Source organism: Condylura cristata, unplaced genomic scaffold (assembly GCF_000260355.1).
Source record: "Condylura cristata isolate star-nosed mole 26May11 unplaced genomic scaffold, ConCri1.0 scaffold00018, whole genome shotgun sequence".
Lineage (NCBI taxonomy): Eukaryota > Metazoa > Chordata > Mammalia > Eulipotyphla > Talpidae > Condylura > Condylura cristata.
In genome coordinates, this window is record NW_004567119.1 from 41,171,732 (window position 1) to 41,232,492 (window position 60,761).

At 50.1% G+C, this 60,761-nt stretch overlaps 2 protein-coding genes across 5 annotated transcripts in view; both read right to left on the reverse strand.

The window, feature by feature from the left end:
• Positions 1-5,991: 5,991 nt before the first annotated feature.
• Positions 5,992-28,758, reverse strand: SLC41A1 (solute carrier family 41 (magnesium transporter), member 1). Of its 4 annotated transcripts, none has more exons than XR_001145597.1 (12): positions 27,857-28,227; positions 25,226-26,268; positions 17,847-17,954; positions 16,753-16,824; positions 15,971-16,115; positions 15,701-15,847; positions 14,968-15,115; positions 14,079-14,158; positions 12,983-13,117; positions 12,602-12,750; positions 8,003-8,440; positions 5,992-6,831 (listed from the first exon to the last, which is right to left on the reverse strand). XR_001145597.1 is itself a non-coding variant. In XM_004685558.2 (12 exons), the coding sequence occupies exons 2-11, from the start codon at positions 25,598-25,600 to the stop codon at positions 8,255-8,257; spliced, it is 1,545 nt and encodes a 514-aa protein (XP_004685615.1). In that variant the 5' UTR covers positions 25,601-26,268; positions 27,857-28,227; the 3' UTR covers positions 5,992-6,831; positions 8,251-8,254. The 4 variants fall into 4 exon arrangements, 3 of the variants coding, with proteins under 3 accessions (XP_004685615.1, XP_012582410.1, XP_012582409.1); XM_004685558.2 differs by having other exon boundaries at positions 8,251-8,440; XM_012726956.1 differs by lacking the exon at positions 27,857-28,227 and adding an exon at positions 28,703-28,758 and having other exon boundaries at positions 5,992-8,440.
• A 15,028-nt stretch (positions 28,759-43,786) lies between these two features.
• Positions 43,787-60,761, reverse strand: part of PM20D1 (peptidase M20 domain containing 1) — a 20,498-nt gene continuing 3,523 nt past the window's right edge. The window contains exons 3-13 of the mRNA XM_004685559.2: positions 59,529-59,761; positions 59,070-59,156; positions 58,195-58,328; positions 57,239-57,358; positions 56,473-56,548; positions 56,020-56,081; positions 55,731-55,809; positions 53,617-53,688; positions 48,057-48,225; positions 45,109-45,208; positions 43,787-43,916 (exon numbers count right to left, since the gene is read on the reverse strand). Coding sequence (XP_004685616.1) covers positions 43,793-43,916; positions 45,109-45,208; positions 48,057-48,225; positions 53,617-53,688; positions 55,731-55,809; positions 56,020-56,081; positions 56,473-56,548; positions 57,239-57,358; positions 58,195-58,328; positions 59,070-59,156; positions 59,529-59,761 — 1,256 coding nt within the window. The 3' untranslated portion in view covers positions 43,787-43,792. The remainder of the gene's footprint in view (positions 43,917-45,108; positions 45,209-48,056; positions 48,226-53,616; positions 53,689-55,730; positions 55,810-56,019; positions 56,082-56,472; positions 56,549-57,238; positions 57,359-58,194; positions 58,329-59,069; positions 59,157-59,528; positions 59,762-60,761) is intronic.

The window sequence follows — 60,761 nt, forward strand, 5'->3', positions numbered from 1 at the left end:
TGCCAAACAATTTGCCTGTACACGTTGGAAAGTTTTCTGGAAGCTGGGGAAGTGGTCAGCCCCGCTGTTACTATTATGCTTCTCAGAGGCCACATTTCAAGTACTCAGTTGACACGTCAGGCAGGGCTTGCTGCATTGAACAACAGATACAGACGACTTCCATCACCACAGTCTATCGGGCCGCGCCCTTTGGGTTTTCATAATGTTGACTTTTTAAGAAGTCTAGGGCCTCCCTGGTGACACAGGGGTTAAAGTCTCAGTACTATGAATCTATCCCCACCCACTTCTCCATGAGTTCAATCCCCTGCCAGGGAGCTGACCCACAGGGCACAGCGACCTCTCCTGTCTTGCCTTCTGCTCCACTCAGCAGTGGATTTCAGTACATCTTCCTGTTCTGCTCCCCACTCTGTCTCTGATGAATCGGCTCACCCCCTGCACCTCTGGCCTACACCCCAGTTCTTGTATGCATAAATAAAATAAAAATAAATCTTAAAAAAAAAAGAGAGAGAGGAAGCTGTAGAATCCCACATTGTGGCTCGTCTGATTATTTTCTCAAGACTAGAGTCTGGAAAAGCATTTTTGGCAAGTGGTCTATGTGGACTATGAGGTTTATATTCATACTCTCACTAATTTCAGGAGGCTGTGGGCTATGCCTCGCGTGAATTAATAAATGCCCACGAGGAGTTGATCCAGCACCAGGCAAGCTCCCAAGGACATGGCGGCTGGACTTCAGGTGGAATATCCAGACTGAATATCCCCGAAGCCTCAGGCCCCATTCGGAACAGAGCAGAAAGCTGCCTTGTAACACAGCTGAGTCTGAGGAGGTACAGCAAAAGCCGCAGCAAAGAAGGGCATGATAATGAGGTTACAGCCTCTTTCAGCCCATTTAAGGAGTCCAGACTCATTTAAAGAATCATAACTTGCTGGTGATTGCTTTGGGCACAGGAAGCATCTGGGGAGAGGCCTGTGACCCAGCTAAGCATTCAGCCGGAAGACTCCACAGCAAGGCACCCTAGGAAACCCTCTAGAGAGAGGCTGGCAGGCTTGGAGAGCAACTTGCCAATCACTCCTCATGGGCTTGTGCCCAAGAGCCTAAGGCTAGCTTTGAGCCTGGGAGTATCTAGGGCAATATCCCAGGGGATGCTGGCTGCCAACTTTGGCCCTGATACAGAAAAAAGATAACCTAGATGTTAAGCCAAGCAAAAGATATCGACTGTAGGAGCTTTGGTGAGGTGGGGGTGACAGGGTGCGTTGCTGTGGCTTCCGCAGTGTGGGAGCTATAAGAAGGACCAGTGCTTGCCCCTGGGCTTCGGAGGGCCCCCGAGGCTACCTCAGGCAATGTGACCTCTTCCTGGCTGCTTCCTCAACCTATGAGGGATGGACATGTGGATTGCCTGACAGTTGGAAGACCTTACTTGATATTCCCGTGTGAACCTGGGACAAGTCATTTGTTCTTTTAAAAGTTTGGTTTCTCACACCCCGGATTTCTTACTCCCCCAAATCCAAATACTTTATTTCTGAGTAATTTATGGGGTAAGCGACAACCTATGTAGTATACTTAAAGTCCCATGTGTCAGTCTGCATCAGAGTTGAGGAAAAATATGTGGGTACCCCTGACAGGCCACAGGTTAGAGGCTCCCTTCAAGCATTGTACTCTATCTTCCCGTTCAGTGTTTTTTAAATAGCAACTACGAGAAGCACGTTTCTATAATGTTCAAAATCAGAAATTTGTTCCAGGCACATTTCAACTTATTTGGAATTATCTTCATTTAACTTAAAATCATCAAGAGCTGGCCCTCCCTGATGGCGCAGCGGGTTAAAGCACAGCACTGAAAAGCTTAAGCCAGTTCCGCATGAGTTCGATCCCTGCCTGCCCAGGAGGAGGTCCACATGGTGTGGCAGACCTCTCCTGGCCTGCCCGCTGCTCCCCTCAGCAGTGTAATTCGTAGATCTGCCTGTTCTGCTCCCCACTCTGCTCCTGGTGAATCCTCTCACCCTCTGCATCTCTGGCCTGTACCCCAGTTCTGTATGAATAAATAAATCTTAAAAAAAAAATCATCAAGAGCTAGGCTTTCTTTACAATTGGAAAGATATGGAATCAATCCAAATACCCTGGATTGGATTAAAAAATCCAAATACCCTGACTGGATTAAAAAGATTCTTTACAATTGGAAAGATATGGAATCAATCCAAATACCCTGGATTGGATTAAAAAATCCAAATACCCTGACTGGATTAAAAAGATGTGGTCCAGGCCCTCCCTGGTGGCGCAGCAGGTTAAAGCACAGCACTGAGAAGCTAAAGCCACTTCCGCATGAGTTCGATTCCCGCCTGCCCCGGAGGAGATCCACATGGCGTGGCAGATCTCTCCTGACCCGCCCGCTGCTTCCGTCAGCAGTGTACTTCGTCAGTCTGCATGTTCTGCTCCCCACTCTGTCTCTGGTGAATCCTCTCACCCTCTGCATCTCTGGCCTGTGGCAGATCTACCCCAGTTCTGTATGAATAAATAAATAAATCTTTAAAAAAAACAAAAAATATGTGGTCCATATACACAATGGAATATTACTTGGCAATCAAAAGATAAACTCATGCCTTTTGCAGCAACAGGGAGCTGGAAGGGATCATGCTTAGTGAGATAAGCCAGAAAGAAAAAGAAAAATACCCAGAGCATAAAGGGCCATGGGGGAAAAATAATAATGAACAACTATAGAACAGAGACATTGTATGGGGGTGGAATGGGGGATGGGATGGGTCAAAAATGGGGTGAATGAACTATGGTGATGGCACAAGGGTGAATTGGTGGTGGGAAGCCCAGGGGGTTTACAACTGAGATGGAAAAAGGCACAAAATGATGTAAAAATAAACTATTATAATACCCCCCAGGCTCAATTGTATACATTTTCTGTATACAATACACCTCCTTAAGAAAAAATCATCAAGAACTAGATGTGAAAGGTTTGGTTCCTGGGTTTGCATCAAGATGAAAGGTTCTGCACAGTTAAAAGATGGAGAGTCAGATAAGTTTCTAACTTTATTGCAATCCTGGTGAGGTTCACCGATCCCCATGGGGGTGGGAGAAGTCTGCCCCCTGGGGAACATGGGGAAGCTTTTATAGGGCATGGAAGCTGCTTTTCAGAAACTGATTCATCAAGGCTGCTGCTTCTCGGTTCCCAAAATGCAGGCAGTCTCCAGACTTTAGGAGGCTCACGGTAAGGAGGCTCCAGGCTTGCAGACTGTAACAGCCCCAGAATCAAGGTTCCCGCTCCCAGCCTTGCCCAGCCTGTCTCGACCTTACAGACAGTATTAGTCACCCACACTTAACTAAATATGAATATAGTTATAAAATCTTTCAAATTATGCTTTAAAAAATTCTTTGCTGGTTGGCCAGATTGTTTTCACTTTTCTGTATTTTTTTTTCTGCCTTGTTTTTTTATTTTTTAATTTCCCAAGCCAGACATTTTCTTGGGAACAATTTTATATTTAGATAACGTGATAAAATATAGTATACTTCAGTAAACAGAACTATTCCGAGCATCCTCCAGCTTCTGTATTTTAGATGAAGGAGACAGGTAGGATTTGAGGAGACCAGCAGTTAGCTGACCTTGGGGTTCATGTGTTGCCTGTAATTATGTTGCAAAAATACCATCAGAGATAGGCTGGTGCCTGGGAGACCTGTTTTTAAATGTTCCCTGAAAGAGTGTATTTTCAGTAAACAATGACTATTTTGTAGTAATGTCTTGTGAGCAAAACCGAAATAATGGCACTGTATTTTTGAACATTTCAGTAATGTTTTTGTGACATTTTTGCTCCCTCAAACTTTCTTTTCTTTTTCTTTTTTAAAAAAGATTTATTCATTTATGCATACAAAAGAACTGGGGTACAGGCCAGAGGTGTGGAGGGTGAAAGGATTCTCAGAGACAATGGGGAGCAGAACACGTGGACTGACTGAAACACACTGCTGAGGAGAGCAGTGGGTGAGACAGGAAAAGTCTGCTGCACCCTGTGGGTCAGCTCCCTGGCTGGGGATCGCACTTGTGCTGCAGTGGCTATGGCTAGCTTAACCTGTTGTGCCACCAGGGAGGGCCCCATTTCAGTAATTTTAAAAAATATTTATTTATCTATGCATACAGACCTGGGGTACAGGCCAGAGGTGCAGGGGTGGTGAGTGGATTCACCAGAGTGAGAGCGGGGAGCAGAACAGGCCGACTGATGAAGTTCACTGCTGAGGGGAACAGCGGGTGGGTCAGAAGAGGTCTGCCGCTCCTTGTGGGTCACCTCCGGGGCGGGGATCGAACTCATGCTGAAGTGGCTTAGTGCTGTGCTTTAACCCGCTGCGCCACCAGGGAGGGCCCTCAGTAATGTTTTTATAGTCTCTGTAGATGGCCGGTGCTCTTGGTGGGCATCATCTGGGGACTTGAGGTGGGTCTATAGCCTTAGACAAAAACCTGAAGCCCTCTGAGCCTATTTCTCCTTATAAAATGGTGATAAAATCTATCTTGTTGGATTCATAGTGATAATATTGAAGTTGTAAATGAGGTGAGTGTTATTTGAAAGTATATATTATCGTATATTATATAATAAAGCATACAGATAATAATTAACAAGCAATTAACCTCTTTTATCAGTACACATGAAGAGTTTTATTAACAATGGTGCTGCTTTGAAGTTTGTTCTAGAATGCAAACCTGTTATAAAAGGCTAATTTCTCAACAGGTCTCACCAAAATAAAGTATAAGTAGGTGAGGTGATGGATGCTTGGTGGGAATCTGTCCACAATGGGTGTAGCAGTCATCAGTTGTACACTTTATTTTTTTAAGATTTATTCATGCATGAAAGAGCTGTGGGGGTGGTAAGAGGCTTCACCAGAGAAGTGGAGAGCAAATAGGCAGATCTACTGAAATACACTGCTGAGGGGAGCAGCGGGAGACAGGAGAGGTCTGTTTCGCCCTGTGGGTCCCCTCCCTGGCTGGGGACCGAACTTGTGCTACAGTGATTGCTGTGCTTTATTGTGCTGAGACTACCAGGGAGGCCCCAGTTGTGCACTTTAAATACCTTACAATTTTATCTATTATTCCTCAACAAAATGGGGGGGAAGGGCAATTTCTAGGACGGGCAGATACTCCGAGTGTAGTCTCTGCTTTCCAATACTATCAATGTCTCTGTGGGGGTATGCACAGCAGTCAGAGGCCCCAGCACAGGCTCTGGGCCAGACACACGTCGGAGGCTGCACTGTGACTTGGCCTTCCACTCTGTTAGCTCACATACAGGGCCTTGTCACATACGTGTCTCAAAAGGTCACTCTGGGCCCTGAACGCCGGTCTTTGAGAACCATTTGCAGTTCTCCAAAGCACTAGGCCTTTCTGGCCTTTACAGAATGGCTTTCCTTGCCCACCTCCTGCTGACTCCTCTTCTTTAGGTTTCCCTGACTCCCCAGCTTGTTGAGGGGTCCTTTCCGCCTGCTCACCCCCTTCGCCACCCTTACGCCGACTGCAAGTTCAGCCACACTGCCTAGATGTTGGTCCACGTCCTCCCACTTTGCTGCTGCAAGTATTTTGGGGTTTAGCATGTGCCAGGCACACACTTAGCATTTTATGTGCACCATCTACTGAAGTCTCCTCACCAACCCAGGAAACAGGTATCAGCACAACGAGAAAACTGGAGCTTAGAGAGGAGAATGTTCTGTCCAAGGTCCCACAAATACAGAGAAGGGATTTGCAGGGTCGAGCAGAGTGAAAGCAAGTTGTAAGCCCTCAACAAGTCATAGCTTATTACACTCTGACTTGCAGGAGCAGGGGCAGGACCTCACCCCTCACCCACTCGTGTCCCTTCGGCTGGACGCAGAGCGGTGCTGATTATCACTTGACTGCCTACAACTCCTCAAAGCCTTATCAACGACTGCTGTGCGCTTTCTATCAAATGTCCCTGTATTTGAGATGAGGCACTTGTCACCCTTAGCCCCCTTCCCATGGACACACAGAACCAGCAACCACCTAAATAAACATCCGCTTTATTTTACCAAATATAATTTATCAGTTATGTTGACATTTGTCAATTCAGTTATAGCAACTATAAATAATTCTCTTAAGACACAGTTCTGTAGCTTCTTACGGGGTCAGGAGTAAACCAGTGTCGCTCCTCCTCCAGGCCAGAACATGCAGTTTGTGCAACCAGGGAAAAAGAAATGAATCTTGTGGGAAAGTCACCTTCATTTTCTTTCCCTTGCCCGCAGTCCTTCTGTGGCTTGCACTCAGGGGGGACTTGGGGCACACCCATCTTGCTGCTCCTTCAGCAAAGGAGGTGCTCCAGAGTCCTCCAGGGCAGCCTGGCTGAACTCCAGAGCTAAGGGGCGAGTGACTGGGGCAGGGGTGACTGGAGGTTTCAGGGTCAGTCTCAGGGCCAGGGGGTTTGGTTTCGGTGCATGTACAAGAAGAGTCTGTGCAAACGTGTTTGGACAAGATGAAGGAAAGCCCGAGGGGAGCAGAAACACCGCTGGTATTCATGAGCTCTGTGGGACACAGCTCCCCCACCCACTCGGTAACCCCTGGGCTCCCTTTCGATGCTAAGGTTCTAGTCTCCACAGGGTGGGAGGAGGACGGCCTCTGGAGGTAGGGGCACGCTCCCAGATAAGGCATGTTGTCGGGAAGAGATGGGGCCGTGCCTTGCCAAACGGGGGCCTTTGGGGCTTCAGAGCGGTGTATGAGAGGCTGCAAGGGGGACAGAACAAGCCTGCATCTCAATGCCCAAATTCGTCCACGTCTGTGTGGACACATTTTCAGTCTGTTCAGAGTCACGTGGGGCAGATGTGGAGGCTTCACCACCCGTTGTCTTGCTCTGGTGGAGAAAAGGAGAAGTAGCAGTTGATGTCCAGCCTGCCACTTCTTTTTTGGGGGGTTGGTGAGAAGTAGAGGAAGGGTGGTTTAGGGAAATGAACACTGGTTGAGCAATGGGGCTTGTGGCTCTGGCTGTGGCCAGTGGTGCAGAGGTGGGACCCAGGAGGAGAAGGAGACAGAACTCGACTGGGAACACAGGTGCAGACACAGGGGCCATAGTTAGAGGAGCTGTTCATCTGGCGTTTGGGCAATGAGGTGAGGTTGGAGCTGTGTTTCCACACCACTGGCCAGCTGGCGCCTGGCAGTGTACCCAGCACATACCAGGATAAATATTGCTCGGTGAAGGCTTCAGAACACGCCTGCGGAAGAACCCACCTTAGGGGGCTGCGATTTCCTGAACGAGTGAAGGAATGAGTGTTGAATGCCTGCGAGCAAGAGCCGAGAGAGGAAAGCCCAACCTCCGTGGCATGGCGGGATGGGTCATTTTACCACATGACAGCGTCTAAGGGGACCACGCGATTAGGTCCTCAGGGGACACAGCAGTGATGAAAATGCCTGGTTGCCCTCAACTTCCCAACCATCCTCCACATACCCATACCCCAACCCTGATCTCGAACCCAGGCCAGCAAGCTCTGGGGAAGGTAGTGCTCAGAGGAAATAAAAGATGAAGGTTGGACAGGAACGAAGAATCTGGTCTCAGGGAGGACATGGATTCTGGCAAACCTATGGTTGGGCGTGGCCAACAGCAAGACCAGGCCGCTGCTTATTTCTCCCTGGCTGGGACAGTTAAGTGGCAGAGGGTTGGCGGGAGGGGCTGGTGGCCTTCATCAGACAAACGGGGAGGGGCATGTACACAGACTGGCTAGGCACTGTGCTCTTTTCTTGGGCTGGCACAGCTATCTCCTGCCTAGTGTTTTGAAGTTGGTCCATTTCTACAAAAAGTGTGTGTGTGTGTGTGTGTGTGTGTGTGTGTGTGAGTATGGAGGGAGTGTAGAGTGATATTTATCTCTCTGTTCAACCAAAAAGAAAAAAACAAAATAAAATTTAAAAAACCAGAGCCCACAGAGAAAGGGGTTCTCATCAGGGCCAAGACCAAGGTTGCAAAAGCTAAACCAGAGTCCCCAGATCCCAGACGGAACCCCACCCCAATCCACGTCACTGGAGGCACCCACCATGAAATTGCACTTGGTGATTGTCTCAAAAATCTACTTGTACTGCTTATCTCAGTCCATCTGTCCTTCCTGAATTTTGCTGATATAAACTTGGCTCATGTATAAAAATTCCCATTGAAAATAATGAGAATTTGGTATTGGAGTGAAGTCCTAGAAAGAGGCAGGAGTGTGGAGCGTGGAGTGGGCTGGGGAGCAAAAGAAAAAATTCAAATGGAAAGTGCAGAGGGGTGGGCAGAAGGTTGAGTGACCAGGTTAGTCCCCGACATCCGTGTCTCGGTCCCCAATGAGCCAGAGGACGTGGAAGCTGAGTGCCAGGAGGCCGGTGCCAAGCAGGTCCCCCAGAGCTGTCAAGTACGGGATGGAGAAGTTGTCTGGGTCCAGGCCCCGACCCCACATCCAATGCACCATCCAGTCCGCAATGTACAGGAGGATCAGCACCTGCCGAGACAAAGGCCAGTCTGTAGCCGCGACCTCGCTCCAGGGGGAGCCAGAGGCCACACGGTCGGGCTCGGCTGTCCACAGCCTCACTGGGGCAGCTCATCTTTCCTCCCTGGCACCCTGTGTCCTCTCACTGCCATTACCATCTTGAGCGGAACAGGCCAGCGTGAGCTCCTCAGAAAGGAAGATGCTGCCACTTCTGGCCCCACGTCAGCGTTCCTTTCTGCTCCTAAACTGACCAACACCTTGTCTACACCTTGTGGCTCCTGTTCAGCTCTCTGCCCTCCAGTTCCGGGCCATCCCACGTTGGGTCAAATCCCTCTCTGCCCTGTTGGCTTTCCTGGGAGCCTGGCCCGAGGCTGGGGGTGGAAATTTGCTTTTCATGCGGAGACAGAGACGATTCCTTTGTTCAGAGTGGAATAAGGACAGTTTTTGAGGCTTCTGCTGGCACAGTTGTCTGAGAAACAGCTGGTTATTCTGAGCTTTCCTCCTGACCCTTCCCATTCTGCTATTGTGGGTTCAGAAAATGCAAGTTTAGTTGAACATGAGTTCTAGAAAATTAGAATTACAAATAAGTCAGCTAAACATAGGGCAGACTGGCATATCAACTCAAAAGACATTTTGGATTTATCTGTGCTTTTGCTTCCCTTCCTACTACAGACAACCAAGACTGATCTAGATTAGAACCCTACCAGTGGGTACAGGAGCAGTAACATAAAAGCTGGGCACTCGTTAGCGATGCAGAGTCTGGGGCTCTCCCTGGCGGCACGACAGATTAAAGCACAGCACTGTGAAGCTCTCTACAGCACGAGTTCAATCCCTGGCCAGGGAGCTGATCCACAGGGCGCAGCAGACCTCTCCTGTCTCACCCGCTGCTCCCCTCTGCAGTGTATTTCAGTCTATCTGCCTGTTCTGTTCCCCACTCGGTCTCTGGTGAATCCTTTCACCGCCCCCCACCTCAGGCCTGTACCCCAGTTCTTATATGCAAACAAACAAATCTTTAAAAAAAAAAAAAAAAGAAGAAATGCAGAGTCTCAGGTCTCCCTGCAGAACTCCTAAATTCCTAAATCAGAATCTGCATTTTAAATACAATTCACATGCCCCTTTAAGTAGGAGGTGCATCTGATCTATGCTTCTTAACAACTGGGCTTCATAAATAACTGCATCTGAGTGAAAATGAAACAGTTTCTAGTGATCAAGCTCTAACACAGTGCTTTGAGAGTTTTATTTCTTGTACTTTGCAAATACCATGGTATGTAAATTCTATCCTATTGGGTCAGATGCAGGAGCCCGAGACTCCTGGGGATCCAAAAGCCAGAAATGTTGCTTATTTTTACCACGATTTGGTCACTTTCCTGCCTTCTTTTCAAAGAAACCAGACAGTTCCAGCGCCCTTCACCTTCCCCTTGTGCTGCACACACAGCCTTGTACTTCCATGGCCCTGGCCCTGGCCCTGGGCGAGAGCCAGACCTCTTGAACTTCACACCCTCTCCAGCAGCTGCAGGAGTGTCCCAAATAGAGACCACGACCGGAGGGACCTGGGGACGTGCCCTGACTGCAGCTGTCCCCATGTTCCAGCCTCCTAATCAGGCCTCCAGGCACATGGCTGGGAAGAAGGGCAAAGAGATCAGAAGGAATCTTTATGGGGATCAAGTACCATGCCTGCGCCCTCCACAGCCTAGGAAGACAGGACACGTGAGCACCCCCACAGGGAGCTGCTAATAGGTAACAGCTGAGGCTTTCCTTCCCAGCACAGGCCGACTGATAACCTCCAGTCACGGACCCTCAACCTCCAGCCACGGACCCTCAACCTCCAGCCACAGACCCTTAGCAGAAAATAAGTATTAATTCTGGCTTTTGGATCCCCAGGGGTCTCAGATTCTTGCATCTGGGCTCGTAAGAGTAGAACTGACCTTCACCCCTACTCTGTTCCCACTGAGGGCAATGAACCCCAATTTGCAAGGTGACCATTGCAGGGAAAGAGCATATGCTTGAATCTCAGCCAGCAATGCCAAGAAGCCCGAACACGCAGCCTTTCTAAAGTTGGGGGTCCCATGTTTGCCAGTGGTGGTCTGGTTGAATGAAATGATGGTACTTCTCTAGGACAGAAAACAATATAGCATAAAAAACCAGCGCACTCACTGGACTATGGTGATGGCACATGGGTGACTTGGTGATGGGAAACACATGGGGATTACAATTGAGATGAAAAAAAAAATGTACAAAATGATGTAAAAATAAGCTATTATACTATAAAACAAAACAAAACAAAAACCAGGGCACTTTCTGCAAGTATTGGTATGGAATGACCTGGAAGATCAATTAAGTGAAAAAAGAAGGGTAGAGAGCGTGTGCATAGTATGTTAGCTGTGTGTTAAAAAAAGGAGAAACAAATATATATATACTTGCTTGTATAAACACAGAATACACTTGGATAAAGGCGAAAAAGTTAACTACTAAAGCCTGTGCAGAAGAGAAACAGATGCCTCGGAGGAGAGTGAGAAGAGGACTTTACACCATGAACTCTTAAAAAGCACATGGACAGAGCCTCCCTCATGGCCTTGGGGTTGGCTCTCAGTGCTGTCACCTGAGTTCGATTCCAGCCAGGGAGTAACCCACAGGGCACAGCAGACCTCTGTCTCCCCACTGCTCCCCTCAGCAGTGCGTTTTAACCCATCTGCCTGTTCTGTTCCCCACTCTGTCTCAGGTGAATCCTCTAAGCCCTCACACCTCTGGCCTGTACCCCAGTTCTTCTACACACACACACACACAAAAGTTAAAAACAACAACAACAAACAAACAAGCCCTGAACAATGATTACTCTTAGTTAGTAAGAAAACATTCATAAAATTGTTAAATGTGGGTCCTCTCTGGTGGTTCAGTGGGTTAAAGCACAGTACTGAGGAGCTATCTGCAGCCACTGCAGCATGGGTTCAGTCCCCGGCAGTGGAACTGACCCACATGGCGCGGCAGACCTCTCCTGACCCGCCCCCTGCTCCCCTCAGCAGTGTACTTCATCAGTCTGCCTGTTCTGTTCCCCACTGTGTCTCTGGTGAAGCCTCTCGCCTCCCCTGCACCTCTGGCCTGCACCACAGTTCTTGTACGCATCAATCAATCAATCAATCTTTTATAAAAAATTGTTAAATGTAACAATAAGGGTGACTTGACTATCTGGCAGCATAGGGTGTCTGGCGGTGACACACCTGGGCTACAGGGGTGGCTCTGTAGCTCTGCAGATGCATACAACCACAACAGCTGCGTGTCACTCTGGTGCCGTCTGGGTGAGCGCTGCGAGCTGTGCTCAGCGGATCCCTATCACGATTCAGACTCTGGCTATACAAGTTGTTACTGTTGGGGGAGATTGAGTGAAGAGCACACGAGACCTCCCACTACATATTTTTGCAACCTCTTATGAATCTAAAATTTTTTCCAAATACAAAGTTGAAAAAAATGTAATAATACAACAGGGAGAAAGTGTCACTGTATTATGGAAGGGCAAGACTGAATGTGACCCTGGAGGTTACCTAGTGCAGTGATTGCTTTTTCCAATTTATTTATTTATGCATATAAGAGCTGGGTATCGGCCAGAGTTGGGGGTGGTGGTGGTGACAGGATTCACCAGAGACGGAGAAGGGAGAAGAACAGGTGGATAGATTGAAATGCACTGCTGAGGGGGAGCAGCAGGCAGGTCAGGAGAGGTCTGCTGCGCCATGTGGGTCAGCTCCCTGGCCAGGGATCGAATCAGCTGCAGTGGCTGATGATAGCTTCCTAGTGCTGTGTCTTTAACCCCAGGGCCACCAGGGAGGCCCGAGTGCAGCGATTTTGACAAATTTTTTGAAGCAGTGAAACTCTCTTTCAAATGAAATCTCCCGAGAGTCTGGCATGTAAAACAGGGTGAAGTGGAGCATGCCAGTGAGGCCCACAGGGGCGACAGACGAAGTCCACCGGCCCTGCTCTCTGCATCCCCTGCCTGACAACCACCATCCACCCCCCTCAATTTGCAAATGTATCGCCCAGCTTGGAGAGGTAAAACTGGACCAAAGCCTCATAGTATGTTAGTGGTTCCCGTTCTGAGCCCCGGCGCCACGCTTATCTGCCTTCAGCCTCCTAGTCAGAGAAGAAGTGTCCACACGCAGGCTGGCCGTGGCTCGCGGGCCGTACCTGGAGCAGTGCAGCTGTCATGTAGAAGACGATGAAGATGAGCGTGAGTGTGGTGTGCCCGCCCTGCATACAGCTGATGGTGTAAAGGAACACCAGGTGTCCTGGAACCACAAGGAGGAAGAGGACCCGGGCCGACCGCGAGTTCACATCTGAGGCAGGGGGGACAGGGGTGAGTAGGAGGGGCGGTGGGGGGAGGCTGTCTCCACCTCTTCATCCTGGGGTTCCCCAGCGCCCACGGCTTCCTGGGAAGCCTGGCTCTGCCCTCCAGAATAGCTGGTGGAGACTGCACATCCCAGCTCCCCTGATTCTCAAGCACATGGCTGTGGCCCCTCCCTCTGGGGCTGCTGCCATGGACCGCGGAGGGCAGGAATCTGCTGTTACCTGGACTGAAGAAGGTGGTGCAAGGACTGGGGCAGCGTCGAGGGGCTTGCTCCGAGTTCTCCCCGGGCATGCCGTTCATGTGGAGGAAGGTGGAGATGCGGCTGGCCTGCACCGCCACCAGGTTGCCCCCGACACCTGCAGACACAGACATGGGGGGAAGGAAAGGCGGGGAGGGATGATCCCTTGTTCTGCTTTTTAACCGCACAGGCACTGGCCTCCCTTTTCCAGGCTCTGTGCGGGGACAGCCCACAGGCTCCTCCCCAGGAGGAGCCAGACTGAGACAGCCCTGTTCCAGGGAGTCTTCCAGCTCCTCCCACCCTCCCCTGCCTGAGATGAGGCTGGGGGTGCAGGGAAGGACACAGGCAGATGCCCTGCAGACTCGGGAGCCTGGTTCCTCCAGCTGCACAGTCCGCACACCTGCTTCCCCACACAGTTGAGGGGGAGCCCGGCACCCCGCCGCCCCCGCTCCTGCTCCCAACCGGCTCACGTGCTGATACTCTGCACTAGCTCCAGGAACCAATTTCAATATCAGGTCTGAGCTCTGGACTCAGATGTCTCCCAGGAACTGTGCTAGTATTCTCTTTGCCTCCCCTCCCCCAACCTATTCCCTGCTCTTCTCGACCTTGCCCCAAGGCCTGGAGGCCCCTAGATGGCATCTGACTTCTAGATGACTTTGCCCAGGGGCCCTTGCTGGTCCAATGGGAGGCAGCAATAGGCAATCAGAGAGGGTGGGAGGAGAGAGCCGGCCAGTGTTCCCTCCTGAGCCCTCCCTGCTTTTTGGAGGGGCCCCCTCTCCTAACCCCCTCCTGTGAGTGGCAGCAAAGGGCTCTCACTGGGCTTCTGAACACAATTTCCCTGTCACCCCTGAGGACTCCGGCTTGTGCTAATCTCTCGGTACTCCAATTTTTCTTCTTGGACCTTCTATCTTCCTCTCCCCTCTGAGTGTAGTCCCCGCTTTCAACCCTGAGCTGGATTCTCTTGCCTGCCGGAACCCTGACTGGTACAAGGTTTGACCCCTCAACCCTCCCCATCAATCCTCTCCTTTTTCTCTGGCAGCTGATGCCTAGACCTCACCCTTAATCCCAGGCGACCTCACCATTAATCACAGGCGTGAAGACAGCCATCCCTGCAAAGTTGGGGTCTGAAACAGTCTTGTCCAAGATGAGGCCCCCCACACTACAGACAGAAAGACAAGATGACAAGGGACCGTTGAAGAGAGACTGTTCTGGTCTCAGGACAAGGGCACAGTCCTATCCAGCCTTGGCGGGAAGGGGGGCCAAGTGCCGCCAGGGGCTCCCATCTTCCAGCCAGAACCAGCTATTGCTTATAATGGGTTGACTTGGAACAGTGACCTCAGTGCAAGCCGGAGGTGGCCGTCCAGGCAGCCATCTGCTGTACCCATACTGGCGAGAGGAGCCGCCTGAGGGTCATCTGTCTGGCAAGGTCACGGGTGTTCAACCTGCTCAGTCCTTATCTCCCCTTCTGGGATCAGCCCCGGCTCTTCCTCAGGGAACTGCCTCTCAAACTCAGACATTGGTCTGGTGAGGGCTAGACGACCCTAACAGAGCATCGCACCCCAAGGCCACTGTGATGGTTCAGGGGTAGCCCCGGGACTGGACAAGAGTCAACACTATTTGATGATGAGACTTTGTGGCGTTGTGGCGAGAAAGAACCTCTTCTCACCGGGACTTGTAAGAATAAGACACACAGAAAGTTGGATCTGCAGGTCAACACAGGGAAAAATCAGGGCAGAGAGGTAGAACATTTGGGGCATCTGAACCCAGCTGTGTCTTAAAGCTCCCAAAGCCGATACCTTCTGCTTTCCAATGAAACCCCCTTCACAGGTTGTCGTTTGCAACAGTGGGTATGTGAGGAACACACTAGTGAAGGCATGCCCGGGGTGCATGCCATATTCCCTCTCTTGGGGGCTGAAGAGGGAATCTTGCAGGGTGGGAGGAAGGCAGGGACACGGGCCAAGGTCCTACCTGCTGATGGCCATGGCGATAATGACAGGCTCCCACCCCGAATATAACACCTCCCTGGTGGCGGGGCTCCGTCGGGCCAGGACCACCCAGACAGGCAGCAGGGTCACGAAGAAGGCACACACCAGGGGGTAGATGTATTGCCAGTTGTCTGGAGAAGCAGACATCAAATCAAATAGGGTGAGTGGTGTGGTCCCTGCTCCTTGCACCCCTGGCCTGCAAATGTCCCAACAGATGAACAGCTACACCACCCCGAAAACTTAGTGAACATATCAGCCCATCTGAGCCCCACCGGACACCCAGGAGGGAGGCGAGGCCGGCCCCTGCCATTTTGTAGACGAGGGAGCCGAGGCTGCACCCCTCAGCCACTAGATTTTTCACGAGGGTGCAGACGAGACTCCAGGTTTCTTGATCTGATCTCAGCCTCCTCTCTAAGCCCCTATTCATTTAGTAGATAATAATACCAAGCCTTTCCTTGTTGGTAGCCATCTTACTCCTCCAAGGGAAGTGAGGAGGAGGAAGGATCAAGGAGAATGGACTTCCCCACTGCCCTGCCGGCTGCATGAATCTGCAGCCTGTGGCCTCATCTCTCTAAGGTCAGAGTTATCCCAAACCATGTTTTTACCAAAAGGTGAACAGCATGGAAGACCTCCTCACACATTTGCAAAACCACTACCGTCTCTCTCCCCGTGCCACGAAGAGTCAGCCCACCCTCCCTCGGTGGCGTCAGCCTTACTCTGCTCCAGGTAGAGGCCCCAGCTGATGCCTGAGAGCAGCGCCAAGGTGATGAGGTCGCCCAGGCTGGCGGCAATGGGTGTGGCCACGTTGTCTGGGTTGATCCCGATCTTTCGTGAGCCGATGATGACTCCTATCATGATCATCCCTGGAGCGGGGCGGGCAGGCGAGGCGACAAGGGGTGTCACCGAGCAAAAAGAGACTGGAGGTGCCAGACACAGTGCACACTCTGGGGTACCCATCCCTACTCCCCTGGCCCTCTCTTCCTTACCCAGCACCAGGGAGGCGATGAAGGCCGTGGCCACGCTGCTGGCACAGAGCAGGAAGGCATGCGGGATACTGAAGTGGCCGTCGGGGATCCAGCCAAAGACGACGGCTGCGATGGAGGCCAGGAAACCCACCACCGTGGCCTGCACCTGCGAGGGTGGCAAGGCGGAGAGGCCTGCAGCAGGAGCCTCGTTGCCGAAGTTGCTGAGCGCTTCGTCAGACCTCTCCCTGGCCCCGGCAGCCCCAGGAGGCTGGCTGGGTTGGACTGTCCAGTCCTCCCAGGCTGGAATGATGTCTTTATTTATTTAGTTTCACACCAGACACTCGCCCTGGACAGAGCACCCTGCAGGGGAGCCCAAGGCACGTTACTGGCCCAAGAAAGGTCCTTCCGGGGATTGGGTTCAACAAGCCCGAGCCTTCGGAACAGACACGAGGCCTGGGACTTACAGGGGAGGACTCCCAGGCCCGAACACGATGACTTCAAGGGGAGACGGGAACGTGCAGTCAAGATTACTTAAACAGTCTCGAGTCTGCTCTCGGGTCTCATCTGCGGGCCTCAGGCCCTGCGCAGTCGAGGTCTCACCCAGGACATGCCAGGCCCTCCTGATCTGGGCAGGTTTCTGGTAACCCGGCAGGCTCCAGAGGGTTACCTGGTTCCCTCCTAGTGCCGCTTTGGAGACGCCAGGTCATCAGCATGCCATAGTGCCACTCATGAGCCTGTCAAGCCTGTCAGATTCCTGACTCGGGGGGCAGCTGAGCCCACCTCCCTGGTCCCTGCTCTCTTACCTGGATGAGGGCCATGTTCCCGGTGATCATCCGCCAGAGCTCCTTGGGTGTATCCATGTGCCCGATGTTGGCCTGGGAGAGAAGGGCAAGGGATTGCAGTTGAGCCGGAAAAAGGCCTTGCAGCTCCATCCGCTAGGACCCTGCCCGAGCCAGGAGACAGAGCATGAGGGAGACTCAGGTTGGACATGATTCCCAGGAAGAGTAAGGCAGGATCAGAGGGGATCCCGTGAGGGGGAAGAAGTGAGGGTGCCTTGAGCTGCTGCAGCTAGGCCTTGGGCACTCCCCTCTTTCACCCCTTCCCATTCTCAGAGGACCCCTGGGTGTTCATCTGGCTCCTTCCTACGAGTCAGCAAGACCCTGGCTCTGAAGACAGCTTGCTAAACTGGGGCTTCAAGAGTTCTGGGTAGGGGTGAGGTGCTGAGGGGATAGGCCAGGAGCAGTGCGAGCTGTGGGCCAGGCTGGCTGCCACTTCTCTGCTGTCCTCGCCAGACTTGTGGCCATGCAGGGACATCCCTGTCCCCTGATTTCCCAGGTTCCCGAGTTTTACTGCCTCTAGTTCTCCTCCCCCACTCCCCCAACCCTGTGACTAGCTCAGCCTCTGCAGCATCAAGGCTGCCCCACGGGGTTGTGGGAGGAGGGAGTGGCGAGCAGGCCCTGTCCATCTAGACCCTTAAGGAAGAGCAAGCGGCAGAAGGGGAGAGGGGATGGGGCGGGAGGGGGCCGGGAGGGCCTGGCTCTGCTCCTGCCCAGCTGCAGAGTAGGGCTGGAGATCAGAGGAGGCCCCCATCTGCGCCGGTGGAGGGACCAGCATGACGCTCTCCTGCCCAAGCTGCATAAACAGTCACGAGGCAGTTGTGAAGCAGGGGGTGGGGCAAGAGCCAGGGGCACTGGGACACCCAGAAACCGAGCCTGGGAACCACGCTGGGCAGGGAGCCCCTGCCCAGGGGCAGCACACCGGGCCTGGGATCTCCCTATACCCGCCCAGCACAGCCTCACACCCCAGGCCTGGGTGGACAGGAAAGGCCTGTGATCCCCCGTCCGCCCGATGCTGCCTGGGCTCTGTGTGGCCCGCTCCTCCAGGCCAGGACACTCACTGCAGTGGACAGCCTCGACGCCAGGGTCATTTCCAGGTTCCCCTTAAGCCCCAGCAGTGCAGGTACCAAGATGAAGACCTCTGTCACCTTCTGGAACACTTCCCAGTGCTGCAAGGTAAAAACAGAACCCAGAAATTTCAGTGCCCCAAAGGCCTGGTATTGATGTTGAACAGAGAGTCTGAAATGAAGGGGCTCAAGTGGCCTCCTGGTGCCCCAGGGGTTAAATCTCAGTGCTATCACGGCCACAGCCTGAGTTCAATCCGGGGCCTGAGAGCTGACCCACATATGGTGCAGCCCACTGCTCCCCTCAGCAGTGTATTTCGGTGGATCTGCATCTTCTGCTCCCCACTCTGTATCTGGTGGATCCTCTCATCCCCCACACCTCTGACCTGCGCCCCAGTTCTTCTACAAAAGAAGTAAACACTATAAAAAGAAATCAGGGGCTTGAGGAGGAAGTGGGCAGGGTTGAGCAGCCATTCTATACTCCTAGACCTCTGGAACCCAAACACATCCATGGTCCTCCAAACACAGGCCCTCCTCTTGTCCCCCAGAACAGGGGAGAACAGGTCTCCCCCAGTCAGAAGACCCCAACATGGCTCTACTTTCTCTGCTTTCTGGAGCCAGGTTGGTGTGACACAGGGAAGTCAGCCCGGGCTGGCTTACACCCCCAAACTCCTCTGTGGTCCCCCCTCAGATTGCGATTGCCAACCCCCTTGCCTTCAGAGCAGTTTCTGTGTGACCTCGGCCTTGAGTAGTGTTGTCTCAGCTGTGGAGAGCTGGGCTCCATGGGGCTGGGCTGGGAGATTAAGAGTTTGTTTGGCTTCTCTCTCCAAGGGCTTTGGGCCTCAGCCACAACAAGTCCGTACCACAACAGGTCTGAACCAAGACTGTCCCAAACCGCTGATAGTTGGTCTACACAAAGCTTTTTATTCCTCCTCTGTACCCCGTCACCCACATCTCATCCCCATCTCTCAGTCAGGAGAGGCAAGGACACCCTGCAGGAGGAACAGTGGTCTGGGAGCCAGGAGACACCAGCTATCAGCCTGGCTCTCCCATCGGCTCCTTGAGCCACGACCCAGGTCGAGTTGAACCCTATCGACAACTCAGCCAGGCAAAGGCTACTTTTACCCCACTTTGTGGAGGAGGAAACTGAGGCTCAGTTAAGAGCACACTGCACACATTGCACTAAGAGGGAACAGGACTGGCTGTCCGAAAGCTACTTTAGTTGCAACAGAAATTGAAGACTGGAAAAAAAAAAAAAAAAGGCTGGAATTGGGTCTCCCTCCTCCATCCTGAGAGGACACAGATTCCTTTATTTGTTTTAAGGATGGAAAGCCTTCAGGTTTGAAGAGGGACAAGCAGGCAGGCGGCCAGGCGGACGTGCCTGGGCACCTTGGCTGGTAGAACTGCTGGCGGAAAGCAAGGTGCTGAAAGGGGCAGGGGCACTGGCCTGAAAGTCTTGGTTCTCCTACAAGAAACCACAGGGAGGAGCCTCGTGCTGTCTCCCCAAGTCCTCCCCACACGGGGAAAGGGGGGCTGAGACAAGTCACAAGAGCTTCAGGCTCCTGGCTGTGAAATGTACAGTTCAGGGGCGAGGTGAGGTGTTTCTAAAGGACTAGTATTAGAACAAGGCTGCAGAAGTCAGCAGCAATGAAATACCACCTCATGCCCGTTAGAGGAGCTACCGTTAACAGAGAACAGACTAGAAAAGAACTAGTGTTATGGAGGATGGAGAGAAACTGGACCCCTGTGCAATGCTGGCAGGAATGTAAAATGATGTAGCCACTATGGAAAATACTACAGCAGTTCCTCTAAAAATTAAAAATAGAACTACTCTACGATCCAGCAATCTCACTTCTGGATCTAGATCCATAAGAACTGAAAGCAGTGATTCGAAGAGATGTTCGCACCCCTGAGCTCACTGCAGCGTTAACTCTCAACAGCCAAGAGGTAGAAGCACCCCAAGCGCCCGTCCAGGGATGAATGATCGAATAAATGCAATAGGATTGATACACACAATGGAGTATTATTTAGCCTTAAAAAGGAAGGAAATCCTGTTGTATTCCACAACACAGACGGACCTTTAGGACGCGATGAAGTGATATAAGCCCATCATAAAAAGACAAATCCTGGGGCCCTCCCTGGTGGCGCAGCAGGTTAAAGCACTGCACTAAGAAGCTTACGCCACTTCCACATGAGTTCGATCCCCGCCTGCCCCGGAGGAGTCCACATGGCGTGGCAGACCTCTCCTGACCCGCCCGCTGCTCCCCTCAGCAGTGGACTTCGTCGATCTGCCTGTTCTGCTCCCCACTCTGTCTCTGTCTCTCACCCTCCGCATCTCTGGCCTGTACCCCAGTTCTGTATGAATAAATAAATAAATCTTTAAAAAAAAAAAAGACAAATCATGTATGATTCCACTTACATGAGGTACTGACATCCATAGAAATAGAAAGTAGAAAGGGGGTGTATGGGGCTTGGAGGAGGGGGAGGGGCTATTCAATGGGCACAGAGTTGCAGTTCTGCAAGGTGAAGCTTCTGGAGATACATTTCACAACCCCGAATTTTATACTGAAAAGTGGTTCCAATGATACATGTTATGTTACTACTATTTTTTCATCATACATACACAAAGATGAGCGAGGATATGAGAGGAGGTTGGGGAAAGGGCTGGAAGCCAGGAGAGACTGGACACTGGGCAAGGGGTGCCGACAAAGCAAAACCTCTTTTCTCGTCAGTTCTTTGAATGTGTGTGGGAGGGTAGGAGTGGGGCACCAGAGAAGGCTCTCTCAAGACCTTGGGGGACTCACAAGGTTAGGGCCTCCCCTGACCTGCATTCTGCCTGGGCCCTCACAGGTGGCGGGCTCAGGATTCTCTTGGGGACCCCCTCTCTGAAGAGTAAGGAGGGAAAGGAGACCTGGCCCCAGCGTCTGGTCCTCACAATATCTGCTGCATCCTCAAGCACGCACAGGGAGAGCCCGCCCCTTTCTAAACACTGGGGGGATATGAATATCTTCTGATTCCTGGAGCCCCAGAGAGAGGGTGGCCCCAGTGAGCACCGGCCCTGGAGGAGCTAGTGGACTGTTACTCTTGGACAGGCTGCTGCCTATCGCTGGGCCCGGCTCCCCGCTGGCCAGGCTGTGTTCTGCTTCAGCTCCCCCTTTCCTGTCTAAACTGGACGCAGCTCCTGAGGGCAAGAATTCCCTTTATTGCCTCTCCCCTCACAATAGTGGGGCTAGTGAGGGGCTTTGAAGCCCCTCTGAGGGTAGGGCCTCCTTGCCCCTCCTCGCTGCAAACCGTCTGTCCCACGGTTGCCAGGGCCGTGAACAGCTTCTTCTCCACGTGGGCGGAGGGGATGTGTATGCTCTGGCGGCTTGAGAAGCCTGTGGAGAAATATTCCAGTGTGGGCAAGTAATCTTTTCTGAATCATCTGTAAGGAATATTCCTGGTCTTTATGATTCTTTAAGAAGAAAAGAAGTATGAAGCTCAGCTAAGCCCCTGTGGTTGCCAACACACGCTCCCCCAAATTCCTCTACCTTCCAGGATACACAACCTCTCCTTTTAACTACACAAGGACTTGGAAAGTATGGGGTTTCAGCAGATGGGGTGAGAGACAGAATCAAGGGAATGACTACAATACCCCCTTAAGGAAAAATTTTCCCGATATGCACAGAACAGTCTGGAATTCACATCACCTGAGCCTCAGTCCAGAGCTGTCCTAGCCGACACCTGCACGAGAGAGGCTGATTCCTTCCTACACATACACTTTCACCATTCACAGAATCCTGCTAAAGCAGCAGCTCAGGCAGGGGTGGCCTGGGTCCCCCCACCCTCCTTTGGGAAGAGGTGCTGGGGATAGGGAAGCAGCCAGAAGCCAGGAGGCCCTGAAATTATGCACGGGGTGAATGTGGCAGGGGCTGAGGCCAGAGTCTCGCCTCTCCTTCCTCCTTGGCCTAGTTCAGGCCCATTCCATTTGTCCTGCTGGGAGCGCCTGCCCCAGAAGTCAAACCTGCCAGCAGAGCCGCCAGTCAAGCCTTCACCCACGTCTCCCTGCTCTGCTGGGAGGGAAGGGCTGTCCGCTCCCCCTGGGGCGGGGGCATCTACAGAGCGTCAGGAGGCAGCTCCTCTTCCCTTTCTCTCTTTCCTCTGCAGGGCTGGGAATGGTGGGACTGAGGACGAGCACCAGCACCCTCAAGCCCAGAAGGATTCCTGACTCAGCACAACCACCCGAAGTCTTGAGCCTCAGTGGTCCCGCCGCCGGCAGCTTTCTCCTCTTCTACCCTGCCTCTCCCATTCCTCCCCTCCTCTGCCTTCACATATGCACCCACCTCCCCCACCTTCAAGTGTTCTGCCTAAGACTTATTCCCCTGCAGGAGCATAGCAGTGGGCAAGGAAAGGCAGGAAGAGCTGCAACCACAAGAAGAGGGCACCAGGGCAATGCCTGGGCACCCAGGCTGCTCGGAGCGTGGAGAAGAGTGGTCAAGTGAGACGGACTCTGTGTGCCCTGCCTGGGAATGCCAGCAGCTACTATGGGTGCTCCCTCTCGCCCCAAGCCCATGCTGCCACTCACTCTCATTTTTGGAGACCTTTGCTGAGACCCATGAAGGTAGAGATGGCCAGAGGCGGAGGTGTTTGGGATCCTTTGTGAGTGAGTGGTGAATTCAAAAAAAAGACCCAGGAGTGCCTATCACCTGTGGCAAAGCAGCCGGGAATTCTACCTCCTGCCACCCCTGGCCCTCACAAAGGCTGCCGGGAAAAGGGGGAGAGGCTCTTGCAGTCTTCTGGGACAGAACCAGGAGGCAGGGAGCAGGCAGCTGGAGGCCCCCATGTCCCACCCCAACCTGGCCCAGCCTGTCTTCCCAACCTGGGAAGCTGAAGCAGACAGTCTCTTCAGCCCTTCCCTACTTCCAGCTGCTGGTCTGCCCTCACCCCCTGCAAAGCCTGGCTGTGGGCAGAGTGAGGAAGAGGCCAGTAAGAGGAGAAAACGTGGGCCTTCCAGACTGGGTCTTCTGCAGTCGTGGCGTAGATGGAGGTCTTGGCCCAATGACACATCTGAGCCTATGTGGGCTTCTGCTCATGCCCGGAGGCATTGGGGACACTCCCTAGGCACCCCCAACCCAGGCCTCGCAGACCGTCACACTGAAGGCGTCTCAGCTTGTGAAGCGGGGTGAAAGTATGCAACTTAGAAGCTGCTGCTGGGCCTGAATCTGCGGTGGGCCACCCCCATGGCTGCTCTGGCGGTGGTGTAAGCAGCCCCTGTGGTCCCATGGCTTGGTCCTTCTGCACCCATCTGTGCCCACCCCCCCATGATGTCACTGCAGCCATCTGCAGGGCCTGCTGAGCCCAGCTGTGGCAGGGAGGCCGGGGGAGGGGACAAGGACAAACTAGCCATTGTCGTTCTCGCCAATGGGCCCCAGCTCTGGGCTGAGTCTAGGAGCCAGACTGAGGCCAAGCGCTGGCTCTCCGTGGGCATGCCAGGCAGGGTCCTCGCTTCCCCTCCAGGTCTAGTTATGGGCATAGGGTGCAGGTGGCGTTGGTACAAGATGTCAGAGCCTCTTACAGTTGTAGAGTTTTCTGGATATGTGGGCGGGAGGGGACAACTTTGTTCTTGCTCATGCTAGTCTGTAACTCCAGTTGCTCCAGATTGCAGTCTACCCTGTTCTTTGGGGGAAGACAAAGAAAGCAGATTCCTGCTGAAGTTTTTCACCAACTGGCAAAACAAGGCAAGAGTAAGGGCCACGGAGGTTACCAGCAAGGGCTGGGAATCAGATGACCAGGGACACGCTCCCTAATCCCTCTAAGAGATACGTTCCCTAGCTACAGAATGGATGTAGCTATGCTTCCCAGCTCCTGGGTCCCCAGAAGAGTCCAGCAAATGATCCCCATTAATATCCAGAAATTCATCCACCCTCTCCCTTTGTAGGCACCAAACCAGGATTCAAAAACTCTGAATCGAGGCAGAGAAATTGCCCTGACTCCAGACTCACTTCTCTCAATACTCCGGTTCTCTGCCCTGGGAGAGGGGCCGTAGCCAGGGAAGGATCCCAAGCCCGGCTGTCTCCAGGCCTTTCGAACCTCCAAGAGGACAATCCTTAAGAAGCAGATGACGAGGGAAGGGAGTTAGCACAAGGCGGATAGGACAGGAGCAAGCCCCTCATTAGGGGTGGGAGATGCCGGGTTCTCTTGAAGGACTCAGGCCAAGGTGGTCCAAGCAGACACCGCTGAACCCAGCTGCCTGGATACAGGCACAGAGGGACCCACCATCAACCACACGCCTCTCATAGGCTTGACCCAGCACAGGGGAGGTGGTGCTGAACTCCATGCTCTCCCGGGGGGTTTCATGGTCAGGGATATGCTGTCAGAGGGGTGCATGTGTGTGTGTGGGGGGGGGGAGGGGCCCAGGGGGCAAAAGCCAGATCTCCAGCCTCTGTATTCCTCAGAGTACCTAGGACGGAGACCAACACGTGGAAGGAACTGGATACATGCAATGAGGGCCGGAGGTGAATCCACGCTTTCAGAAAGCTCTGCATGCCCATTGTGTTTCAAAAGCTTTTATCTGGAAATAAGACTCCAAAAATCTCTGACCTCGAGGTTCTGGGGAGTCCCACAAACCACTGCCCAGCACATCGCTGGCTGTTAGCTTCCAGGTCCTGCCAATTGTTAGCCCTGATTCTACCCAGTAGCCTCACAAAGAGCCCTCTGTCTGGGCAGGCTCATGAAAGACAGGTAAGGAGCAAACAGGAGAGACAGTTCTGCCTAGACCTGGTTACACTTTGTCCCCGTTTATGACACATAACAAGCATTCCAGATCTTGTCACACCAACTCCCCCAAATTATGCATCAGACAGCATGTGTCCACTCCCACTCCCCTTTTCTGTTACAGACAGAAAAGCGACCCCAAACAGGTTAAGCACTTAATCTGAGACCCGCTTTTGGCAGCTGGACAAATACCTGCCCAGCAGGGGGATGGAGAGGAGACTTGAAACTGAGCTTTGTACACCAAGGTATTCTTGAAACCCGGGGTGGGAACAGTCTAAAGAGACTACCCACTAAATATCTCCTCCTGGGCCAGGCTCAGCAGGAATGCCCAGGTGCAACAACCCCATCCCATTTCTCCTCTTCCAAGCCTGCACTCCAGAACCAGTTCTGCTTCTGTTAAGCAATATTGCCCCGACCACCTCCCAGGGCCCACAGGGCTTCCTCAAGGCTTCTGTAGAAAGTAACCAGATCAAGACGAAACCCAGGACATGATCCAAAGGGAAACAGTATTCTAGGAAGCGCAGCTGCTTTGCATGGGGTTGGGCAGAAAGCTCCAGCAGTCAGAGTCCCAGGGGGAAAAGCGGCCCGGGCTCCCCGTGAAGAGCGTCCCTACTGGGCCCTACCTGCACGATGTCCAGCACCATGCCTGCAGCCACCGTCCCGAAGCCTGCCAGGAGGAAGGGAAACAACACCTGCAGCCCGATGGAGAAGGAGGTCTCCTTGAGTGGGGAGGGGGGTGCGGGGCCCCGGTCCGTGCTGACGTCGTCGCTTTCATTGCTCTGGCTCCCGTTCTCCAGCAGGGCGTCTTCTTCCCGAACCCCCTTGGCATTGGCCCGAGACTCAGTCACCACCACCTCCACCCCAGCCCCATCGGGCCCCAGGAACTCTGAGGTCCCGGCCAAGGGCTCTCTTCCGGGGCCATCTGAAGAGCATGGTGAGGCAGCGGGGCCAGTTCCATTCAGCTGGTGGACGTCCTTCGGCTCTGGTTTAGAGGACATGACGGGAAGGGAGGAGGGGAAGGGGGACTTTCTTCTTTTTTTGCTTTGGCTTTCCCTCTCTAACTTGGGAAAGAACTTAGTCCTGGGGTGAACCCAGGCTTGGGCGCCGCGGGACCTCTCCCCACGGCTCTCTGCTCCTACCAGGCACTGCAAAAGCTGATCTAGCAACAGGCAGCCCCATCAAGCACTGGAGCCACAGGCTGGAGGGAAACAAAAAAGCCCCCAACAGACTCTGTAGCTGATCACCAGGGGTGTAGACGCTGGCTCCGGCCACCAGTGCTGTGCTCGGGGGTGGGGGGTGGGGGGGGGGGAGAAACTGATCTGGTCTCTTATCTTCTTTGGTTCACAGAGGCAGGCTCCTGGGAGCAGGGGGCATCCAGATGGAAGAGCCCAGCCAAGTCTGGGGTGCCTTCTAAGGTGGCCCTTCTTCCAAGAAAAACAGCTTGTGTTCAAATCGTTCAGAAGACAGCCCCGATGTGGGGCTGCAGCTCCTTCGCTTGCCTCAGGCTGGGTTCCTCAGGCTTCCCGCAGCTCTTTGGATTCTGCTGGTCCCAGGGCAGTGTCTGCTGCTTTTCCCCTTTCCTCCAGAGAGTTCCCTCCTTTCTGAGAAGACCTCGTACCTCCTCAAATCCCTGGTTCTTAAAGTCTGGAGAATCTGTGTGGAACACCTTATGGAGAAGGAAGAAGACAAGAAAGAATGTTACAACACAGCAGAACCACTTGGTGGATTTACAACACAGGCCAACACAGAGAACCTGCTCCCGCCCCTCTCTTGACACTAAAATGACCCATTCTGGCCTGCAACATCAGGAGTCCCGCAGGTGATATTTCCTCCTCGCTTCTAACCGGCACCCCAGCGCCCCACAAATAATTGGGGAGAGGCAAGATGTCCTGGAGGGAGACCCCTTTTTGAACGCCCGTCAAGAGTCCATCAAAGATTATTTAGGTGTGGCCTCCTGAGGGGCAGGGGTCAGCGACAAATTTAGTCACAAACTCCCTGCCACAGTCACAGGACAGCCAAGCCCACAGAGCAAATAAACAGGGAGAATCTGTCACTGAGTGAAGGTCCCCAGACTCCCAAATACCCGAGCCCCCAGGGAGGAAAAAACAACAAACCAGGGCTCCCTGAGCAGTGGGGCAAGCCTGCCAGCGGAAGGCCAAGAGCCAGAGGCCTTCCACTCCTGTCCTTGACTGTCAACACTGTTACAAAGAGCTCAGAGGCTGACTTGGACCCAGGCCTGTCTCCACTTCTCTCCCCTGCTCACGGCCTTGGGAGCTTGTCAGATAGGAGAAGGGAGTTATCTCAGTTTGAAGGAGGAAGGGGTAAGACTATTGGTTATTATGCACACATTTCAGTTCCCTAGGCTCACCCTGTTCCCCTGGGTTACTGAGAGTTGGACATAATGGAATTCTTAGGAAACAAAAGCAAAAAACAAAAGCAGCTACTAAAAAAATAAATAAATAAAACAAAGCAAAACAAAAAAACAAAGCAGAATAAGCCAAAGGGTGCTTGTTCCAAATGCAGGAACAGCCCCACTTTCTCTCCTAAAAGGATCCCCAGGCTTGATTCCACCCATCCCATGTCACTAAAATAGCTTGTGTAAGAAAAAAGAGGGGGCGGGGGGAGGGGACCAAAAAAAAAAAAAAAACGCAAAACTTAAGAGGATTTTCCCAGATGGGGTGAACCGAGTCTTAAGTATTCCAAACACAATTAGTCAACTCTGGTTTGGCAAGGGGTGACTGCAATGCCAGTAACTGGCCCATGGGAATTACTTCTCTTTCTATCCACTCAAGTCATCCGGGCTCCCTTTCCAATCACTTTACACTGGGTCCTGTGGTTCCTTCAAAGATCCTCAGTAGAGACCCAGGAGGAAACTTCTGCGCAGGAATCCACAGCCCACATGCCCCCCAAAAAGTTTCAGTTTGCTAAAACCTGCCCCTAGGGCCTCCTCCGGCTTCCTGGCGGACCACCTAACCTCAAAAGGGGCTGGAAGGAGGAGAAGCCAATACCTCAGCCCTTCCTGTAAGGACTCCTGACTGAGCTGGGGGCCGGGATGAAAGAAGCAAAAGTGGACCAGGATGCCCTGAGGTAAGGCACACACACAAAAAGACGCATTTCGTGTCCCCAAGCCCCGGGAGGGGGAGAAGAAACTGGGTGGCCTCTTCCGCCTCTCCTGGACTCAGACTCCGTAAATGCGCAGCTCGCCAGGCCTCCCGCCCCCGGCCGCCCGCTCCCCCAGACCCGACAGGACTGACCTGGCCCTCGCTGGGGAGGAAGGGGGGTGCCTGACGAGTGGCAGCAGGAGCCCGTGGTCTCGGGGGGTGCAGGGTGCCCCCTCTTCTCATCACTCCTCCTCAGCAGTCCTCCTCGACCCCCGGAGTGCCCTCCCACACCCCCAGCCAAGGAGACCGTCCACCCGCGACCCCCGGCTCGCTACATTTCGCCTCCGCTTTCCAGCGAGGCCGCAGCTCAGCTTCCACGAGGAGGAGGTGGCCAGGGAGGACAGGATATACCGCTTCGGGCCTAGGCTAGGGGGACCCCGACGAGAGCCTGTGGGGCCGAGCTCACTCGCCCCCAATCGCTTCTAGTCGGAGGACTTGGGCCCGACTGGTTGGCTGCTAGTGGCAAACGTGATCTAGGGCAGACTGGGTGGCACTCCCCACCCCTCCATCAAAAATAGGTTGTGGATGGACAACTGCAGCAGCCAATGGAAACCCGGGAGGGGACGGACGCTGCGTGGCCCGGCCCCTTTCCTTCGCTCAGGGCCCCGGAGGCGGGGCGCTGGGGAGACGCTGAGCTAGAAGGAAAGCGAGCTGCTGCCAGTCGCGATCCCGCGGCGGGCTGGCGGGCCCCGCGCCCATCAGCCGGCGGCCTGGGTTCCAGCAGCCTCAGGGGCCCGCCCTGCCCTGCCTGGGAGACCTGCTGGTCTGCGGAGCTGTGCGCCCGAGCGCGTCCGCGTGGGCATCCTGAGTTGCCCTGAGCCGCAGGCGGGGAGACCCGGGAAGCTCCTAGTGGGACCAGCGAGCCAGCCTCGCTGGCGGCCCGGGCGGCCGCCGCGGTGCCCCTTCCCCGCGCTCTGCACCCGAAGAGAGTCGCCCTACCTGGTTCTAGGACACAGCTCCCCTTCTCGCCACCTCGCGCTTCCGCCCGATTCCGCGTTCACTAGGCAAATGGCTCAGCCCTGGCGGACCTTGCCTTTATATACCGTCCCAGCCTAGAAAGGGGTGGGGATGGGCGGGCAGGAGGGAAGAGAGATGGGATCTTCGCTGGGGTCCTACACGTGCCACCTGAGGTAGGGGCGGCACCTTTGACCGGCCGACCCTGGCGGCAGCATCGGGAGAGAAGTCTCCATCCCGGCGAAACGAAATCCAACTTTCCCTGACGCATCTTGCCGGATCAAAGAGGGGTGTTCCCACCTCTTACGGCTTCCTCCCTGGGGTATCTCCACCTCACCAGTGTACACTCAGTACCTGTTCTCTTTGGGATGTTTTTGTACAGGGAGGTGTGACCGCCCCCATAAAGGAACCGACACCCCTGGGTTTTCCCTCTTCTCAGTGGAAACTGTGACCGTTGGTTCCTTCCTGCCCTTTTTCCTCCCGGAAAGTCGCCCATGGGGCACTGGAGCATGACTCCAGGTCCCCGGGTGGGGTTCAGAGCAGCGATGTGCCTGGGGAGAGGAGAACCCAGTGCTCGGTGGAGATTTTGGTTGTGTGCACTGCTGCACGCCCCCCAACCCCAAAAAACCAACCGAACAAGAAGGAACCGGAAGAACCAAAAAAGCAAAAACAACCCCTCAACAATCCAAAACAATCCAAGTCAACCTTTGGGACATTTGTATCAAGGACCTGCAGTCTCTCTGGACCTAACAGAGGAAATATTAGTGTCTTATCACCCCAATTTGACTGCAAACACTGGGTCTCTCTGCCAATAGGCATAAGAAACTGCTAGACCAGGAAGAGTGGACTACAATTAAAAGGATCCTTTTATGGATGGGGCAAATGGTCGGATGAGGAATTCAAGCTGATGTCATTTCAATATAAGGCAGGAGACAATTCCTGCCCAACTCTATTCAATGGTTCTTCAATCCCCTTTGTCACAGCTCAGCCATTTATATATAAGATCCCAATCTTCCTTCTCTTTCCTTTTCACTCTCCTTTTTATTGGTTTACAACATTGTATATTATTTAGAGGTATAAGTAGGCGATCATCCTCTACCCCTTCGAAGCATATGTTATTACTCCATCTTCCATTTTTTATCACCCCCAATCCTGTAGGTGTTCTTTTAGTTCTAAATATACCAGATGTGTAAGGTCACATGATATAACCACCACTCATAAAACAACCACTTAATTCAAGGATAGAGGATTGTTAGCATCCAGAGACCCTCCACCTATGTCCCAGTCACATTTCCTCTATTGGGTTCAGGGAGGCTGCAGGCCCTTGATACAAATGTCCCAAAGCTGAACTGGAATGATCCCGAATGCTGAAGGGGTGGTGCCTGTTGTATGTGTGGGTCATCCTGGTCCATACTGCTCAGGTAGCTGTGTGAGGGTAGGAGGCGTGCAGCAGTGCACACAACCAAAATCTCCACCGAGCACTGAGTTCTCCTCTCCTCAGGCACATCGCTGCTCTGAACCCCACCCAGGGACCTGGAGTCATGCTCCAGTGCTCCCATGGGTGACTTACTCTTTCCCTAAAGGTTACCTCTAACAACATAGATTAGTTTTGTGTGCTTTTGGATTTTATATAAAAGAAACCATTCAGTAGGTATTATTTGCACCTGTCTTCGCTCACTCAAATTATGTTTGTGAAACAGGTCCATAATATGTGGTAGTAATAGTTCGTTCCTTTTCATTGCTGTATAGTAGTCCATTAAATAAATATACCACAATTTATTTATCTATTATTCTGTTGATGGATATTGATAATTGTTTCCAGTTTGGGGTTACTCAAGTAATGTATAATATTTTTGTTTCTATCATTTAATACATTAATGTTCATATTTCTGTTGGATATACCTAGTAACAGAAATACTGAGTTAGAGGAGGCATGTGTTTAGTGTTAGTAAATGCCATGAAGTTAATTTTCAACTACACTCTCGCCATCAGTGTCTTTGGATGCTCCATATCCTCATCAATACTTGTTCTCGTCAATATGAGTGATTAAAAATTTTAGCCATCCTGCTGGGTGTGTAGAGGTATCTCATTGTGTTTTGAATTTGAGGTTAACTAATGAGGTTAAGCAAATATATTTATTTGTCACTGGGATATTTGTTCAAATATTTTGTCCTTTTTCTATTGGACTTTCTGTCTTATGGGTTTGTAAGAATTCTCTATATATTTTAAATAAGAAGTTGTTTATAGTATTCCAAATATTTTTATGAGTATATAAATAGGAAGCATCCTGGTTTGAGGGGGCTTCTGAAACTCAGACTCAAAACTATAAACTCTATGTCTATTTTGATCATTAATCTATTCTAAGCTCCTGGCACCCAGTAGGTACTCAGTAAACATATTGAATGAATGATGGATAAGATGGATGAGATTTATCCAGATAATTTGCCATGTGTTGTGTTAATTTCTAGGATCAAACACCAAGAACAGCCGGAGGGAGTAAGCTTCCTTCCAGTCTAGCCAGCTGTGACCTTGGAAAGAGGAAGACACCCAGCCCTTCCCTACCGAAAGAGCAGAAATAACTATAATTTGTGAAGAGACAAGAACACATATAGGGGGTAGAGGTCACCGATGAAAAGATAGAACCAGTAGCAGGTAGCAAGCCAGCTACATGCTTCAGAAGGGGAGACTCACCTGGGGGTGGTGGAGGTAGAGGTGTCAAGGAGACAGTGAGAGTCTCTGAGCATCACAGTAGACCTTTGTATGACAAGCACCTCTGGAGGTCTTTGTAGGTCTCTCTACTTCATGATGTGCCCACTTCAAAGCTTGTTAGCTGCTCTTGATCTTTCACCTTAGGAATTAGCCCAGAATACAACAAACTTCCTGGAGAACCTTTACATTTACTTTCCTTTCTGAAGACGTTCACTTGAGACTTTTGTTGTTCCTCTAAGAAGAGGAATTCCTATTCCTCTCTTAGATCTGCTTTTAACTTCCTATGGCCTATACTATTCATTCTGAAGATGGAAGACCACTGGGGTCACTGCCAGCCCCCCCATGTTCTAGGAAGACTGTTGGATGCTACTGCTCTTTTCTGTAACTTTTTTCCCCCTCACAATTGTCCGCTCCTTCCCTGACATGATAGCAGGTGAGGCCAGAAGTTTTTTGAATCTTATTACCTTAGGTGAACATTCTCTGTGATAGCATCCTCACAGACTCACAGCACACCTCCCCCAGATCCTCCAGAAGGAAATAATCTGGGCCTTCCCTCCTGGCACAACAGGTTAAATCACAACACTATGAAGCTAGCTGCAGCTGTTTCAGCACAAGTTTGATCCCTGGCCAGGGAGCTGACCCACCTGGCGCAGACCTCTCCTCTCCCGTCCACTTCTCCCCTCAGCAGTGTACTTCATCAATCTGCCTGGTCTGCTTCCTACTCTGTCTCTGGTGAATCTGCTCCCTTCTCCGCACCTCTGGCCTATACCCCAGTTCTGTATGCATAAATAAATAAAAATAAATCTTAAAAAAGAAGAAGGATATAATTCAGAATTTTCTAGATAGTTCTAGAATTTTCTATAAAATATAACTTGGGTAGTTCTGCTGGAAGAAAGCTAGATGACAAGTCATGTTATGGAAGGCACTTGTATGTAGCAAGCATGTTTTTACTTAGCATGTGAGACCTTTGGTGGGGGTGAAGGATTCTGGGGGGGTGCATTTCACACTGCCAGGGACACAGCAATGGAGGAGATGGGATACCTGGATATTCATTCTAAAACATCATAAAATTCCAGAGCCCTATAAATCCTAGATCCTTTACCAGTGGGATAAAGTCACAAGATCAGTCTGCTATGACTGGAAACTTTTTTGTCTTTTGTTTCTGCTGGGGAAGGGTGCCCCCCTCCCATTTTTTCCCCTTGTGTCACCCCTCCCTGCTATCTCCCTCTCAGAGGTCAACTTCTTTCCTGCTGCCCAGAGCTGAGGTGATATCCCCTTCCGGCTGTATTCAGCTCCAGGAGGATGTGGCCACAGGGACGGGATGGGGAAGAGTGGCCATCTGTGCTCAGCCTGCTTGTTCTCACCGTCCCTTTTGCTTCTGACTGAGCTCCCTTTCCCTGAGACTAAGATGCTACCCCCTCACCCCCGTGATGGCTTTAGGCTACATGGCTTCAGGTATTTTGAAGCATGTAGTTTTGAAATTACTGAGGTGGGATAGGTGGGATGCCTTAGCAGTGAGCAAAACTGTCTGGCGAACTCTATGAAGGGAGACGTCATCTCTACTTTGGAGTAGAATGCGCCATAGTTTTGTAACCCAGGCATGGCCACATATTAGGTATGTGACTTAGGCAAGCTCCTTAATGTCTCTGAACCACACTTATAAAGTAAAGTATTCCCTTTCACAGAAGTGCTGTGAGGATCAGTGATAATACAGCATTTGGAACATTTCCTGTACAAGGTAATGATGGTATGATTTCACCAAAGAGAAAGAAACATAAACAAGGATTAGGCCTTTGAAAGGAGCAGCTCAGTCTCCCTCTGCAGTGCACACCGGACTCCAGAATCCTTGGCCAGTAAGGGCGTCCCAAACTGTGAGGGATTAGAGCTGGACCATCTTTCCTGGACTGATGCAGGTCGGGAACAGCTCTGGGGTGGCATCCTGCCTTGGGTCGTCAGGCAAAAGGAGTGAGCTTTATCTTTCCAGAGTCAGGGTGCAAGAAGATGAGATATTACAAACCAGATTATCTAGTTTGAAACTTCCCTCTCTGTATACTGCCTGCTGATTACCTTCTAGCCCAGAGTTTCTTAAGCTGGCTGGCCACAGGAATCACATGAGGGCCCATCTTTTAAAATATAGACTTACAGATCTGGGCCTCCCTGGTGGTGCAAGGGTAAGTCTTAGCACAAGAAGCTATTGACATGAGTTTGATCCCCAGCCAGGGAACTGATCCATACGGAGCAGCAGACCTCTCCTGTCTCACCCACTGCTCCCCTTAGCAGTGTGTTTCAGTTGATCTACCTGTTCTGCTCCCCACTCTGTCTTTGGTGAGTCCCCTCACCCCTCTGTATCCCCATACCTCTGGCCTACACTTCAGTTCTTGTATGCTTAAATAAATAAAATAAATACTTAAAAATATAAATAAATGAAATACAGATTTACAGACTTAGGAAGCCCACTTTTTTTTTTTTTTAAAGCGTTATTTACTTATGCATACAGAGCTGGGGTATAGGCCAGAGGTGCAGGGGCACTGAGAGGATTCACCAGAGACAGAGCGGGGAGCAGAACAGGCCCACTGACCCTGCTGAGGGGAGCAGTGGGCGGGTCAGGAGAGGTCTGCAGCTCCGAGTGGCTCACCTCTGGGGCAGGGATCGAACTCATGCTGAGGTGTCTTTAGCTTCTTAGTGCTGTGCTTAAACCACTGTACCACCAAGGAGGACCCAGCCCACCCTTTTAATTAGCAACCCAGATGACTTCCAAAATTTTTACAGTTTAGGACCAGTGTCCCAACTTGGTAGTTCTCAACCAAAATGGCATATTAAAATCACCTAGGGAACTTTAACAAACAAAAGGTGCCTTTTTCATAGGAGGGAACACTGAATTTTGTCCTGGAAGGTTTTCTGGAAGTCTTCCAAGATGTGAAAATGCTTCAATGGACTCTTATGTGAATTTATAGTGTGGCTATATTAGCTCATTTAATACTAATAATGACCCTATAGAATAAGCTGCTGCAATCTAACAGATCAAAATCATTGAGTGCTTTGGAGAAATGTAGGTGGATGAAAAAATTCTTTAGGTTACTCCTCTCCTCTGTATCTTTTAGGCTAGTTCTTTTGGAGTTAACTACTTCCACTGCAGGTGATGAAAAGTGATGAAACCCACTGCAATATGGGCATTTAATGAGCATGTGTTTTTCTCCACTTCAACTCAGTATTGCGACTTTTAGTTCTTGTTTATTTTCCAGTCCTCACAGTCTGTAGAAGTTATCTGAGCCAGGCTTATGCTTTCTAGGAGTGAAATACACCAGGTTTGGCTTCTCCAGGAGCACTTAATTATTGAATGGACTTAAAACTAAGAGGCCTTGCAAATGCATTTTTTCAGACAACTTACAGAAGACACATTTTTCTTAAAACTATGCTTGTGCTCCATATAAATCAGGGTCAAAAGAAATGAGGAGGTCAAGGTGACATCTGTCCCACTTCACCATCCTGGTGTCCTGTGAGAATCAGCATTCAGCTACAGTTGTTTTGTTTTGTTTTTCAGGTTTATTTATTTATGTATACAAGACCCGGGTTATAGGCCAGAGGTGCAGGGGATGAGAGAGAGACAGAGTGGGGAGCAGAACAGGCTGAAATACACTGCTGAGGGGAGCAGCGAGTAAGACAGGGGAAGTTTGCTGTGGGTCAGCTCCCTAGCTGGGGACCAAACTCGAGCTGCAATGGCTGTGGATAGCTCCATAATGCTGAGAATTAACCCCTTATGCCACCAGGGCAGGCCCCATAGTTTTACCTTTTCCAGAATAGAACACAGAATCATAGAATCATATAGCCTGTTCATATTGACTACTTTCACTTAATAACATGCACCTAACATTTCCTTATGTCTTTTTATGACTTGATAGGTCATTTCTTTTTAGCATTGAATAATATCCCATTGTCTTGGAAAAACCAAAGTTTATCCACTCACTTCCTGAAGGATGTGTTTTTGCTTCTTTGGTCGGGCCTGAATCAAGAATAATGACCTGAGTCTGCCTTAGAAGTCACTGTACTACCTTTCTCAGGCCAAGATGTCAGCTGTCTAATGCTTAATGGAATATTTCTGTTCCTTCTAAGGATGTTGATAACATCAGTCAGTGCTTGATGAGTACAATGTCAAGTTGTTTCAAATTGATAAGGCAGAAGAGAGCAACTCTTTTAGAAATGCACCAATATCTTGTGATCGACTAGCTGCCTCCTTCCTGGACCTGAGAATGAAGAAACTCCTCTAGACCCTATATTCCTTTCTTTCCTATTTAACAGTTCTTCACTTGTCACTCTAAGAGATGGTTTCTTTAGGGAATTAACTGCTGTTCTCCAGTGGTGGTGACACATGTTAATAAAGAGCTTCCTTTATGGAAACAACATCCTGGCTCAGAGCCTGGCTTTCTTCCCCCCAATCCCCAAAGATTTATTTACTTATGCATACAAGAACTGGGGCACAGGCCAGAGGCACTGGGGTTGAGAGGATCCATCAGGTACAGAGTGGGGAGGAGAACAGGTGAATCGATTGAAATCCACTGCTGAGGGGAGCAGCGGGTGCGACAGGAGAGGTCTGCTGCAGCAATTGGGTCACCAGCCTGCTGGGGATAGCCCCACAGTACCTCGCCTCAACCTCTCGAACCACCAGGGAAGACTCTCAGAGTCTGGCTTTCTGAGTATCATTTTTTAAAAAAATATTTATTTATGCCTTCCAGAACTGGGAGGTCGCCTATGGGTGTGGGGGTGAGAGGATTCACCAGAGGCAGAGTGGGGAGCAGAACAGGCAGACCTACTGAAATACACTGCTGAGGGGAGCAGCAGGTGGGCCAGGAGAAGTCTGCTGTGCCATGTGGGCCAGCTCCCTGGACAGGGATCAAACTAATACTGCAGTGGCTGCAAATAGCTTCATAGCACTGAATGTTTGGCATCTTTTCATATGCTTGTTTAATCTTCATCAGTGAGCTCTCTGTTAAGGCCTTTGGCCTATATTTTAATTTGGATTGTTTGTTTTCTTTGTATATTTTGAATAACAGTCCTTTCCCAGAGGTGTCTTTTAGTGTTCTAATTTAAACTCACAAATTCTGATCTTCCTCCATCAGACTCCTGCATTGAGTCTCATTGACTCTTCAGTGTTCATTTATTTATTATGCTGAAGTTTCCCAAATATCCTTGTCTTAGACTTCTCTTCTGAGTGTCAGATTTGGAGATCTCCTCATTGTCAACTTGTTACAGGCCAGATAGAGCTAAGCCTCTCCCAGATGTCTGCTCCTTCTTTGGTTTTGTCTAACTCATGTGCTCAAGTCAGCCACCTGGAAGTCATTCTCAACTCTTCTCTACCCCACCTCCTCATTAGCGATGCATCACCAAGTGTCAGCCTTAGACTCCACCTCCTAAGTAACTTTTTCTTTGATTGACTTTTTAAAAATCGAATTAAAATTCATGCATTAAAAAATAGCTCAGGGCCCTCCCTGGTGGCACAGCGGGTTAAAGCACAGCACTAAGCGAAAGCCACTTCAGCATGAGTTCGATCCCTGCCCTGAAAGTGACCACATGACATGGAAGACCTCTCCTGACCCACCCGTTGCTCGCCTCAGCAGTGTACTTCATCAGTCGGCTTGTTCTGCTCCCCACTCTGTCTTTGGTGAAACCTCTCACCGTGCCTGCACCCCTGGCCTGTACCCCAGTTCTGTATGCATGAATAAATAATTTAAAAAAAAACACAGACATTTGAAGTCTACAATTCATTGGTGCTTAGTACATTCACAATGTCATACCACCATCGTCTCTGTTGATTTCCAAAATCTTTTCTTCACTTTCACAGAGAACCTCCCATCCATCAAGTAGTTACTTGCTATCCCTCCCTTCCCAGCTCTGGCAGCCATTGTTGTTTTCTGTCTGATTTCCCCTTTTCTAGACATTTTATGTGGAACCATACAACACGTCTTGTTATGTGGTTAGCTCCTTTCACTCAGTATAATGTTTTCAAAGTTCATCTATGTGGTAGCACGTATCTACATGTTATTCCTTTTTATGGCTGAGTAATATGTCATAGAATAAGAAGGAACAAGGTTGCTTTATTTTTATTTATTTATTTATGTGTTTATTTTTTGATATATTTTGACATCATTGCTTATTTTTTGTACATTGTTTGCTTTCTCTTCTCAGGTGTTGTCCTCATAAAATTCCCACCAACGAGACACATGAGAATCATCACCATAGTCTCTTCTGCTCTTCCCTCCCATTTTGATCTCTCCCTCCCTCTCCCCTGATGAATAACAAAGTCAATCTCAGTCTCTGGGCACAGACAAAACATAATCTTTGTCCATAGTCATTCAAATTAATTGAATAATAATAAACTTAAATTCTTACATTGCAATTTTTATTTTACATTTTATTAGAATTACTTTTCATATTTCTCTATTATGTTTGTTATGATCACTTGGAGTTGAGGCACCCATTTCTTTCATCTGCCCCTTGCAACAATGGTAAAATTGATACATCAGTGTTTTGGAGCATGTTACTTCTTTGTTGACTTATTTTCAGAAATTATCCTGTAGGTCATGGGCTTGTGAAATGTTATTATTATACAAGATATTTTCCAAAGTGAATTCATGTTAATTTCTAAAAACCTGTTTTATTTATTCATGCACTTGTTGATGGACATTTGGAGTGTATCCACTTTTTGGTTATTGTGAATGGTGCTGGTTGGAGCATTCATGGAAAAACTTTCATTTGAATACCTGTATTCGACATAGTGGCTGAACCATTTTTCATTCCCATCAGGAAATGTACAAGGGTTCCAACTTCTCCACAGTCTCACCAACACTAGTTATTTTCCATTAAAAAAAAATTACAGCCAACGAAATGGACAATGAAGTGGTAGCCTGCTAATGGTTTTTCGTTTGCATTTTTCTAATAACTAACCTAAATGTCCTTTAAGTACTGATTTTCTCCAATTCATTCACTTTTTTGTTTTATTTTTGGTCTGTTATGTTGCACCAGCCTGCATCATAGGATGCTTATTAAAATTAAATGAGTTAATATGTACATATTTAATATGCACTTAGATCAGTGTCTGGCCTATAGTAGTAACTGTGTAAGTATCAGAAAGAAGTAATAGGAGGATAGAAAGAAGGAAGGAAAAAGCAATCTCGTAACTATTCTTCCCTTTGCCACTATCCATAAGACAAAGTCCAAAATCCCTATCCTGGCTCATGTGACCCAATAGGTCTCCTTCAGCTTTCAGAAGGTATCATGCTCTTTTGTTTCATAGTCTCTGCAAGGTCTCTTCTTTCTGTCTGGCATAATCCTCCCCATCTCTTTGCCTTGTTAACCCTTATTCAGTCTTGAAGTCTCTTGCCCAACTCAGGAATCAGGAGGGCCTGACCAGGCACTGTGGGTATAGCTCTTAATACTGACCTCTTAGCCTTGGGAAATTGAGGCCTCTGCCTTAGGTATTATGCTGCAGAAGGCCCCTGGATATTACAGCCACAGGAGCTCTTTTAAAAATCCAGGGGTGTTTCTGTCAGTTGGGACTCAGTACTCAGTGCTGATCCAGAGCAACTAGTCATCCCAAACACAGGTTCCTGAGACTACCATAGTTCAGGCCCTGGGGAAGCACTTTTTTACACACCTAGACCTATGTTTTCAGGAAAAAAATTATCTTCAAGTGTCCTGAAGATTTGTGGGTGATGTCACTGTGAATCTTAGAGACAGACATAGTTTTGGAGTGCAGAGAGTGAAAGAGCTGTTAAAGTGCTTAGCTAAGGGAGAACAAACTGTCTTGTCAAATCCTTCTCAGAAAGCACGACCGCAGTAGATTTTTCCCAGAAGCATTTCCGGGTAGTGCTGAGCCGCCATTTTCTTGTGCTTCTTGAAAGTTAATTTCTGACTCTAGAGGCACTAAAACATGAGTTTGCAACATTACACATGGTGGCTAGGAACACTTTGTAGTATTAAACAATTTATAGTAGTCTTATATTTTTACATTTGTAGATCTAGCAGTAACCACACAGGAAAACAGGATGCTCTTTAGTGACTACTGCATGAACTCTGAACACCGGAATTGCAAATAGTTTCATTTTCATAAATATAGTTAATTAGATTTTAATTTTCAAAAAAAACAAACAAACAACGAACTGTTCTTTTATTTCAAAACTTCAGTAGGAATGTTGACTCCTGGTACCTCCTCTGGGGTGGGTTCAAGAAGGTGGTGTAGGAATAATCTGTATCCACCTCCTCCCATGGACACAACAAATCTACAAGTATTGACTAATCTACAAAGAAGTAGAACTGAAATCCAGACAAACAGAGCTTCTACGACAAAAGATAAAAAAGGTAGTGTCCAGACAGATAGGAGAGACAGTCACCATCTCCCCAAGGAAGAAACCCCATCGCTGGGGCAATGAGGTACAGTTGGGAAGAGACCTCTAAATGCACAATGTTCCCCTGGAAAACTGGGGGACAGTTATCCCTAACACTGGAACCCCCAGACTATGATTCAGCACACGCCAGAGACAAGTCCTTGGAACCCATGCATTGAGGACCAGGGGACATAAGAGCAAGGAAGTCAGCAGAGACTAAGACCCAGCCTTAAAGGGCCAGCACGCAGACGGGCTTACCTGGAGCACAGTGCAGTCACACAGATTTGGACAGGCGAAGGAATCCATGAGACATATGAAGCTTAGCGACCGTGCACCGGTTGGGATCACTGACAGGTGCCATCTTGGCAAGCTTTCACCACCTTGCTAACACCAGTGCTGGTGAGTGCTATTGGGAGCCCACCCTCCACATCACTATTACCTCCTCTGGAAGTAACACTAGACCTGTAATTGTGAGAGGAGAGCGGCAGTCTTAAGACTTGCCACCGCACTCGCCTTCAGGGTCCAAGACTCACAGAGTGGCCACCCCAGTGCCAGCTGTCCCCCAGTCACCTAGGCTCAGCCAAGCCCAAGCACCTTGCCTGCGTGACCAGGCTGGACAAACACAACTCCCAGTGCAGGAGCCATGCTGGCTGCTGGCTTTGGGCATGGCAGCTGCCCCGACCCCATCCTGCTTTTGCTCAGCTGCCCTGGGCGCCACCGTGTCTGGCTCCTTGTGCCTCAAGTGGGCGCTGGAGCCCCCAGTGTCACGGGGGCTACATCCCCCACCTCCACTGTGCTGGGGGCAGGTGCCCAGCTCTGACTAGCGGGCCTTGGCCAGCACCAGGTGGACCTCCCTGCTCCCACCCTTGACTTCCAGAGCAAGGACATCTGGGAATGCAAGGGGAGTAGAGCAGCCAGGAGGCTCTAAAGGCTACACAGAAGCCTTGTCTCGCCCTGGCTCTGGCGGAAGGGCGCTGGCCCAGCCTCCAGTCCTGCATTCCGTCCTGCCTCCCTCCTCTACTTGCTGCGCCCAGTTCCAGCCCTGCATCTGGAACACCCCCCTCCCCCTTTTCCTCCACATGTTTAGTGGGCTCCAGGCTCCTGGCAGAGGGCCGCCATCTTTCCCTACAACCGGACTCTGGCTTATCCTCCAGGCCTCTGTTCAGCAGCCACCATCCTCCACATGTGGCTTTTTAAAAAAATTATTTATGCATAGAAGACCTAGGGTACAGGGGTGTGACAGAAGTGCAGGGCGTGAGAAGATTCACCAGAGACAGAGTGGGGAGCAGAACAGGCCGACTGACTGAAACAGTGCTGAGGGAGCAGCAGGTGGGACAGGAGAAGTCTGCCGCACCCTGTGGGTCAGCTCCCTGGCTGGGGATTGAACTCATGCAGCAGTGGCTGCGGACAGCTTGATAGGGTGGAACCTTAACCCCTTGTGCCACCAACAGCGCCCACATGTGGCTTTTGGCCTGGACTCTGCAGCGCAGACACTGTCTGGCTCAGGACAGACTGTACTGGCCATGGGTTTTCTTTCTTAGAAGCTCCCTTTTCTTACTCCCTGAAAATAAACCCTGCATTGTTTCAAAATGTTGAAATTATTAGCAACCCAGATTGTGAAAGGGGCTCCAGTGAAATGATACTTTTCTTCCCCATTTCTTTGCTAATGAATATTTTTGTCTTCCCTTCTATCTTAGAGTACGAACTTTGAGCTAAGTCCTTGGTAAGGATAGAAAGGGTACCGGTGGTGGATTGGGGAATGGTGTGGATGGGGGTGGAGGTCTAGGAAAAGCCCAGATCTGTGCTCTCCAGAGTCTTGGAGCTCAGGTTGCTGAGGCCTAACTAGCACTTTCATCCGTTCTCTCCAGAAACCTCAGCCTCCCAGTTACATTAGATACCCAGTCGTCTCGGAACTGAGAGAAGAAGGAAGAGTTTATCCCAGCAGCTGGGGGAGAGGTGTCAGAAATGCTGGTAGACAGGGAGGTGTGACCAGGGAGAGGTTGGCCAGGGGAACATGGAACTGAAAACTCTGCCAAAAGTAAAATAGCCAGTATCCCTGAGTTCGCCTCGGCCAGAGGGATGAACCACACACCGCAGGTTTTTAGGAGGAGAAATGGGGATCAGCTGAAAAATCACAGGACTTACGGGTTTTGATCTGAATCCTGGGACTGTCCTTTAAGAAAGGTGTGCTCTCGGGCAAGTGACTTTTCTAAGTCTGTTTCCTCTTTAGGACCCTGGATTTGGATTTAATGGCTCTGCTCCTAACACCCGAATGCCCTTGGACAAATGACCTCAGCTTTGGGTCCCAATTCCCTCGTCCATAAAACAAGGGCAATAACACCTTAGAGCCATTGGGAATAAATCAGATAATCGATGGGAAGTAAATTCCATCAGTAACTAAGGATCATGGGGTAGCAGGGAGCTTGGGGCCCGTGACTTGGTTTGACTCTGTCCCAAACTCAATGCATGACCTATCTGAGAATAATTCCTCCCTTGCAAAGCGGGGTAACAATATATTTTAAGGGGTTCTGATGAAATAGGGACATGAAAACTCTGTACTAATGTGAAGGGTTATTTTTGTTCTTCAGCTCACCCTCAAACAAAAGTTGAATAAGTACAGAATTGGCCAAAGCGGGGAGGGTGAGGGAAGGAATGTGAATCTTAGGGGAAGCTGTAAAAAAGCTCCAATAATCCCCACACTGTATGTCTAACACTTTCCATTAAGTCTGATCCCTAAGGATTATCCAGGGGAGGGAAGAGAGGAATGAGGGGCACGAGGGGGCTAGAGGTGGTAAGGAGGGAAACGGAGGATAGGCATGGCAGAGCCTTGCCTGAGGAGGAAAAAAAGAGGGGGGTCTCTCAGCTTCCTCTGTCCTTCTGACGCAAACTTCCCCTGCTCCACAAAGTCTTGGGCCAAGAAATGCCTGCAGTGCCTCCTTCCTGGCAACAACGGAGCAAGCGGATTCAAATCCCCTCAGGGTATGATTCCAAAGAGAAAAGGGGGGGAGCTCTGCTGACCCCTAAGGGAGGCCCACTTGACCCCCCTCATTCTCTGCAGGCCAGCACAGAGCCTCCCAGATGAACCAGTCCCTCTCCCATTCCCTCCACCCCCCCCCCACTTCCTTTTGCTGAGTCTGAACCAGGACGGTGCCAGGGCCCTGCAGGTCTTTGCTTCCACCAAAAGTGCCCTTGTCTTGGAAACTCAGCCCATAGGCTGTGCCAGGGAAAAGTTTCCACAGATTAGTGCCCCCTGTGGAGGTACTGGGGTGGGGGGGTGGTAGGGGGATATCAGGTGGCCAAAACAGGGCAGGGGAGGGAGCGAAGCACAGGGAGCCCCCGAGGAAGCTGAAGACAGAGGCTTATTCTTCAGGCTTCCTCCTCCACAGCCCATAGGCTTGGGTTCCCGCTAAGGCCTCAGTCTCACCGACAGTGGCTGCTGATGCTGATGTCACTTTATTTGACCAAATGCGACAATGATGGTAACACCACCGTTTGATGAACTCTTGCTCCAGATAAAGAATAAATTGGGGATAAGTTTGGGGGGGGGCCAAGGACAGGAGGGGGAACAGGCAGAGCCAGCTGAAGAGTTAAAGAGGAGAAAAAGGGGAAAGGAAGTTACAACAAGAACAAATAAGGAGGAAAGCCATCTGGCAGGGGCACTAAACTAAATACTCCAAGCAAGTAAAACCTGGGTGAGATTTTTCAAGTCTGCAGTTGCTAAGTCAGGGCTGAGAGTGGCACAGTTACTAACAGGCACAAGACAGACAACTATACAGACCAGAGAGAGACGTGAAGTGGAAGCTGTCTGCGGGCTGAAGTCCAGAGGAAGGGAGAAGCCAGATTCCCACAGTCCTCCCTCACACTTTAGACTTGTTCTTGTGATTTTAGGGGTGAACGGGCAGAGGGACAATGTTTCACGATGTGGTTTTGACAAAGTTTCAAGAATACTGGACTGGCTTCCACCTGGAGTAATCCTGGGTTCTCAACCTCAAAGTTCATGCTGGTGAGGAGATGACCTCTGCTCTGTGTCAGCATTCTGGATCAACTCGAACATGAACTTCACCTGGGTCTCGTAGGCTTGGACGGAGATTTTCTCGTTCAATCCATGGATGCTGAAGGAAGGAGATTTGTGGGGAGAGGAGAGAGTCCATTGCTGTGTTATTACAGAACACTTTCTCCCCATCATCCCTGAACCTTTGAACTTGAGGGTAGGAGATGGGCGGGGTGGGGGAGATCATGTACATGAAGGAAGGTTTCATGTGACATGTTGACCATCTAGGGTTCATGTCCACAACAAAGAACAGTGGGGGTAGAGATTAAAATCCTCCTGGGGAGTTGACATTCGTCTCAGACTCCAGAATCCATTCTGTCATTTCTCATCTGAAGGAAAACTATCTTTCTAATTTTCTTTTTCTTAGGCCAGAGTCTCCAGCTAGGCTTATTTCCAAGCCAGCACTATCTTGCCCCCAATATTCCTGGGGGTACAACAGGACAGGAAGAGCAACTGCCCAGAGTACTTTATGGGGTTCTTTCTCCACTTCATCTAGGAACTTCAGTCAGATTCCCCACCCACCAACCTTCTTCAACCCAACCGAACCCAACCGAACCCACTACACAACAATCAACTCACACACGCAACTTCAAAGATGGAAGGAATAATGAGTGGTTACCTGATCCCTTCCCCCACCTGTGAGCCTTCTCCACTCCCCCCACCTCATCAAACCCCTTCTCAAGTTTATCTTCAAATGTTTTCATCCTGTTTTCAACTTGTGATGGGGAATCAGGACTGGAGATGGAACAGGTAAGTGGAACCCATCCCCGTTATTGGCTGAAGAAGTCACACATTAGTGATGCTCTCATGGTAAATTTCTTGAATTTCTGAGGTGACCTTCTGAGAAGTCAAAGGAGGAACCCATCTCTGCCTTCCTGTGCATCTGCATTTCACTGAGCAAAATGCAGTGAGAACTCTGGAGTCTCCCTTTTGGAGGCAGAAAATGAGATGCAGAGGGTGCACATTCTCCAAAAAGGAGAAAGAGCTGGGACTAGAACTGACTCAGGTTAATTTCATCAGGTTCTCTCCAAACATGACTGCCAGGCCTGCCAACTAATGCCCAATTCCCACAATTCTGGCAAGTGGCAAGACTGGCCAAGAGGAAAGCTGGCCGGTTTGGCTCTACAATGTGTCCATTTTAGTTGGGACCAACCCTGGTCTCCCCCCATTCTGTGGACTGTCAGGAGACTGGGATGGGAGAAGCACAGACCAGAGGCACCCATTCTCTTTCCTTGGGTGTTCCACTCACTCACCTACTGAACCCCTGAGGCTGCAGGTAGACTGGGTTGAACCGGTAGATGCCAGTCGTGAGGTTTGTATAGTGCCGACTATCTGTGTTGCCAATGCATACGCCTGCAGAGGGAAGATGGAGAGGTAGGAAATGGGCAAGGTGGGCAGACCCTGTAGGAAGGGACCTTCCAACACAAGAGTGGGCTGGGGGGTCTCTAGAGTTTGGCAAAGTGGGCCAGCAGGTGGAAGCCTGGCGTTGTGGATTTTTGCCCTTTACGTTGCTTCCTATTCTCAAAACATCACTGAGGGCCTCCCTGGTGGCACAAGGGGCTCAATCTCAACACTATGAAGCTAGTTCAATCCCAGCCAGGGAGCTGACCCACATGGCGCAGCACACCTCTCCTGACCCGCCCGCTGCTCCTCTCAGCAATTATTTCAGTCAATGCACCTGTTCTGACTCCCCACTCTGCCTCTGGCAAATCCTCTTACCCCTGCACCTCTGGCTTGTACCCTAGGGCTTGTATGTATAAATAAATAAATCTTTAAAAAAATGCAACAAAAAGTTATTAAAGAGTTTTAAGTAGGAAACTCATATGACCTTATTAAAAAAATTGTTATGGAAACATCATTCCAGTTGGAAACATGGAATCTCCTCCCCGGGTATTAGTGGGCTTGCCCTTGACTGGCCCAAAGCTAAGTGTCTTCTCTCCATGAGGCCAATGTGTTCACACCCACAGCTGGACTATTTTGGAAATTTAAACATCCAGAATTCTAGCTGCTGCTTTTTTATTGCCCAAGTTTTCCTCTGTATTGCCCCTAGGTCAGAAATAAACACCCTCTAGGGAATTTAATGACTATAAAATACAATCCTCTTGAAGCAGAATGTCATTTCCTGAGTTTCTTGTCCTCTGAAGGATGACTTTGACTTTAAAAGTCAAATCTGCGGGCTCTCCCTGGTGGCACAGCGGGTTAAAGCACTGCACTGAGAATCTAAGGCCACTTCCGCATGAGTTCGATTCCCGCCTGCCCCGGAGGTGACCACATGGCGTGGCAGACCTCTCCTAACCCGCCCACTGCTCCCCTCAGCAGTGTACTTCATCGATCTGCCTGTTCTGTTCCCCACTCTGTCTCTGGTGAAGCCTCTCACCGCCCCAAATCTTAAAAAAAAACAAAAAAAAAGATAAACCCGGGCCTTTCCTGGTGGCACAACGGGTTGAAGCACAGCACTCTGAAGCTGGCCACAGCTACTGCAGCAAGAGTTCAATCCCCGGCCAGGGATTGACCCACACGGCACAGCAGACCTCTCCTGTCTCCTCACTGCTCCCCTTAGCAGTGTATTTCAGTACATCTGGCTGTTCTGCTCCCCACTCTGTTTCTGGTGAAATCTCTCATACACACCCCTGAACCTCTGATCTGTACCCCAGTTCTTGTATGCATAAATAAATAAATCTTAAAAAAATATAAGGGGCCCTCCCTGGTGGCGCAGCGGGTTAAAGCACTGCACTACGAAGCTTAAGCCACTTCCTCATGAGTTCGATTCCCGCCTGCCCCGGAGGAGTCCACATGGCGAGGCAGACCTCTCCTGGCCCGCCCGCTGCTCCCCTCAGCAGTGTACTTCGTCGATCTGCCTGTTCTGCTCCCCACTCTGTCTCTGGTGAATCCTTTCACCCTCCGCATCTCTGGCCTGTACCCCAGTTCTATATGAATAAATAAATAAATCTTTAAAAAAAAAATCAGAGTCAAACCTCAGGTTTGGAAAGCCCTAGAACAATCTAAAAGTAGCAGCAGCTTCCCTCCAAACCCAGTTGCCCCAGTGGGCGCTGGCCCTTGCCTTCCTCCCTGCCACCCCAACAATGTCTTTCGGGAAAGTGCCCTGGAGCTTCAATGAAGGTGTGTGGAATGATCTGAGATGGTGATTTGTGATTCGTTTTCTTTTTCACTTCAATTTTCCATTTTCAAATGGGTAACTGACCTTCCCAATCCTCTGCTTTGGGGGTTTCTATCTTTTTGTTCTGCCTTTTTTCTATAAGAGTGGACCCCATTGGGGGTTATAGTAGGTGCCCCAGAAGGGAGGCTTTGCGAGCTAAGGGAGAATCTGGTCTGTGAAATGAGCATTTCTGGACAGTATGAGCTGGCAGGTGACAGACCTCAAGAGGAAGGCTGCCTGGTGTATTCTTAGTCTAGAGCCAAAGACTCCGCTCCCCAGACAGGCTGGGAGTCAGAGGAGCTCTCCAGTCTGAAGTTGAACTTGTGGTCAGGACAATGGCTGCAGTTGCTGCATTAGGCCCCGAGGGCCTGAATCAAGGTGGGTGCAGTGGAGGTACTTGGAGACCTCAATAATATTTCTGAGTCTGAATTTCCTGAGAAATAGGTCAGATTTCAGTTGATTAACAGCAACAAACCCAGACCGCTGATTCCAGAGCTCTCTCCAGATTTGGTGACAGGAATCTTTGGGAGCAGTCTAGGTAGTCTGCATTCTAATAAGTTCCTCTAGCAGTCTTAAATTTGAGGACCACTGTCCTTATAGCATAGATTTGGAAGTTATGCTGGAGGGCTGGGGAGAGAGCCTAGAATCTGAGCTGCAGATTCCGAGCTTGGTTACCTTATAATGGATCAGATCTGTTACCCTATAATGGATCAGAACCAGACCGGGAGGAACTTGGCTGTTTCTGTTTCTCCTCCAAAGGGGGGTGGGGGGGGGGTCTGGGCAGATCTTCTCTGTGCCAGAGTGGCGGCTGGCTTAGGTTAAGCAAGGACCCAGGCTTGACTGACCTAATTTATTGTTTCTGCTTCTTTCCTGTTTGCTTTCTCACTTCCACTCCAAGGGGAAAATACAGTTCCAACCCCATCAGAAGAGGAAGCAGCCAGCTGTTTCCAGGCTGAACAGCTGGGAGGGGGGTGGGGCAGTGGACACTGGATGGGAAACAGTTCCAACCCTTACCTCCCTGCAGCCAGCTGATGAAGTCATTACCTGGGGCAATAATGCTGACATCCGGGAAAACGGACTGTAGGGTCTGGCGGAGCAGCTGGTAGCCGAAGGCCTGATCATCTGAGGGGCTGATGGGGAGGGGGTCAAAGGCACTCAACACATGCAACTGGACCCGATCGTCAGCTATGTTGTTCTTGACAAGTTCAATAACCTCAGAAAGGAAACAAAGGCAGTTCAATTTCTTATTGATCTGCTTTTATACCATCCTTATTTCTCCAGCAACAAAGCCTGGAGGTTACAGGAGACTCATATTAGTAGCAGGACCTCCATTTCTGCTGTCTGGCTGTAGAAGAAGAAAGGGCTGGGCCTTTCTGAAAAGCAATCAACAGCACTGATTTAGATTAAATGTTGAGAGGCATGTCCCAAATGTTCAATCATGAGTCAGCTGGGGACATGGAAAATTCCCCAGGTTGTGAGGCGTGAGCTGGGGAGACTGCAGAAGAGATAGCCGAGTGGGAAGCAACCACCTTGAGGCGGGGGAGCATGCGTGACCTCACTTCACCTGCGCGTATCAGACACGTGACAAGGGAGAGGGAATCCCTGTTTTCTGCTTGTAGCTAGCCACAGTGAAAGCCAGAAGGTGAGTTCAACAAGTCAAAAAATATCAGCAGTTGGGGGAACCAGCATTCAAGCTTTCTCTTTGCCTCAGAAAAGTTTCCAGGGGAAGCACCTAGAAAATTCAGTCTATCAAAAGTCCTAGTCTTATGCAAGATGTCGACCAGACGCTGAGAATTAGGTCATATTTAGCTATGTGGGAAAAGAGGCTCCCCAAACCCACCCAGTCACCCGGGAAAGCCAGCACTAGCCTTAACCCAGCAGCTGAGAAAGAGAGGTATCTAGCACTTGAGGATCACCTAAACATGAGTATTTTTCCAGTAATATCCCTTCTAGGCCAGCATCCCTTACAAGTACTCTACGAGCTGAGCCAGGAAATGAAACAAGGGTTCTTAACTTCTGATTTAAAAACCATTGTTTGAGCCAAGTCAGATTCCCTGCTGTGGAACTGATACTCTGTGGAACAAATAAGTGTCAGAACTGATTTCACGCTAGCATTTATGCCCCAAATACTCTTATGTAAGAAGTAATATAGTCTTCATATGGTCTCTACCCATTGGGAGGTTCCTCAGCCACAATAAGGTAGGTTGGGGTCCTGAATACTGACCCCCACCCCATATTGAAGATTTCTGCCTCCCTAAATTGAGGAAAGCACACAGATTGGTTATCGTCATGAGAAGCCACAGGCACCCAGGCTTCCCGTGAGCTACGAGGCCAGGCCCTGACTCAAAGGCAGTTCCTATGTCTGCTTTGTGGTTGTATTTCTAGTAACTAGAGAACTTGAAAGGCACCAGGACTTGAACTTGAAAGTAGCATTGGACACTGAGCTTAAGAGAAACGAAGCAGTAAGAGAAGCAATGAGGGGTCCTCCCTGGTGGCGCAGCAGGTTAAAGCATAGGCACTAAGAAGCTAAAGCCACTTCAACATAAGTTCGATCCCCGCCTGCCCCAGGGGTGACCCACATGGCCCGGCAGACCTTTCCTGACCCGCCCACTGCTCCCTTTAGCAGTGTACTTCATCAGCTGGCCTGTTCTGCTCCCTGTTGTCTCTAGTGAATCCTCTCACTGTCCCTGCACCTCTGGCCTGTACCTCAGTTCAGTATGTATAAGTAAATAATCTTTAAAAAAAAATTTTAATAAAAGAGGAGCAATGAAGTTATCTCCTTAAGTAACTGGCCCAGGGTCACACAGCAAGGGCAGGCTGCCTGCCTGAAGCTGGTCTTCCTGATCTTACAAGGATGATGGCTTGCTGCTTCCTCCGTGAGCACAGGCTGAGGTGATATGCAGGAGAGCCAGAAAAGGGATGGTGTTGATTTCAGATAAACTCCTCAGTGGCATGATCTTGAGCAGGAGTTTGAAGGCAGGATGAGAAACAGATAGAAAAGAGGCAAAAGACAGCCTGAGCATGGAGAGGGGTCTCTGAAAAAGTGACAAGGGACACTGAGCCTTGTGCCTCTGATGGCCACCTAGAGCCTAGTGACCTTGGGGTTATTCACTAACATACAGATGCCAGCGGCATCTGCCTGGCTGGTGGCTGTGACCACCAGGAATGAACACATGTCATGTGCCACTCACTGGGGTCACCTGTGCTCGAAAACCTTGCTAGCAGGACGCCCCCTATCACAAGTCACCTCCCACGCCACTTCAGAGCTACTTGGCCGTGAACGTCTTCCTTGTAATGAACTGAGATGTGGCTGCCTGTAACCGCTAATCCCGTTCTCCTTTTTGACACTGCACACTGCACAGGACACACACGGTCCTAGACACACAGGGCCGGTTTCTCCTCTGCAGTGTGGAGGGCTCTGTGCTCTCGCTGCTCCCCAGGACGTGCTGGTGTGCTCCTTCTCTCAGGTCTCGGGGCAAACGTGTCCTGGAGAGGATGACCGTGGTCTTCAAGGCTGCTCCCTGCTCCACCCCCACGCCATGCTTTGTGACATATCGTTAGTGTGTGTGTGCGATGCTTATCTCTTCAGAAATATCACTTTGTTCCCATTTGACTACTTGCTTATTGCTGTCTCGTGCCCACTAAAATGTTAGTGGGCATCTTAGCCTTCCTGCTCACCTTCCCCCCAAGTGCTTAAGTCTGTCTAATGCATACCAAGAAGCCAGGATTGGAGGAAGAAAGAAGGTGGGGAGGAGGGGGAGAGACAGGGGGCAAGGGAGGACTCTTCTGTACACAACTCTAGGAAACGGACACCCAGTCTCTGAGGAGCTCATTGTCCCAAGGCATCAAGTTCTACATCTCTCCCTGCAGTATCCCCCACTGGCCTCACTGCTGTACCTTGTGGCCCAAACAGAGCAAACCTTCCTTTCTTGGTGGCAGCCTATTCAATTTCTGAAGACTCTTCTTCACAGAGAGGTGCCGGAGACCGACCTACATCTACCACCTGGAAAAGACCAGTTACATTTGGAGGTAAGGCCCCGTGCACTGTCAAGGCCAAGGCTCTGCACTCCCAGCCTGGCAGGGGGTGCCCTGATACCCAGAGCTGAGCCACAGGACAGGGGTGACCCAGCCAAGGGACACAGCGAGAGTTGGGGACAATGGAGCTTTCCATTCCACGTGGGGACAGGTGGCTTGGACGGGCCTGGGGAGTCCAGGGACTCATCAGCTACCCTGGGAAGGAAGGCCACTGTGGCAGGGGCGAAGAGGGAGAAGTGCATGGTGAGATGAAAGCCCCAGCTGGTGGAAAACAGCCCTAGGAAAGGGCTTGGTGTTGGGATGAGGCTGGAAAAAAACTGGTGGAAAGAAGCCCAATGAGGGGAATTCAGCGATTTCCTGGTCCCATGAGCCCTGAGGGAGAGGACAAAGGTTGGCACTGGATGAAAAGCAACAGAACCCAGGGCTCACACTGGTCCCGGCTCTCTTGAATGTTGGGTGACTCCTGGCAGGCTGTCAGGCTGTCAACCTGTTCCCCACCTCTACAATAAGGGGTGTGCCTTCCTCCCTGTGAAGACAAACAAAACCCTCCATGGGGAAAACACAAGGAGAGAGGCCCCAGAATCTTCGTGGGCTGATCGGTGACCTGGAAGACCTGCACTGGAGACTCCTGCCCCTGGCCTGTTTGCTCCTGGAATGTAGAATTCATTCTGTAGTTGTTGGGTAGCTTCTTTTAATCAGTTTTTGAAGGGTCAGGTTTACCTGTTAGACTCTTTGCAGCTCTACCTGATGTCTATATAGGTAGGCTTTTCCTAGAGATGACAGACATCTGTGTAGCATCTCCTCACTGTAACTTTCAGTGAGATGTCACTTCCTCAGGGCATCTTGCCTGACACTCACATGACACCTGATTCTTTGTTATCTCCTCTAGCAATCCCTTTTGTTTATAGCCCTCATCTGGTTTGCCACTATACATTCACTTTAATAAGTCAGGCTCTGGCCACAATGTTCTTCTCTCCTAACTTTACATCTTTCCAAGGGATCTTACTGACTTTAGAGCTTTCAATGGTGTGAGCAACACTGGGCTAAGTACCTTCAGCTCATTCCTTCTCCCGACTTGAGGTATTTACAATTACCAATTGAGAGGATTCTCAAAGTTTTCAGCCATTATATTTCCCTGGGAACTTATCCTTCTCCTCTAGCTCCCAGTCTTGGTTAAAGCACATAACTGGGCCCTCCTTGGTGGCTCAGATGTTAAAGCACTCCATTAAGAAGCTAGCCTCAGCCGCTGCAGCATGAGTTCAATCCCAGCCATGGGGGTGACCCACGTGGCGCAGCAGACCTCTCCTGTCTCATCCACTGCTCCCCTCAGCAGTGTACTTCATCAATCTGCCTATTCTGCTCCCCACTCTGTCTCTGGTGAGTCCTCTCACCACCCCTCCACCTCCGGCCTGTACCTCAGTTCTGTATGCATAAATAAATAAATCTTAAAAAGAAAAGGCACATGACCAACTACTCAGGTTAAAAACCTGAGCGTCATCTCTGTCTCTCCAGCACACATGTCCTGTGGAACCCATATCTGTCACACCTAGTGAGTGCCCTTGCTCCACCCACAACCACAGTGTCTGCTCAGCTCTTCATGCCAACTGCCTGAGGCGTTGTGACAGCTTTTGAACCATTGTACCCCCCTCCAGCACTTTCTCTGCAGCACCACCAGCACGGTCAGCAAAAAACAACTCTGAGCAGATGACAGTGCTGACGGAGTACCTGACAGGGCGCGCTGCTCACAGACTCCTCGCACAGCACACAAGGCCTCAGTCCCCACATTGCAACTCCGGTTCCATCTCCTATCACTTCTTCCTGTATCTCTATCCTACTCTTTAGCTTTACTAATTGCTTGACTTAGCAAAGTCCTATTTATCCTTTAAGTCCCAGCTCAATTTTCTAGAGGTCAAAAAGACTTTCTTGACCCCGAGTTCCCTTCTCTGAATTGGCCCCAAGAAATCTGCTCACCCCTAATTGTTATACAACTCTGGTAGAGAGAGTGGCACAGACTCTGACACTCGAAGTGCCATCTGAGGCACATGACTTACCTTCGCTGCCTTGATTGTTGTGATTAACTAATGTTTGTCTCTTGCTACCCAACTCTAAGTTCCCCCAAATCTCTGATCCTAGCCAAATGCCATGCATACGAAGCCTTTAAAGAACACTGTTTGATGAACCTTCTCTGGTGGGACAACAGGTTAAAGCGCAGCAATACGAAGCTAGACACAGCCACCGCAGCACGAGTTCTGTACTGCGCCAGGGAGCTGTCTCACATGACATGGGCAGATCTCTCCTGTCCTGTCCTGCCTACTGCCTCTCTGAGCAGTGTATGTCAGTGGATCTGCCTATTCTGCTCCTCACTGTCTCTGGTGAGTCCTCTCACCCCTCTACCCTCACCCCACACCTCTGGCCTGTACCCTAGTTCTTTATGCATAACTAAATGAATCTTTAAAAAAATACTGTTTGAGCAGATGAGACACTGGGGCTAGCCCTAGGCTTGCAATTAAACCCAGATCCTGAGAGCCTCCCCAGCGTGGAGCCAATTGTTGAGAGCGTATGTGCATACCTCCTCGACAGTCTGTGCAGGATGAATCCGGAAGTTGATCACGGTCTCGGCCACTGGTGGGATGACATTCATCTGGAAGAGAATCACAAATCTCCATCCAGGCAATGCCAAATAGCACTAATAGGGGGAGTTTCAGGGCTTCGTTATTTGAGTCAGTCCGTCTCTGCTCTGGGCCCTGGATCTGTGGTTATGTTCAGTGCTAACAGTGTGTTTTTGCTTTAGGTCAGGCCTTCATGAAGGGGGTCACAGATTGCTGGCCAGAGAAGACTGAATTTTCTGTGACCTCCCAGACAGCTGCTTTGCAAGACCATGTGCAGTCTTCCCAGTGAGCTTCTGTGTAGGTCGCAGTGTTTGTCCTGACCCAGGACAGGGTACCCCGAGTCCCTGCAGGCATGACTGACCTCTGAGGGGGGTGATGATTGTGGTTTCCCCAAGTTCAGTTGTGAAACTAGACCAGGAACCCAGAACGAATCAGAGAAGGGAGTTAGGCTATGAATGTTTTCCTTGGAGGTTATGAAACAACAGATTCCCTAACTGCGTATCTTTCTTTAAGTTGGTAGGTATAAAAGTAATATGGGGGAGACGTCTCCTTGGTAGCACAAGTGTTAAGTCTCAGTACTATGAAGTTATCTGTAGTTATCAATCCCCGGTCAGGGAGCTGACTCACAGGGCACAGCAGACCTCTCCTGTCTCCCTGCTGCTCCCCTCAGCAGTGTATTTCAGAAGATCCACCTGTCCTGCTCCCCATTCTGTCTTTGACGAATTCTCTCACCTTCCCGCACCTCTGACCTACACCCCAGCTCTTGTATGCTTAAATAAACAAATCTTTAAAAAAAAATACAAGCATTATGCCAGGAGAAAGAGAACTGGGATGTTACGGTCAGGTTACCCGAGTCCCTGCAGGCATGACTGACCTCTGAGGGGGGTGATGGTGGTGGTTTTCCCAAGTTCAGTTGTGAAATTAGACTCTGTTCTTTGCCTGACCAGGAACCCAGAACTAATGTGAAAGTGTTCTGGACAGATAAAGATATATTCAAATGTAAGAACACGGTGCTATTATTTTGGTAGACCCTGGCCAGCTGGTGAGGAAAGCTGTGGTCTAGTTCACACATTGGACTCTCCAGTCAGTTATACCAGGGATTAATTCTGAGGCGCTTTTCATGTGAGTGTATGTACACTCAGCCTGGGCTCTCTGGGTCACCAGTGGCCATCAAGGCCATGTCATAATCTAAGTGAATGGAAAGATTATGGTACTGGTAGTGGGACTGGTAGCACTAGGAATAGTCTAACTCTTTTCATGGTTCCAGAAAGGTCTAAGCCCAGGCTCACTGATGTGGCTGTGGCTTGGTCTTTTAAACTGAGATGCCCCTTAGTGGCCAATCCAATTAGAAGTAGATTCATTTACTGAAAAACTGTTCTTGGGGAAAAAATTATCAAAACCTAATTGAGAAAAAACTTAATTACTACAGAATTTATGTTCACTAAGCCTACCCAACATTTAGTGTATTTTAAGAAATGACAATGTGTACAGTTAAAGTATTGTATATATCACAACTGTTCCAATTCTATAGATGGTTAATGAGTCACTTTTTCAACTCAGAGTAACAGCAGTGGAAAAGACCTTAACCATTCCTTAAATTTGTGAGGTGGGTAATTTTTTAAATATATGAGGATAAGTAATAAAGAGATTTTTGGCAGTAGACGGAAATTAGAAATCATTAATCTACATGACTAAAATGTTAGGTGAATAAATAACATTAAATGAACATAGGTCACAAGAATCAATTGTCTCGTTAGTCCTGGTATAATGGCTTTTTTTTTTTTTTTTTGAGGATGTGCAGACCCAAAGAACCTAAGGGGGATGTGGACACCCACTAAAATACACCTATACACAACTTGGACAGTTTCAATTATTCAGTTTCAGAGGGCTTGTAGACCTCACTAGAACCTCTGCTTTGAGGTTTACCCAACGGGCACAGGACAGTTTAGTTCCAGATCTGTTACTCTAATTGTAATCAGAGAAGGAAAGGGGACTCAGGAGAGACAAAATAAAGAGATGGAGGGGTGGGTAGGCAGTCAGGACCACGAGTGAGGGAGGAATCCCACCGTATTACCTTGATCCCTGCATGGAACATGGTGACTGCTGTGGTGGTCCTGATGAGTGCGTTGGTTATATAATTCCTCTCCAGTAACCTAAAGCGGCAGGACAAAGAACTGTCTCATGGGGAGAAAGAACTAGTTGGAGGACCTAGTTTCCCGAACCTAAAGAACATTCAATATACAAAAGAGATGTAATCCATATGTGTGGTGGTTGAGGATGATTAGTTAAGTCACAAGAAGGGACTGATGCTGGGAAGGTTGGTTTAGGGTTAAGAGTGCAGGGAAAGAAAGATAAAACTTTACCTCTTTACAAGGGGCCCAAATAGCCACAGGTTGTTCAAGACCATATTGGAAGGAAAGGGGAACTGAAAGGGAAAACAGCCAGGTGAGCAGGATTTGGGGCTGTGGGGGTGGGGTGGGGTGGGGGGTGGGGTTTGGCACAATAGGGTCTTTGTATCTGACCTTTGGTGTCTCTCCACTTTAGATCTGCCTCAGGGACCCTGAGGGGTAGCCTCAAGCATGAGTGGGAACACACTCCCAATGGGTGCAGGTGTGTTAGGGCCACAGAGAAGCACCAAGAGCCTTAGGGAACAAGTCAGACCTCTCTCTCTCAGCTCAGCCACTGGCTGGAGATCGTTGAGGATGGCACAGGTCAGGCCTGTGACAGGGCTTTCCATTACTCTTAAGGCAGATTTTCTGCTACCCCTTCTTCCTCTTCCACAGATGACCAGGAGTGCGAAAGACTCTTTCTCACACCTCATTTGCTAATAGTTGCAGTGTGGTCTTCAATGGCCCATCTCCAAACATGTTAGGTAGTGGCGTCTTCTCCAGGCTGGAAGAGAAATGCTGTTTTAAGAGACGTAAATAGCTCCAAAGAGCAGTGGCCCCAAGAGGAGGGGGCTCGGAGACCGCCTTCCCTGTCACCTCCATCAACCCGACCTTCCAAGACCTCACAGTGCCAGGACCACCGGTGGGAGTCTGTCCCCCAAGTCTGTCTCACAGACTTACCACTTTGTAGGCTATTTGTCAGTCCTCCAAGAGGACTGGTTTTATCACACTGCCTGCCAGCAGCCAGCACACCGCCTTGAGCACAGGCATCAGTTAAATATTTATCTGAATGAACATAACTCTTCTTTCCATTTCATTAAGAAAACTCAGTCAGAGGTGCATTCTGTTGTTATAGACTCACAAACAAGAGCCTTTATTTATCTTTGTCCTGTTGTCAGAAGCAGTGAAAAAGTTCCCCTATTTCACCAGTCATTGCCAGATAGGACTTTTCTATTCTGTGCTGGTTTCTGGGATGCCCTGTCTCTGTCTGTTGGGCCTCACCTGCCACGTGCAGGTAACCAACAGGTCCTCTCCTGACCTGCAGTTCTTCTTGCTTTGGGAAGGTGGATGGGGGCTCTGGTTTCACATCTCCCCTCCTCAGCTTCAGGGAAGACAACTTAGGCTTCTTAAACTCAAACTCAAAGAGGGTCTTCTCTCTGAGTCTGGCTGGGGAGCAGGGCTGGGAGCGGCTTACCGGCTAACAGCAGCTGCGAGGATGCCAATACTTGTCTCTGCTGGAGGGGCTGAAGAGTGGCCTGGGGTCATTTTTACTTGCAGCTTGAGATTAAGTGAGCCCTTCTCAGTGACAGAAACCCTGTGGGAAGGACAGAGAGGGACCTCCTGACTCCCACGGCTCTGAATCACCCCATAAGCCCCCAGGTCCACATGCAGTGGCCCCGTGGGCTAAAAGGTCAGCTTTGTGCTGCTTTAGAAAATCCACAGTAGGGCCCTCTCTGGTGGTACAGCAGGTTAAAGCACAGCACTAAGAAGTTAAAGCCACTTCAGTATGAGTTCGATTCCTGCCCTGGAGGTGACCCACATGGCATGGCAGACCTCTCCTGACCCGCCCGCTGCTCCCCTCAGCAGTGTACTTTGTAGATCTGCATGTTCTGCTCCCTACTCTGTCTCTGGTGAAACCTCTCTCCACCCCTGAGCCTCTGGCCTGTACCCCAGTTCTGTATGCACAAATAAATAAATCTCAAAAAAAGGAAAGAAAAGAAAATCCAACTAGAAGAGAAAGGGAAGGGGATAGCCCGTATCTGGCTGAATTTCAGGGTGATTAAAACAAAAACTGTGCAGGGCCCTCCCTGGTGGTGCAGCTGGTTAAAACGCAGCATTGCAAGTGAGCCAGCTTGATCCCTAGCCCAGAGGTGATCCACATGGCGTGCAGACCTCTCCTGACCCGCCTGCTGCTCCCCTCAGCAGTGTACTTCGATGATCTGCCTGTTCTGCTCCCCGCTCTGTCTCTAGTGAAGCCTCTCGCCGCCCCTGAGCCTCTGGCCTGTACCCCAGTTTTGTATGCATAAATAAATACATCTTTAAAAAAAAAACACAAAAGATGTACAATAAAGTGTTCTCAGCAAGGTTTACAATACTAGGCTCCAGGGGGTGAGAATGCCTTCCAAGATGGTAGACAGGTTCTTTACTCACATGGCAAAGGGTTTCTTGAGGCTGGGAAAGAAACCATCCAAGATGAAGCCACCCTCATCCATAATGAAGGCTAGCTGGACACCCCTGGCCTGCAGCAGGGCTGAGATTTTCTGAGCTCCATAATTCCCCGACAGCTGCAAACATGGAGGCTTGTGTCACATATGCAGAGACAGTCAGTGCTTAGTGTAGCTTGGGCTCTGAGCAGTCCCACCCGGTCCCTTGAATCCTGCACACCAAGTCCCAGAATGTCAGAGCTGGAAGGGCCCAAGCAGTCTCATTACACAAATGAAGAAACAGGGCCCCAGAAAAGGCAGTGACTTGCGGAGGGTCAAATAACTGGAAAACACATTCATTGATCGCCATACTGAGCTCTCTTCCCATCACACCACTGTTACCCAAAGTATGACCAGGGAGTTGGTTACAGATTCCTAACTAATGGCCAAGTGAAGGAAGCCACTTGAAAAGCAATGCACTGTACGATTCCGGCTATAAAGCATCTGGAAAACTATGGACTTGAGAAAAAGTTTCCAGGGATTGGAAGGGAGACAAGGATGATAGGCAGAGCACAGGAGATTTTAGAGCACAGGAGATTTTTAGGATTTTTAGAGCAGTGAGAATATTCCATACAGTAACATAAGATTTTTAGAGCAGTGAGAATATTCCATACAGTAACATAAGGATAGCTAGATGCCACACATTTGTTTAAACCCAAGAGTGAATCCTAATGGAAACTCTGGCCTTTGGGTGATTATGGTGGGCCAATGCAAGATCATCAGTTATAACAAATGTGTTATTGTAGATATCAGAGCCTAAGATGAACCACCCCTCCCCCACCTAAGGCCCCAGAGAGGTAACAAGGGGTGAGGAAACTCTACCTCCTCATCCTGGCCCAGAGCAATGAAGAAAGATCTTCGGGGAACATAGTTTCTGGTCAGCAGGAGCTCCAGGGCTTGCAGGATTGCCTGGGGGCAGGACAGAGGCACCCAGGGGGTGAGAAATAAAGGGGTTATTAAGTAAGTGGAGTAACGGTCAGAAACATTCAGTCGCTTGCATGAGGGTTGGGGAGAGCAAATTGACGAGACCATGGAGGCGTGGAAGTAGAACCTTTACCGTCAGAGGAAAAGCATAATGTTATCAATGTCAGAGATGAAAGGGTCCCTCAAGATCCTCCAGTCTAGTCTCAGGTTCATGGTCAAAAATCAAGGCCCAGAAAAGGGAAGGGACAATCTTATGGCGGGAACCCGGGCCCCTGGGAGCCCAGGTTCTTTCTAGCATAACTCCTCCCTGGGTTGGTCACTAGGTGCCCATGGCAGAAGGAACACAGTGTTGCAGACCATGAGGGAGTTCTTGTTGTCCAGCGTGCCTCGCCCATGGATGAAGCCATCGCGCTCCAGCCCAGAGAATGGGGGCACCTCCCAGCCTTCTTCAGGGGCCGGAACCACGTCGATGTGCGCAGTCAACAGGTAGGGCTGTAAGCTGGGGTCGGAGCCACGGACCGTGAAGAGGTGGCTGTACTCGCTCACGACTTCGTGTTGGATGAAGCTGGTTTTGAACAGGTTCGGAAAGGCTAAGGGATGAAACAGGGATTTAAATTTCCTTTGGTGTTCTTCACATCTGATAAAAAAAATGCTCATTTTTCATGTAGCCTCTCTTAGGAAACCTGGGACAAAACCAGCCTGACTCCTGACTGGCCCAGACAATCATGTTTTAATGTGCTAATACTGTGTATGTACTCCAAGACTCCAGAGTATGAGCACAGTCAACACCGTTGCTCAAGACCTGGCTGAGTCTGATCTACAACATGTTATCATAAGTACGCAGGGCTATGCCGACCTGGGGTGTTAAATTTTGGATACAGTAGGCTCCCCCATCCAAATTAATTGGCACCAAACAAAAATTCTAAGCTATTTTTTTTTCTGAAAAAAAAAAGTAATCTTACTGTCACATGGAGATAAGATAGCTGTGTTTAGTACGAGGTCACCCTTCTGTGAGTAGGTGGGGGATGTTCCCATGGTCAAGTATTCAGCTTACAGATAGGCCTCACCACAGGTGGCCTTAGACACAGGGAGAAAGAACTTTTATCTAACTTTGGATTAGGTTGGAAGAATCTGCATATGCATACTCTTCTGTGGTATAAAAACCTGAAAGCAAACAACCTCAGGGGAATATGCTTTTGTCCTTCTCAGTCAGTTTGTCTAATTGACTGTCACTCTCCATTTAATGCCCTGTTTTTATCTCCTGTTTAGTAATAACTTCCAACCTGGCCCCTGCCTGGCATTTGGGGACTGGGCCCAGATCCACCTGTTCCAGAGAGGGGCTACTGTTGCCCCAGCTGTTTCTTCATCTCTGACAACTTTGAACATATCATTTGGTGCATGAGGTGGCTCATTGATCTTAGGGTGTCACATGGTAGGGGAGTCCCCAGTCCCTTCCCCCCTTGACCCATTCTTTTCAGCGGGTGTAGTCCTTTCACAGGAGCAGGGGGAGGGGGAGGACTTATGATAGGTCAGATGTGTGGATTGTCTAGAAGGTGAGTATGTGTGTGTGTGTGTGTGTGTGTGTGTGTG

Bases quoted from the DNA above. Each gene is read 5' to 3' on its own strand.
- SLC41A1 (XM_012726956.1), bottom strand. From the start codon at position 25,600: ATGTCCTCTAAACCAGAGCCGAAGGACGTCCACCAGCTGAATGGAACT. The intron at 15,848-15,970 runs GTAAGGAAGAGA...GCCCCGCTCCAG, and splicing joins CATCGCCTCCCTGGTGCTGG to GGATGATCATGATAGGAGTC. The intron at 15,116-15,700 runs GTAAGGCTGACG...CTGCTTCTCCAG, and splicing joins GGGCCTCTACCTGGAGCAGA to ACAACTGGCAATACATCTAC.